We start from the raw sequence: 68,368 nt of genomic DNA on the forward strand, positions 1-68,368 counted from the left end.
TACAGGCAGCCCGGTGAAATTGTGCCCTTAGCCTGAACCCTAAAAGCACCCACAAAAGGCCTCTGGGGAGCAAGGAGCGTCGGCAATGATGGGGGGCACTTGCAGGGCCCCCCAGGGAGGTGGCTCCATGCTCGTGCCCCCCGGGCTGAGGCCACCCGGCTTGCAGAGGACACCCTCCTCCCCGCCCCGGGGTGCAGAGCCCCGGGCCTGCCCCGCCGCCCCCCCTCTTTGTTCTGCTCCCGCCCGTGGGGTACAATGGGACCCCCGCAACCGCGCTCCGCCATTGGCGTAAGCCGCCCCCCCCCCCGCCTTGCGCAAGATGGGCATTCTTCCCTCCCCGGCGTCTGCGCGGTTTGCGTAGAGCCGCTGTCAAAGCGGGGCCATGTGCGCGGCGGGCGCTGCGGGGCCGGCTCTGCCCCAGCGCCTTTTGCGTAACTGCCACGGCGCCCCAGCACGCAGCCGCCCGGCGGCTTACGAACAGCCGCCTTATTCTGGAAGGCGGCCTGCGCCGCGCCGCTGGCGCAGAGGGCTCGCGGCGAGGCGGAGGGAGGAGGCGTGGTGGCGCCGTCTGCGCGGGGGTGGGGGGGGAGCGATTCTGGAAGCCGGGCTGCGCCGTCTGCGTGGCGGGCGCGGCGTGAAGCGGCTGCGGGTAGCCGCCGCCTCCTCCGCCCGACGGCTCTACGCCGTTTGCGTAGCGTGCCCCAAGATGGCGTCGCGGTCGTCGTCGGCGGCGGTGGCCGGAGCGCTGGCAGCGGCGGCGGAGCGGCTGGAAGTGAAGGGAGGGATGAGGCGGGCGAAAGGCGGCAGCGCGTAGCGGGCGGCTCCCGGCCTGCGGGAGACAGAGCGAGACCGAGAAAGAGACTCTCGCGGGGAGGCGGCCCCCCCCCCCTCCGTCCCCCCCGTCCTTCCCCGCCCGCCCCTCGCGGGAGCCCCGGCGGGTCCTTCCCGGCGCCGCCACCCTGCCCGCCCCCGCCCTCTAGGCCGCGGGCTTCGCCGTCCTCCGGCCTGCCCCCCCCCGCCCCCGGCCGCCCCCTCGGAGCGGAGGATGATGAAGCTCAAGTCCAACCAGACGCGCACCTACGACGGGGACGGCTACAAGAAGCGGGCGGCCTGCCTGTGCTTCCGCAGCGAGAGCGAGGAGGAGGTGAGGGCCGGGGGGCCGCGGCCGGCCCGGGGCTTGTGTGTGTCCCCGGGGGCGGGGGCGAGGCCGGGTCCCGCCGGGGACCCCCCCGTGCAGCGCTCTGCGCCCCCGGAGCCGCCCGGGTGTGACTTGGTTGCAGCGGGCTGTTTTTCCTAGGTGCAATTAGGCGTCGCTGGGAAAGTTGGTATTTCTCCCCCGTCTTTATTTCTCTCCGCTAAACATGAGGAAAAAAAAAAAAATGCCCAGAATGAAATGCTCGTGGGGTGGTGGAACAGTCTGGTAAGGAGCGTTGCGGCACGGGATGGGATTTGGCAGTTGAGTGGACCGACCACGCTGGCAGAACTTCAGTCCAGCACATCACATGAGATGGGAGAGGAAACCTGACCTTGGATTTATAAAAAGAAACTGGGAGAAAAGGGGACTGATGGAGTGCCAGAAGTTGCTGTCCAGAGAGGCTTGGGAGGAAGTGGGAATTAAAGGTAGATTGGCTAGTTTAAGAATGGCCGTGTTGCTAAGTGGTTGTGTTGTCCGTGAAGTTAAAACGAGAAACTTTACTCAGATGTGCAGTTTTTCACCATTCTTTTTTAATATCTTCTTAACGTGGGCTTGGGGTACTCGGGACAAGCTAGGCTGCAGGTCTTTTTCTGCTTCTTCTGGAGTCAGGCATACTCGATTTCATTTACTGGTTCCTGAGTGGCTGTGCTAAAGTCTTTGTTCTCCTGATTATCATATTTGTAGCTACAGGAAATCGGAAGGGAATGCAGACAGTTCACTGGAGGAAAGCAAATTAGCATACCGTTCAGTTATTATTTAACGTGGTGAAGGAGGCTTGACAAACCCTTTGTAGCTGTGCTGTCATGGTGAAGAGTGTCAACATTTCAAGCATAAATGGTCTGAAATGAAAGCAGTATGTTTTGGTGCAGCGTTCATCGTAGCGGGTCCTTCCCACTGACTTTCAGGAAATTTATGATACTTTGAACTAACTGTGAAGAAGAACATAATCATATTGTGTAATGGTACTGGGGCTGATCACATCAGGAAACTCGGCTGACTTCAGCCACCCATGCTGATTTTACACAATTTGTGTATCAAGTGTGGCAATTCTTCTCAAGAGTTAGATGCCTGACCATGTTTGATGACAGGATGGTTGAAGATAGAAATGCAATCTTAACAGCTACCTGATGCAATCAGCTTTTGACTGGTTGTTAGTCTTTATTTTCCAAATCCTCGATCTGCAGCATCGTGCAGGCTCCGGCTTAGCCCCCGGCGCTGGTCTCTTAACGTCTTCTGGCCAGTGGGAACTGGTGTCCAGAGCTCTTACGGTGTAGGTGACACAAAGGTTTGTTAACATGGCAGTTTCACCATACTGACCCGAGATGGTTGAAGAAGGAAAAGTAAACTCGTTCTAGAGGCATGCTAACTTGTGACGGGTCTCTTTCAGTGTAGGTTAAGCTGGTTAGGTTTGTTTAAGGTTGACCTTTAAAGCCATTTTTATGTCAAAGTTGTGTCTGTGTTGTGATTTGCAACAACTTTCAGTGGATTGAAAATCTCATTTAGTTTAAACTGGTACAATTTCAGGCTTTAGTTCCTGGGTAAGACCTAGAGTAGAAAAATCTGTTTCCAGTTTCAAAGGCAGGTGTTGAGGTAGCTGTCTCCCTGTGCTGATTGTGCCTTGTCATTTCCACAGCTCTGTTAGGAAGGCTGCAAGTGAAGCTCTGGGAAACTTTTTGCGTATTAGGGCAATAGAGGTTCTCCCATGAGCATCGTTTTCTCACTTGAGCTTTGGTCACTGTTAGTGTTTGGCCTTGTCTCTGATCTCCCCAGTAAAATCAGGTGGTGTGTTGTACTGTTCTGTGACACGTTAAGGAGCACTAATTGCTTTGTAAATGATGCAGCATGGGATGTAGATTGACTTCCTCAGGTGTGTGCATGGGTGTGCTGTTGTGTGAGCAAGCCACCAAAATAGCGAAGCAATGAATTACAGTTTTGTTTTACTTCGAATTGGCCTCCTGAGGACATCACACAGCCGTTCCAACACCATATTTATTTATGGTATCTATGTATTTGACGCAGAGCTGAAACTGCATCCTGTGTTCTCATCTGTTGCAGACCTACTGCAACAGCCGGTCACGAAATGGACTTTTTCAACAAATGAATTCAGAAAAGTTGTTACCGAGTCACACCGTACTAAACACCAGAATGGGCTCCTTCCACAGATACTGCTCTTGATCTTGGTCACAAGGCCTAGAAGCCGTTTAAATTATGCTCGTACCTATTATTGAAATCAGCAAGCAGGAAACCTTGATTATTTTTTTTTATTAATTTCTTTTTCTAATTATTTTTTGTGTTGATTGTCATTTGTTGGCATTTATATAAACTTTAATTTGAGAGAAGTCTACTTGTGTAGTCTTATTGGTACTTGCACTTTTTCGGTAAGAAAGATATTATCTGTACACATTTAATTATATAGTTTCACATGCCGGCGAAAGATTTCTTGTTTTTCTTTTTCTCTTGGAGAAGAATACTTTTTTTTTTTTGTGCTGCTGACATATTTTATTATTGATTACTTCTATTTAAATGGAAATGGCGATCTATTTAAAAGGCCTCTCCAGGGAGGGGGGGAAAAAACCAGAACCAAAGTATGTTAGTTAAAGATCTATTAAAAGCTTACTGTTTAAAAAGAAAAAAGCATGTTTTGATAAATAATTTAAACTTGCTCTATTAAAGTAGTATTTTTTCCTAGGACTGCCTGTTTCTGGTTACTGTTTCTTTTAAGCGCTTAAGAAAGTAGATCTTAGCTCTTGCGTTTCTTCCTCATTTACTGCTATGAATTTAAAAAACAAAGTTTTCTCCCCTTTTTAAACCCCTAAATAGTTCCCGAATTAAATAATTTTGTCAATGAACAAGAAGAAATAAGTGTAAATGGAATTTTTCTTACAGAAGAGGCTACTTTTTTTCCTTTTTAGGTGTTTACCCCCTAACTCTTCAGTTCATGGATTTAATTTTCTTTAAAATCTGAGCAATCAATGGAGATTGCTAAACCAGCATGTCTTTGGTTAGGCATTAAAGGTGCAAATAAAGAGTCTTAACATAATAATACTTAACTTTGTTTCTTTTTTAGTTTTTAAGTGGGGTATTTTTTCCTTATGCTGCTTGAGGTTGCACGTTTTCTCTGTAGTGCATTTGGAAGCTACTGCTTTTGGACATGAAAGAAGCTCTGGAACGTTTTTGGAAGACCAAACGTTGGCTGAAAAGATGTCTTTGTTACATACTCCTTTAAAAAGCAGTACAGGGAGAATTCATTTAAACGTGAGTCTCAAATGGAGCAAAAAATAAATTTCTTAATTGGGCTGTGTGGAAAAAATCCGTATCTGTGTTGTTTCATAAACAGTAAGCCACTGCAGAGTGATGTCTCTTTGGGCAGGAGGGAGAACAGGGGAATGAACAGGATTAATTCAAAGAGAGTGGGAACAGACTTCAAAGGACCTTTTGGCAACCGAACGCCAGGACTCCACGATTTTCGTCTTTTCAGATGGAGTAATTTCCCTTGATATTTGCCACTTCTGCAAAAGCGGGGAAGGAGAGTGTGCAGATCGAGAGATCCCAAGTCTTGTGTCATCTCTGAAATCGCTCCTTTTATTGCTTGTGATGTCAGTGGTGTTATTATGGTGTTATTTTTAAATAACACAAGTATTTTTTGTGTAGACCAGCTGTTTCAGTGAGGAAATGTTCCAGAAAATGTCACTAACGTCTTACTATTATGAAGCAGATGGAAGCCCGCTCAGTGGCAGCATCTCTTGTGTTATATTTTAACAGAAATAAAAAGGAACCGTTTGGCTTTAAGTCCCACACTGGTGTAGCTACAGGTTTAAGCATGCCTGCATTGTATCTGGTGAAAGGACAAGCTGCTCATTAACCACTGGTATTTTTAAAGACTTTTTGGAGGAAATGCTTCAGAAAGAATAGGATCCAGGATTGGTCGTCTTTTCTTAATTGTGAATGAAGTCTAAATTGAGATGAGGAAACAGGACTTTCACACAGCGTCTGGTAAGTGCCCTGGCTCTGCCGCTCTCTGAGCGCGCCAAGCCAGTACCGCCACCGAAAGCTACGTTTATGTAGCCCCTCAATGCCCTCCGTTTGGGAAAGTAATTAGAATACAAACTAACCTTTTTCTTTTTGCTTCTCCTGGGTCAGTTTTAAACCCAGCTATGATGTAATACAGCAGTTCTCAAATTTTAACTGTGGACTTCAGTGATGATCACACAGTGTTCCTGGGCCATCCTTTGTGCATTTGCTTCAATATAAAAATAATAATAGCTAGAAACACTTGAAGTACTTCACTGGTGGGACGTAAAGGGAGCCCGGCATCATATGATCACGTACTTTCCTTGGAATGTAGCCTCAGAATCCCTGTTCCGAGGTCTTGGCTTGACTCTGTTCCCTTCAGCTACATAAAAAGGTTGTGGCTGAAACCAAATAAAGTTCTCCCTGTCTGTTGCTACTACACATTACCACATCTCCAGTAGGATATAGGCCAGTTTAGAAATAGTGCTTTTGGTTGTGCTTCTTCTGCCCCTCTCCGCTGTGCTTGTAGCTAGTTTTCTCCAAGAGCAAGAGTATAAACCTCTGCAAAACCTAGCTTTCACCTTAAAAAGTGTTTTCTGGCCTTTTCATAAAGGCAACTTTCATAAATGATTTTATAAGCAATTCCATGGTCTCCTGTACTTTCCCAAACTACAAAAGAATGAAAATTGTTAAATTTTCACTTAATTTACTGGAAGCTCTGTCAGCTGTTGTGAAACTGAAGAATTGAGTCAATTTTGTTCTGCTGCAACTCAGAGAAAGTGATGAATGTGGAAAGAGGGAGAGAGTGTACTCCACCCCTGGCTTTGTTGAGAAGGACCCAACAGCGATGGTCGCCGTCTCTTCTCCTCCGCGTAACACTTCTCTGAAATCCCTTTCATCTCAGCTGTGGCTGTTTTTCCTTCCTTTCTCTCCTCGCTCATTGTGTCCCGTCTCCCCCTTTTTTAAACTCATGGTCGGTTCCCTGACTTGGTTCATTTCACACCCTTCGGAGACGCTACCGAATTGTAGCCGGTGCAGCTCTGGAGGCAGGTACAAGCATTTGGGGGGTGTACCCAGCTGGGACTGCTGCCAGAGGACCTCATCTTTCCATGGGTGGTCTCTCAAGGTCTGGAAAAACAACTCCTTCCCTCCTCAGTCAAAGGAAGACGATCACGTGCTTGGATTTTATCATTATTTTTTTGAAATAAGGAAAATTATCCTGGTTTGCATACCTCTGTGATGGGGTGGCCCAGAAAAATTGGATAGAACAAAATTACAAAACTCTCAATTCTACCTTAGGTATAGTAAATATCAGTGTTCAGATGCTGTATATAATACCCAGCAACTAGGAAGCAGGTACTCAGTTTATTTAAACAGTAGTTCTTTTTCAGTCTGAGAGACTGACTGCACAGACTAGTCAAGGACCTTTCGAATTTTGTGCGTATTTATATCAGAATTTGTGTCTTTGTAGCTGTCTTTGTTGTGCAGTGGATAATGCACACTAACTCGTTGTTCTCAGAAATTTCATGTTAACATGTGAAATTCAGAGGGATACAATTACCTACTGGGTAGATTTTTTTTTTTTAAGATGCTTCAGAAGGTTTGAGTGTTATTTTAATTCATATTGACTCGGGTGGCTACTTTTTCTTGTGTAAATAACATATATTGATGTTATGCGTAGAATTAACTACTTACATTTGAAAAACTTCTCAAGAGTTTTCATGGCTGTAGGGTTTTTGCATGCTTTATTTCATGAATAGGACTTGTTAATCAAAACAGTAAGTGTATACATATGCAACTGCTGACATCCAGAGTCATTTGGTCTGTGTAAAAAGACCAAAATACTCCCTTCATTTCTTTTTTTTTTTTCCCCCCTTAGGAAAAAAAGGCAGTTTAAAAGCTAGCATTCCTTCTGGAAAAAGTCTGCCTGGACGAGTTGTGTAAGTATCGAGTGGTCAGCAAACTGGTTTTGACAGGCAGAAATAGGTTATCGGTTTTGCTGTCTTTCACTGGGAGTGCCTTCTTATCAGCCCTTTGCTTCTGAAACAAGCGGCTGCTGGTTCAGGCATTTCAGCTGTTTTCTCTGTCCTGTCCCTGCTGTGAAAGGCATATTGCAGATAATTTTTGTGGTTATCGAAAACATAATTTTGATGGAGGGAGAGGACTCTGGATTCTGGTGTTCTTCGGTAAGAGTAAGCAGTCACTCTAAAATCACTAAAGAAACTATAGTAACAGTAATGCAACCCTTGGTATTTTGCAGCCAGAGTAGCAGTGCGGTATGTGATGATTTATTATTGTTATTCTAAGAAGTAGCCTAAAAAACAAGAGAATTTTCTTTACTTTTTCCTCTATGGTTATAGTACTGTAAGCGCCATCCAAACACTTGAAATGACTTGAACTTCTTCCAGTTCACCTCTTACTCCTTTTCCAAGACTTGTGCTTTACTTTGTCAAGTTCTGTAGCGTGAATACTTCCCCCTTCTCGCTTTCTGTCATTAATTTCCTGCTTCCAGTTTCTAGGTACCACGTTGTAGGTTAAATGGCGTTATGCCACGGAGCACGGTGCGGGTGTGGAAATAACACTTGTCTAAGGAAAAGTATGCTGTTGAGGAACAGTAATGCTTCTGCGAGGACATGCTGTTATGGTCAGGAGAGGGTTTTTCTGTGGCTTGCTGTTGAGGCTGTGTGTATTCTTGTCTTAGCTGAGGACATTGTCATGTTTAAAGCCAGCTGTAGCCTTGCTGACCACAGGCTGTACTTATTACTACCGCGTGCTAACATCGTAACGTGCCCTGAATAGCAAGAGGGTGGGAGAAGCCCTCCTGTAAGCCTTGGCGTGCGTGTTTAGACCATCCTGCGTTAGCAGTTTGGCAAAATGCATGTTTTGTTGTAGTGTAATTGAGGCTGTGTTTCTGCCGGTTAAACTAGGTTAATTTTTGCATGGCTTTGCTAACTACAGTGTCTCTTTTCCCCTCCTGCTCCTCTTGAACTCCGTTTGTCAGCGTATGCTGTTCTTAGTGTTTAAAGGTGGTTTGCTGTGGTCGAATCGAGATCCCAGTTTTGTCCGATGTAAAAGCATTAAGTACAGTAACAATAATATATTGGGATTGTGAGAACATTTGTTAACTTTGAGTAAAGCATAAAAGGTCTTTATTATGCTGGACACAGAGCTGCACCGGCTACAATATCCTGCCTGGTCGCAGGGCAAATTGGAGAGTCGCTAGCACAGCTAAACTCCAAACTCCTGAATACAGAGACTCTTACTAAATTGAAACTTTCAAACAAAGACAGATTGTACAGGCGAAAATCACTGAAGTCAGCCATCTTCTCCACCAGTCTCACTACAGCGTGTTATGAGACATGTTATTTTAATGCAGTTTGTGTTCTGATAAATAATGCTAAAGTGTGAAATGAGTTTAAACGTGGGGAGGTTTGTGCTCTAGTCGCTATGCAAAATATAATTTTGTGGCTTAATAGAAAGCATGAAAGAATGTGCAGAGGCTGTTTCAGTAGCCAATAGCTATAGATTGGCTTCTGGCAGCAGAATGCTGGCTGGGCCAAAAAACACATATTTAACATCTTGTCTGCTGTTTCTTATTAAGCCTGCCAGCTTGATTGTCCTTAGGCTGGCGCGCGTGGGTAGGACTGTCTTTTCCTGGATGCCTGGAAGGTTCACAGCTCATTTTCTAATAACGTTGTAGCCTAGCTTCTAATAATGCCGTAGCCCTTTTTGTCTTTGTAGTGCTTCTATGGAGCCTCTTTCTAGGAAACATCTTCCTTATGTGTAGCTACTCTTGTTTTATTTATGGGGGGTGGATGTTGTTGTTTAAATCCACTATAGCATGAAAGAACCTGGGAGTCCCTCAATCTCTATTCTAGTAACCTCAATCTCTAGTTGAGAGTTAATTCTCTGCCTTATTTTGGTTGCCCAGTTTTTGCTTTGCAGAGCACTATTGGGGGGGCGGGTAGAAAAAAACCCCTGATGTGACTACAACAGATTTGTACATCATTAGGTTGTTTTAAGGTCAGCATTCTGTATCAGGGACTCCCAGATTTATCCTGGTGACAAACTCTTTTCCCATGGAGCTCCCAGCTCAGCGTGGGGCGGTCCAGGTAGCCTTAGATGTCTCGGCATGTTTCCTGTCTCCTTGGGGGGAAAGTTGGTAGGCCACTCTAGATTTGTTTGGGTTGGTTTGTTTGTTTGATTGCGTGCTGCTTTGAAGGTTGCTTACCATGAGGGCTACAATCTAGCACTGTTTGGGAGCCCCTGCTGTAGACTTCAAACTTTGCTTATTTTTCTGACCTTTCTCTTATTTCATTGATTGTGTGTGAGAGCTACTTCAGGGCTGCCTTGTGCATTGCCAAAGAGGCTTGTGTGGCTCATTTCCCTGCTTTGAAATGACATAATTGTCTTTCAAATCCTGGAAAATGGAACTTGGCCATGTGACTTGATACCTGCAAGTGCTTTTCCAAAAAGACTGCAAGACTTGGCTCCGTAATCTGCCCCCAAAATCCCTGGTAGGCTAAGAGTCTCAGTAGCCATCTTAAACAGAGTTGCCTGGCAAGAATAAAATGGAGATGTCAACCTTCCTTTGTGTGTTGGCCTGATGTAAAAAAATAAAGCAGATAAGTAATTTTTGGTATATTTTTTATGACTGTTTTGATTCAAATATCTTATTTAGTATATATTCAAACGAATGTTTTTATGTAATAAAGAAGTTAATGACCAAAAATTTAGGTGTCAAGGTCATAGGAGCTACCAAGTGGTCTTTTAAAAAAACCATGTACTCTTTATTTTATAGAATTCAGTTGTATTGGAAAACATTCAGTCTAATCAAGCAATCGAATAACATTTTGTTGTCATGTTATGTTGTAAAATGAAGGTTTAGTTGCCGTTCTCTGTCTTGGCTTTTCAGTGTAAGTTAGCCTTATGCTATATCACATTTGTTCTGAAACTTAGAAAATAATTCTGACCTCGTTATGGCAGAAATACAAACTATTACATCCCTCTTCTGCAACCTGCTTAGCTGGGATCTTCACTTCCCCAGGTATTTTGTGTTCATCCATCCAGCTACTGGGGGCGAAAGGTTTGTGCTGGGGAATGTATTTCTTATCTTGGAAATAGCATTCGGGCTGTTGCGCCCAAATATTAATGGTTTTCAGAGGGAGCTTGTTTTTCAGCAGATCTCATTTTACTGGCTTTGGGGCAGTTTGTAAAATATTTGAATGATGTTGCCTTGTGAAAATATGGATTTGGGTTATAATGACCTTTTTACTTGATCCCTTTGAATGTGTTGCATGTATTGGGACACAGGACTTTTTTAGATGTGTGGTTTTTGAAAACACAACAGTGTCTCACCCTCATTTTGAACTAGGCCCCTTTGTCTTGGGAGAGCTCATTGGTAGCAATATCCTGTTTAAAGTTGTTTTAAAAGAATGACCTTGTAGGGCATGTTTCCTGCTCTCTCTTGATGGGATTTCCTTTTTATTAAACAGGAAATAGTCTGATTACATAAAAGTGTGAGAATGACAGGTTTTTCCTTCCCAGCGAGGGTTGTTCATGTTAATTCTATTCAGAAAACTCTCAACTGCCAGAGCAGCTGAAGTTAATTTACTTTGCCTAAAACTGTTGTTTACACCTAAAAGTTCCTACTGGTGTGTTGCTAAAGCATTGTCTCAGTCTGAGCAGTGCAGCAGGCTTTCCTGTAGAAGCCTTTGTACAGGGATTTTCTTAGCAAGATACTTTTTCTCACAAGTGGAAGGTGGCAGGAGTTCAGTGGCATGAAGTGTGCTGTGCTGAGTTTCAATGATCTGTTTGTGCACCTTTTTTATTATTTTTTTTTTTCTTTGAGCGGGACTCTGACTTGAAGTTGGAAACGACAAAGGTGGTACTTCCTTATCTGGCAAGAAAACGTATACTCGAAATGTCCGTTACTTTTCTTTTAACTTTGTCCTCAGAATCACCTGCTGACCTGAAGTTAGGAATTCCGGTCCGAGCTCTTCTGTGTACAATACTCGTAATGGGTGAAGACGAAGTAAAAGTCCTGGAACGTAGTAGGAAAAGGTACCGGGATAAGATGGCTCTGGCCAGTGGAGTGCCTTGTGTGGCCTGCAGTGGCCAAATACTGGCAAACCAGAGGTGGCTGCTGGTGACGGCCTTACAGTCCCAGCCCACGGTACCTGGTTACTGTCCCGAGCCTTGAAGGCTCTGAGGATGAATGAAGTTTACATTCTCTGTTTAGGCATGGCTTACAGATCATGTTTTATATGGATTGGGTGTTTGGGGGAAAGGATTTCTCTCTTTCTCTTGAAGAAGGCCAAACACCATGGGATGTTACTATAAAGTAAATGCTGTTCCATTGCAACCTAAGCCAGAAGACAGCTAAGGTAGTAAGTATCTTCATCAGGAAACTGCAGAATTAAGGTAGCCCATTCAGCTTAATTTGTTTCTAGCATACATTGTAATTGCCTTAATTCAATAGAGGGATTGGGGAGTGCTCAGGGATTTAAATGGGGCTGTTTGATAAACGATGTTGCTTCGTGCATTGCAGGATTGAGATGTGGGTTCTGACTGAAGCAGCAGGAGGAGGTGGCTTTGAGACATTATTATTGGTGGGATCCACAGAAAATTGCTGATTAGAGGAGTGCTGACACTTGAGAACACTGAGTTTAGTTCCAGACTTAGGAAAGGTTAGACCAGCAGTTGCCAAAACGGTTGTTGTGACCCCTCTGCAGTTTCTGCTGTAAGCTTTGCTACTCCTGGTTTGAGAGCTGTGGTTTGGACCCCCACAACTGACCCTTGTCTCCTCACCCCGGCGTGTTCTAGGCTGTTGGCCCCCCTCTTTTCCCTGTGCTGAGCCGGTGTGGTCTGGGTGGCCCTGGAAAATGAAAAATCACTTTGCAGGGTGGTCGGTTGGCAGATGAGAATTTTCAAAAGATAGAAGAACTGGGAAACCCTGGAAGTCTTACACTTGTTTTTGTTTCAGAAGTTTTAATTTTGAATTCTGTAGGTAGGTTCTTCTTGATAGTTAGCGCAAATCTTTTCATATCCTACTGGTAAATCCACATTTACACAGTAAAGCCTGGGATTTTAGTGTCTCACACAGAAATGTCCGATTGAAACTGTTACAGCTGGCCTGTAACCTAATTGGACTGGTATGTTGGAAAGTTTCTGGAGCAAGTTGCTTTGGCTCTAAGCTTTGTGCCAGTGAAATGATGAAGTATAGCATGATGACTCTAATGAACAAGCTTTGTTTAGAGAGCTGAGAAACAGTATTAGTTTTATTTTTAGTTTCCATCTCTGCTCATGGATGTATTGCAAGTAGATTTAATAAGCACAGTGTCTTGATACTCTTTGGGAAAATTTTTAGCCCGTTGAGATTGTTAGTTAGCTTTTTTTTGTTTCTAGAAGATAACAAAAAACCTGAACTTGTACAGAGCAGAATTACACTGGAATAAGATGTGTTCCAAGAAAAACTGTCACAAAGCATGCTTATGAAAAACTACTCCTGTGAAAATCGTTGAACCATTTTCCTGATTCAAAAAAGTCTGTCCTTCTATGCAGCCTTTTCCTAGGGTTTTTAAGTGGTTTAATGTAGGCTTATATTTTGCTTATATGTCATTGAGCAACCTCATCTAAAACAAAAGTAACCAAGCGCTGGCTCCAGAGCCAGACTCTTCGGTACCTGCCGCAAAAGAAGAGGCAAACAGGGAAGCTGAAAATCTCTGTAAAAACAATTGCATGTAAATATTTTAGTGGGCAGTCACCTGACTTGTATACGTTGTTAGTGTAACTGCAGAGGCAGATGAGGCCAAAGCTACCAGTAAAGTTAAATCAAGCTGCTTCTGCAAAGGGTGAAGGTGCTGAGCAGCTTCTGTGCCGCCTGATGTTGTTGCATGATGTGTATCCCCAGCTGTCAAGACTACGTAGTGACTTTGGGTACAGCAGTGAACTCTTGCACTCTAAGTATTGTGATGCTGTATCAAATAGCAAATCGTTGTTCTGGTATGCAGAGGCATAATTTATTCTGCAACGCGTCGGAGCAGTGAGAAGGTAATGGCTGAAATAATTTGGAGTGTTGGAGTGCCTTGGTGTCACTGATAATGTAGTTTGCACAGCTGTCTGAACGGGGCTAAGGAAATTGTCTTGGAAGAAGTGGAGTATTTTCAAGGACTTGCATTGGATTGGTTGTGTTTGGAGGTGTGAGAGATGCAAAGAGAACTTCTCCTCTTCAGCTGGGCTCTGAAAAGGAGCGTTGCCTTGAGCTTGTACATCAGCTGTGCTCTACTCTCCGCAGGTGCTGCTGGTTAGCAGTAGTCGTCATCCTGATCGATGGATTGTCCCTGGGGGTGGCATGGAGCCCGAGGAGGAGCCCAACGTAGCCGCTGTGCGAGAAGTCTGTGAAGAGGTGAGTGTTTGGCAAGAATGGGAGCTCCTGGAGCGTCACTGCTGCTTGTTAGCCAAGGATCTGGGAATTTGTTTTTATCGCTGTTGCTTGTTTTCCTTAAGGTGAAGAGGAATATAGGGTCACTGGTGATACCCACATCATACGTGGGAGAGAAAACAGAGTCCTAAATAAAGATAGCGTAGGAATGTAATTAAGGCTCTCGGTCAGAATGAACTTTTCCTCTCCTGATACCTTTAACTGAAAATAGATAAAATTAAGCTACAGTAATTTCACTACGTACGGTGATACTCTCCATTTTGTTTTCTGTGTATGAAGAACAGTTTCTTAAGAGAACTTCAAAAAACAGCTGTGCTTTTGTGGAGCTATCTAATACTTGGGTAGAAGGCAGAAATAAGACCTTACGAGCCACTAAAGACACTCCAAATATAGGGACCTCAATATGTTTTGGTCTAATACATGTTTTGAGTTTTATGTGAATAAGAGAAATTGATCGTGAGAGTTACAAGCAACAATTCCTAATATGTTTATGCTTTTGGTTTTTTACTTGAAGCCATTTCAGAAAGGGGATCAAACAGCAGATCAAACAGATTGATGATCTGTATGGAGAAGGCATATTTTTCTCTTAAAGCTGGAAGAACAATTTTATTCTTCATAGGGAATTTAAAGCCAGCAAATGGCACTTGACTACATTGTATGCAAAACATTAATTTGCTTCTGAATATTAGCAAATGGGAGAGATGCTTGGATTCAGAAACGATTAAATGATTATATATGGATGACCAAGCAGGTTCGCAGTTATGTAAGGCGGGACTAAAAATGCTTTCAAGAGAGTTATAAATCTTTGTGCTGCAGAAATGAAGAGAACAGAAATGAAGAGCTAATTGATGGGACTTGGGAGGAAGCTTCTCCAGTAGTTGCTTTATTTAGTTGTCTGATATATGAAGGTTTTTCTCTGAAGTATTTGGAAGTACCTGTTGCTGTCTAACAAACTGCTGAATCGTTGGGCGTCTGGACTAATCTAATGTGGCAGTTCCGAGTTGTGTGTTTCTTTTTGGATGTTTTTATAATTAGCAGTTTATCAGAAAGATACTGAAGATTATACTGTCAAAGTTGTTTTTTTTTTTTTTAAAGTCTTTAGGTCCCTCTAGTACTGGTGATTGCTGCTTGTACATTTTGTTTCCAGCTTGTAAAACAGCTCCTGCTTTTTTAGTAACCCAGCGATCTTTCAAACGCATTACAAGCCAAAGTGAGTTTAACCAGAACAATAGAAATATTTTTAGCTGCAGACTCCTGCTTTACAACCCAATCGTTATTAATTATTAAGTTGTTTGATACAGAAGTCAAGGGTTCATTCAGGAGATGCATGGCTTCGCCTTTCAAATCCTTAAAATAAATCTGCATCGACCCTCCCTTCCTCAGGCAGCGCAGCGCCTTGGAAGAGTTGCTCTCTTTCCATGACAGCTCGGTGGCTGAAAGGAAGCCTTGGCATGGGCTCAGTCTGCAGCGAAGAAACTGGTTTGGGCTGGCTGAGATAATCCCCTCTCGCTCAGCTGGTGTTCCCTCACTCACGTGGACCGGTGCCGAATGAGAATGTAATTCAAACTGTGGCAGCCTGGCAGGGTTGAGTCATTCCCAGCAAAGCACCTATCTGCTTCAATGCCACTCGACAAGCAGTACGCATCAAGAGCTCCAAAAGCGGCAGGATTACCCCAACGGCTAACCTCCACGGCACCTAGTAGTGTGTGATGTGAATGCAGGGTGGGAATCTGAAATGGAGCTATCAGATGCTGTTACGATAAAGGCTTTCCTGAAAGCCGTCTGCAGAAGAGCAGCCTGTCGTGTATAAAATTACTTGAGCGCTTCTGCAGCTAATGATGAGGCTAGCTGACACGGGTGGAAAACACAGGAGAGCTTTTAGGTGTGCAAGGCCTTCCTCAAATAGGTTTGTGTTCCAGTACGCTGCTTACGATCTGCACACAAAATGATAATGTACATCAACTGTCTTAAGCTCAGCGAGCTGTTTACTGTAAAATGTTGCTGGGGAACGTGTGTGCGGGAGGGGAATGTTTGTTATATTACAGCTGTAACGCTGTAAAGGACTTGGGCACCCAGTTTCCCAGCTTGAGCTATTGATTTGACAGAGGAGTTGTTTTAGGAGACTGCTGGGCAACTGGTGTGCGTGCTGTCTGGTAATCCTTGTTCATGCTTTCATGTGAATCCAGGCCTTTTCAGGTAGGTTGTCGCTGACGCTGATTTCTGAGTAGGTTTCATGTCTTTGCTCCTCTCCTGGTTCAGACATGTCCTTCACTCGCAAGGAAACGAGGTTAGCTGAGCAGGTAGAGTCTGCTGCTTGTGTTGGGAGAGGGAAAATCCAGTTTCCTCCATGTCAGTGAACACAAAGTAGTTTTTATCCTAAAAGAAAGTGGTTTGCCTGCTGGTCAAAGTTATGGAAGAAATTTGTGGACTTTCTTTCACTGACTTTGGTATGCCTTTTCCGTTTTAATAAGAGACAGTTGGAAGAGCTGGAAGGACTCATTACCCTTTCAGTTGCTTGTGGTCTTTGAAGATGACAATAGGCTGTTTTTTCTCAATTCATGCTTTTTTGCATGGTATGCATTTGCTTTTTAAAATATCCTTCCCTAAACTAAGATTTTTAACTTCTGCATTTGCTGTTTTAATTTCACCACGTATGTGTTTGAGTTTATCCATGTGATTGCTGGAATAATTGTCATATAAAGAAATCTGACTTTTCCCTCTAACTGTTTTTCAAAATTTTAGAAGACTGTTATGAAAAGGAAATGTTGATTCTGAGCGAAACCTGTGATCCCTCTGTCCCAGTTTGAGTTAAAGTCCTTGTCCTAGTTTGAGATAGTCCTTATCTATATTAATCTGTACCAGCAGAAGTATTAAAGTAGACAGGTACCAACACTTGTCACGCTTGCCGTTGTCTGCTTAAAATTTGAAGTGACTTGAGTTCTTGGGCATTGTTTTTCGGCAAAGGGGCCGTAGACAAGCGTGCTAGCTCTGAATGAGAGCAGCCTTTTCCGAATAAAACCACGTATTTCTGACAGATTGTTGAAAAATGATGTCATCAGTCTTACACAGCTGTAATGTCCAGCTGTGTTCTAAGGATCACCTTCTAGAAAAATGATGTGCCCTTTTAAAGCAGTCATTAGTGTCAATGTAGTGCATTTTTTGCTTCTTCATTCTTGGGGGGTTTTTTTGCTGTTGCATTCTCTCCCCCAAATTAATTTTGTGTTAGGAATAAGGGTTTTTTATGAGTGTGAGCAACTGGTGAAGAACATGTTTTAGAAATAGATGCCTTAAATTTAACTTGTTATAGAATGACTTTGAAAAAAGCCTCCACACTCATCTGTTAAACCCAAAGGCATTTCATTTTGCACTTACAGCATCTTTCACATCCTGACCTTTAAATACTTAGTAAATGTCAAGTTCTATAAAATTACGGGAGTGTTAGTCGTGCTTTCTTCACAGGAATCAAAAGCCAGATAAGTTGTGCTTGATCTCTGATCAAACAGGCAATCGATGCCAATATCAAAAATAGTCCATCGTGATAGTACTTTGATCTGATTGCTAGACCTCTTTTTTTTTATTTCCCCTCTTAAACATGCTTTATAAATAATCCTTTCCGTTTCATGTATTTTGTTAGTTATTTAGAATATGAATATTGATATATTTCAGCGCTAAAATAGGAAGACTTTTTTTTTTAATATTGCAAGGACCAGGGATGAATGACTGCGATGATGGCGTTGAGCTCTTCCTAGATTTAGTAATGTTCAGTGCAAATAGTGAACCAAGTTCACTACTGTCTGTTACCCTGTGCACTCAAACTTCATAAAAATGAGTGCAGCATCTTAACGTTCTTTGCTCTGTCATGGTGTTTCACTTCTATGTCACAAACGTAAAAATATACATTGGTTGTAATGCAGTGAAGAATTAGGTGAGTAAGTAAAACCCTCTCTGAGACACAGGGCAGGCAGCAAGAAAATTTGCCTAGCAGGTCTGTAATCGGTGTCTTTAGAACTTGTCTAAGCTAGCAGTGTGATTTACTACCTTCAGTACTGCAAGTATTAGAGCAAGGATTTGGGTGTTTTACCACAGTCCTCTTGCCCAGCAGTAATCTGTAGTAGATGCAGGCTTTGAGCCTAATAGAGCAAAGTAAAATAGCTGAAATTCCAACCCACATTTTCCTTAGCTCAGATGGAAGGAAATAAAAGCTGTCCCTAGGAACAGATGGTGTTGCTGCAGGCTGCTTTTTGCATCTGACCCGAACTTATTTTCAGCTTTGAAACCTGAACCTGCTGTTCTTGGATGTCTTCAGTAATTTTTCTTTATTAAAACAAGTTGTTCCATGAGCAGCAGAACTAGTAAAGCTTCATTTCCTCCAGATTTTTGTTCCTTGTCCTGAATGCCCAGCCCACCCCTCTGGGCGTGCGGCAGCGGTTTGAAGTCCTGTGCTGTTTTGGGGCAGCTGGCCGTTGCTGTGACACTGATGCACTCTTGCCAGATCTGTCTTTCTCCTCCAGCGAGGACTACCTCAGACATTGAAAACTGCTTTGGATCTGCAGAGCAGTGAAAAAGAAGCTCATTTTGCAAGCTCTGTCTATCCTCTTTTACACCTGAGTGTGCCTCTTCCCAGGGAATACTGTCGTTTGATTGATTTGCTTTATTGTCGCACCTGCAGATGGAACAGTTGGTGCTGGTGCTCTCCTGCCCCTTGTTGATAGGTTTAATAGCATCTTCCTAGGACATGCGTGTATTTTGAGGATAGCAGCACAGGCTCTGTGTGCAGCACTTCTAATGCTTGCTGGGGGAACGTGTGCTCAAATAAATTGTGCTGTCTCTGCCAGACACTTACTGTTGTGGCCCATGAGGGTGGAGGATTCTCAATCTATTTACTACTGAAGAGAAAATTCCTGAGTCATCTGGTGCAAATTAAGATTTAGATCCAGCTTCAATCCTGGATGAGCCTGTGACTATGCTTTCAACTTTCCAAGAAAACACTCATTGTCCTGCAGTGAAGATGAGTCGGGAAGGTGCTGAGGGGTTGGCCCATAGGAAAGCAAGAGGTAGGGGAGCTTGCCCAGAGAGGAGCCTGGCAGTTTTGTTGCTCATTATCTAGCTTGCTTTGTTAGCGATAACAGCTATAGATTATTTTCTCAGATGTCTTGGGCAACTTTTATATTAGAAACTTGTGTGAGACTATGAATTCCACTTCCACGTTTGTTCATTCCATTAAACAAAATATATGATTGTACAGAGGCTATGACTTTCCTACTTGTGTGTGAATTAAGTGCTTTGTCGAAAATGGGTGTATAACAATCCAATCGGTCTGTGTTAGATGTCCTATATGTTGTCTTTGAAGTCCAGTATACCAGTAAAATAGGATGAGAGAGCCATTGGTCTCCAGGGTGTAATGGTCAATGTGCTTTGCAGCCTTTGGTAAGGACTCTCTGTATAAAATCAGTCCACTATTTGTTTCAATCAAACCATTAATTTATGTTACCATTTACTACTACATGTGGTAAATTCATACGTGAAGGAAACATTAGCACTTTTTTGAGTTGTCTAATGATAATTCCACATGATTTTCCTACGGTGCGTGTTTGTCTTGGCATCACTTTTTGTGCCTTCTTGGGGTGAATAAGACTAGGCAGAATGGAGAAGGATGATCTTAGTTTGCAGGCAGAGCGTTGCTTGCGTTGCCTCTCTGTTTAACCGGAACGGAAGGAAGGGCTCCTCACCTGCCTGTTATTACTTCAAGCACAGTTTTAGAGCTGGGGATGAACTGCTTGGGAGGCTGGTTGTACAGTATTCATGCTTAGTTTCCAGACTGGCTAGTTGCCTGGAGATAAATTTGTTTCTAGTCAGGCTTGAGAGTTTGCTAAACCATCACAACAACATCCCTGGCTTTTGATTCAGTGCCTCTGCAGGTAGGGAAGGAGAGCAGAAATTCAATAGCCTTCTCCAGGAACAAGTGAAGAAAATTGGCTTAAGACAGTTATTTACCTGAAACGTTTGATTACGCTTAACCTTTTCATATATTTATGTGTCTACGTATGTTTTGAGGGTGGAAGCCTTGGTGTTCCTCTCTGTTATTACTGGCTGATTGACGTGGTTGCTTATCTGAAAAAAAAAAAAGCCCACCGTTCGAGGCTGCTGAAGGAGTTCTTTGAATGCAATTCATTTGAAGTATTTGCCTTCCAGTTCACTTCTGAGAGAGATTAGTCCAGGTTTGCAGCAACAGTTTTGTAGATGCAGTAAAATCACTCATCCACAAAGGTCAGAACCAGTTATCTGTCCTAGCCACGCTGGTGTGCGCATACACGCGTACATTGACCTTCATGGAATTGCTGTTTGACTCCAGAAATAGCCTTGTGGTTAATAGCCAGTGGCTCACCTATGGGCTGAGCAAAATGTCAGAAATACTGATGAGACAATAAATTTTGCATCCAAAAACAACATAAAAGAGTCAGTTGAAAAGCTCCTTCCTAGAAGTAGAGGTCAGGGAGCATGTTACAGAAAGAATTACAGATTTCTGTGAATGCTTGTAGTAGGGGAGGCTAAAATCCTTTTCTCTTGGGGCAGTTCTACCATCAGCTGTTGTTAGAAGCAATAGTGAGGTGTGCTCTGGCTGTATTGTTTGATATCTGTCTGTGTTCACTTAGTAGGCTGGGAACTTATTAATTAAAAGATTTTACTGGTTAAAAGTTCTTCCTTTCTAAAAGGATATGACTGTACAACAACTGGTTAGTAGCTGAACAAGCGGCAAACGGTGTATCTCAGCTGCTCAGGACAGAGAATTTGTCTTATCATTAAATATTTAGTTGCCCTCACCCAAACTTAAAAAAAAAAAAAAAAGCCTGACATAATCAGATCTATATATCTTGTCTGCAAGAGCGGCGGCACTATTTTCCTGACCAGTTTAGGATGTGTTCCAGCTGCCAGAGGCAGCAGCCAAATTTACCTTCCAGACGTGGCTGGGTTGTATGCCAGATTGTGTGTGTTGTTTCAGACCAATTAAGTCATGGAGCAAAATCTCATCTTGTCTGTAGCATTTGAGTTCCAACCATTTACAGTCATAAAAAGGAGGGAATGTAAATTATTGGGAAAAAAGAGGGGGTTTGGGGGCAGGAGAGTGGGATGGCATTTTGCATTCATGCATGATGCAAGCCCCAGAGAGCAGAGGCGACGAACAGCACTTTGAGAAGGTGACTGGGCCACAGCAGTGAGTGGATGTATGAAAAGTGACAGCAAAGGAGATAAAGTGGGTAGATCCTCAGTAGTATTCAAACAGAAGACAAAACTGTTGCTTAGATCTTCTCTTGATTTGTGTCTGTGCTTGATTCAAAAGTCTCCTTTTGATGTGCATCTGCATTTTGTGTTCTGTCAAAAATATCTTGTTACTGTTGCGGAGGCCCCCTTACTGCATTGAAAGTATTTTATGTTTATATTAGCTTGCTTCAAATGTATGCAGGACATCCCTGAAATACCTGGTAGCTGTCATGTTGCTTTGATGGTGTAAGTGGATGTCTTAGACATACTTTGAAAGTTATTTTCCTAAACTATAATTTTAAAGAGGTAAAGCTGCTAAACCCCAAAGCAAATTTTATCCATGCTTAGACTATAATAACCTTTAGAGGAGATTCTGTTAATTCAGGATATATTGGTATGCAATTAGTAACTCATCAATTTTTTTTTTTTCCCTCCAGATTGAATCCAAAATGGTTTGAGTATAGAAAAAGAAGAAAAAATTCCTGGGAATGCATGCATGGTTAGAGCTCGTGATACATTTGTGTAATTTTTGTGACCATGTTGTTTTCAGATTAGCAGAATTTTACAGCATTTGCTTCCTGTTCTAAAGGAACTGCTCCTGCACAACAAATAAGGAAATACGTACTGACCTGTTGTTAACGCGTGTTTTCTTCTCTTTGAACTTTTCATAGGCTGGAGTGAAAGGGACGTTAGGAAGATTAGTGGGAATTTTTGAGGTAAGTTTCAGACATTGAGGCTGTGAAATTTTGATGCAAAAAAAGCCTTGGAGTAAAAATCACTTCCTCCTTTGTTGTGAAGTAAACTAGATCACTTGTTTGAAGGAAAACTGAAAACTCCCTGTTTAAATAAAAATGCATGCTGATCCTTTCAGTGATATTGATCATCTGCAATTTCCGCTTCAGTCAAAATCATGAGTGGTAAGCCAGTGTAACACGGAATAGTCTCAGTGCCTTCATACCTTTCTTGCTGCCAAAAAATGCCACCCACCAGCTGGGGAGCAGTGACTTCCTTTGTCCTTTAGCACCTGCCATCACCCGTGGCCAAATGGGCCTCTGCGACGCAGTGAAGCGTGTGCGCTCCTATTAGGAGTGCGGTAACACCTGACGAGATGCATAGTCAACAGGTACCAGGCACAGCTCTTTTTACCGTTGTTTTTTCCCTATTTCAGAGTTGTGTGAAATAGATAAAAATCTTTCCTGTGTGGTGTGGTTTTGTTTGTTTTTTTTTTTCCAGCTGAGGAACTGATTTATATAAGCATATCCGTCCACCACATACTGCCTTACAGATTAGGAACTAGACTTTTTGGCTGCAATCCCTATTAATACTTTCAGACCTCTCATTTAAAATGCAACAATTTTTGATAGCTAAGGATGAGCTATAATGTGAGAGAAACTGCATATAAGGTACCACAGCCTCATAGTGAGGCAGCTTGCAGCCACCATGTGCCCACCTGCCTTTTCTCCTTCGGTAGCTTTGTCATTATTCTGTTCCCTTTGCCTTCTAGAATCGGGACAGGAAACACAGGACATATGTTTACGTACTTATCGTCACAGAAGTGTTGGAAGACTGGGAGGACTCTGTCAATATTGGTAAGCTCTTTGTGCTTGCTAGCATTAACTGGTTTGATGCAGACAGAACATGTCAGCTTAGCATCCCTCTGGGAGCTGGAATCCTTGTGAGAGTGGTCGAGAAAAGTTGCAGTGGTGTGTCCTTTGGTTGCTTGGGAAAAAAAATTGTGGTCAAATTGATGCTTTTGTAACCTCTGTGGCCCAAGAGAAGTTAATACAGCTGTACAGCTGCCTCTACTGCAATTTTGTATTTAATTCTTGCACTTCAAGATACTAAGCAAAGAGCATGAAGAACTGTCCTTTCTAAGACAGGAAGAAAATAGATGTGGGCAGCGTGGATTAATCATTACCCATTCTCTTTTGAAACCTTTGCATTTAAATTGGATTCTCAAATGAAAATGAACCTGTTGTTCCGCACGAGGTTTGTCAACAGCACTGTAGGACCTGTAACTTACAGAATCATAGAATCAATTAGGTTGGAAAAGACCTTTAAGACCATCGAGTCCAACCGTAAACCTGACTTTCCTCAGGCTGTGTGTAGAAGAGCTTTTATGGAAAGAGTAAGAAATGAGTGCTGTCCACTAAAACTGAGGTTCACTTCCAAATTGGTGGAAATTGGGTGGTGACTCGTGTGTGTCTTTGTGGCTTGTCTTCAAATGAGTATCTGACTTTAATAGAAATTGCAGAAATAGCAAAATAAATGTGGGGTGTTTTTAAAGTGGGAAATGCAAGACCAGTTTGATTGGTTAGTGGGAGTACTGCCCTAAACAGATACTTGTTGTGGTGATGGAGGAGCCTTCGATATAGTGTTTGGAGTAGGTGGCCCTCGAGGTCAGAGAATACTGAGAGGAAATTTCCCAGTGTCTTTTGAACTGATGCTTTGCTACATAGTGAAATTATTCTTGCAGTGTTAGTGCATGCGATAATGATTGAAAGCTAATCAACATCAAAGTTTAAGCATAGAAAGGTTAACATCGTTTTGTTGCATCTGCTGATTTTTCTTTCTGCCCACAGGAAGGAAAAGGGAATGGTTTAAGATAGAAGATGCCATAAAAGTTCTGCAGTATCATAAACCAGTGCAGGCCTCGTATTTTGAAACCTTGAGGCAAGGTTGTTTGGCAAACAACGGCACTCCTGTCATGACCACGACGTACTCTGAGAGCTCCATGTCTGACATCAGATGACTGAAGACGTCCCTATGAGAGCAATTTTGAAAAATAGACTGAAACGTGGATTTCCCTCCCCCCTCCCCTTTTTCACATGCCTCCTCTATCAAACAAGGCATGGGCAGCAGCCTGTGGCAGAGCAAGTGTTAAGAGTGCTGCAATTTAGTGCAAGGTGGGAATTTTTTTTTTTGTTGGCTTTTTTTGCTTTTTTGGATATGTATTTTGTAAAATACATTTTGTGCATGAAGTGCCCCTTTCCCGTTACACCGCTTCCATGGCCTGGCGAGCGAGGCTGCCAGTTTTGCCTCTGCCTTGTGTTCTGAAGTGTCCCGTTTGTGTCATCCCAGCCATAGCCACTTTTTTTTTTTTAATTAAAAGACTTCAAATGTGAGATCAGCTCTTCAAGTCTTAGTCTGTACTGTAAGGTGCTGTTCAGACCTGTGTGGTGGTCACTTTCAGCGCATATGTATAAACTTTTTTTAGATGGAGAATCTAACATTTTAATTTTGCCGGAGTTTTTTTAATCCTGGTCTGCTTCTGAAAAGAAGGGTTCATAATTAATCTGTTTGCCTTTCATTCTTTTTTAAAAAACACACATTCTGTGACAGTGCTAGTGGCTGGGCCAGTTTACTCCCCGTTCAGTATCTCCCGATTTAGTGCAGTGACACTTGAAGTCGAGGGCAGAGTTCTGATCACCTGCAGACATCCCTGCTGCTCCGTTGCTTCTCCTACAGCTTCCGCCAATGTTTCTACATTTACATCAAAATGAAACAAAAAGGAGTTGGTCTTTTAACACTTGGCCAAAAATAAATAGCCTCAGAAACGCTATGATAGAAACTGAATTTCATTGTCTGTGGTAGGAATCAGGGATTCAAAGTGGGGTCAAAGTCTGACAAACTGGAGCGTCAATCACCAATGCTGTTCTGCTGATCCTGCTGCGTTCTGCTGATGTCTCTTCTTGTCCACATGCCTTATACTGTGCTGAACTGGATACTTGTAATTTGTGCTAAAGCATCGGATTGTACTTACTGAGTGTTACTGCACGAACCCTCGGTTGGATAACCATGTGTGTCCCTGAAAAGAAGTCCCGGGGGAAAAATTCAGGTGTTCGATCTCTTGTCCTGTGGTTCTGCAGCACTTACAATTGCACCATGGAGCATGCTCAAAATGTTTAAACTCTCCCTCCGTGAAAGGTACAGCTGACTCCCGAGCAGAATTGCCAGCTGGAGAAGTACACCGTTTAATAGGATAGTTCCCCTGATGCATTGGCACACTTCACATTATTTTTTTGGTTGTTTTTATTGATGTAAGTTTTCATGCTGTCTTGATTTGCCAACAGTGTTGTCTAGTTGGGAAATAAAACGGGAAGGGTTGGGACTGGGGGGTGGGTTGGGACAGGTACAAGTTTTGGGAGGGGCATTAATTAATCCCTGGCTTGGGACAAGAAGTAGTTGCTGAATTCAGTAACTTCTCTTTTGTCAGAGCATAGCCAAGATGTGAAATTAAATCTGCAGTACTCTTTTTTCTCTTTTTTTTTTTTCCCCTCCTCTTTATTTAACAAAAAATATTCTAATAAATACTCACTGTTCCAGAGTTTTCTCTCTTCCCGAGAAGCGCTTACAATATGAAAATCTGATAGAAATATCCATGGAGCCTGGGACAAGGGGGAATGGTATCCTTGCTGGTTTGGCAAGAAGCTGTTCATTTTAAGATCCTATTCTGTTCCTTTACTTGTTCTCCTTGCTTTCATCGGTGTGGAGTAGCAAGGCCAAAAGCAGTGCCAGTGATCACTAACATGAAAAACCATGCATAAGAAAAAGTTGAGAGGCATTATTCAAGAAGTAGCTTGAAACCAAGCATCTGGAATCGAGCCTAAATTACACCAGTTCAGTTCACTTCAACTTAGAGACGAATGTACAATACTTCCTTACTCTGTGCTGATCGGCCTGAACCAAACTCTCAAAAGGGCTTGAATATTGTATCTGGAAGCGTACAAGAAATTCAGACAGTCCGCTGTTACCGAGCCGTGAGTGGTACCTAACACAGCCATCTACTGCCTTCAGTTGAGTTTTTGTCTTTACTGTACAGATTAGTATGTTAAAATGCTTTGCAACGAAACAGCTGCTACTCCTGAAAGAGTAACTGCAGTTTTAATATCAACAGCATGCACACTTTTGTTTTTAAACTAAAAATGTTTTTACAGGGCTGTTAAACTGACAGTTTAGGGTAGAATATTGTTAATGATTTGCTAATGGCTTATTTGTTTGGGTCAGAAAAATAAATTGTGCCAAGAAAGTGTTTTAACGTGGCATGGATTGATGCTGTTAACACAGTAACATCGAGCGGCTGATATTATGCCTTCTTAACTGGAAATAGCTCCTGGGGTAGAAATAGCCTTTATTCAAGAGATGTGGATTTCAAAACAGGCCTTAGTCCTGTGCTACCTGAATCTCTCCCTGCACCACACAAATTCCCGTCTTCCTCAGCATCTGAGGTTCTTCTCTAGTAACTGATACAGCTGCATGCCCTAGCAGTTTAAGTGATTTTATCCAAAATGATGTTAAATTGGTTTGGGACCGACAATCAAGCTACCTTTATTAGTGACAAAAGAGTTGTTTGAAGGACGGCGCGTGCTCTGGGTTTCGCAGAACAGACTAGTGCCTGCTTGATTAAACTGCCGTAGGGCTGCTGTCGTGACCAGCTGCTGAAAAACCCGGTAGGATTAGACTCAGGCTTCCAGCGTTGCTAAAACTGGTGCTATATTGAGCTAGCGTTGGAGATAGTGGGATTCTTACCTCAAACTATGTAGTAGTGTCTAGCCTGACCCTTTAAATCGAGCATTACAATGTGTCTCCGCTTCCTGTTGAATAATAATGTTCTTAGTTTGGCTTTCAACGTAGCTTTAATCTTACTCGGCGCTGGCGTATCGGTGGGTAAAACAGAGGAATACCAATGCTTCATTTAGACATCCTGCAAGTTTGGAGTGGATTTGTCAAGTCACCCTCAAGTTGCAGCTTTCAGATGCTTGTCTTGGTTCTCCGAAACGCGGTTTGGGATAAATGCCGGGCGTGTCGATGATGCGCAGCCTCCAACTCAGAGGGGCTCCTGTTAAGGACCTTTTGGTGCACCTCTCAGCCCTGGGGTCTCATAAAACTTCCTGTGTCCTCTGCAATTCTTAGGGGTAATTTCGCTAATAAAATACTTTTCCCTTGCGCTAATACTTGGTATACACACTGTACATTAAGACACAATCACAGAAGCAAGTTACATCATCTAGCAGCTGCTGAAGCAGGAGGGAGAAAATTATTGGCCCTTGAAATACTCGGGTACTGGATTTCTCTCTGCACCTCAGTGTCCCCTCAGGGTTGCAAGATGAGTGATGAAGTAAGAGGAAGAGGGAGACCCGCTGCTCAGCGCAGGGATGTTCTCTGAGCAGTTCCCACTCTTCAGCATTGATTCACTTCCTCTGGTATTGTCAAAATTAGACATCCTCGTGTAGCGGAATTGCATCCTGCCATCTGGATTTTCAAGTGTATTTGAGACCTTAATAGGAGAAGTGCATTCAGCACTTAGACACCACCGCTTAGCCTGATGATCTATTAAACCTCGAAATACTTAAAAAATCTGGATCTCTGTCACTGGAAGCGTTTGACAGAGCAGCTTGGATTACTGCTGTGGCAGGAAAATGATAGCTGGTGGTTTAAGCCGGTGCTGGGCAGCGGGTATACTGGCATTTGTTGGCTCCAAGCACGGGAGGAGGAAAATAAGGAAGACACCCCCGGGGTACCAATGTCTCCAGCGCCTGCTGCTCGATTCTTCCAGCAGGATTTGTCGGGTCCCGTACCTTTCTGATGATACTAAATGATGCGTAAAACTCCAGAGGCAGGTGGACGTCCCTCTGCAGAAGAGAGCCGAGTGTAATTAAACTTAGTGGAGCTGAAATCGCACGTCTCGAGCTCTAGGAAGTCTCTCTCAAATATGGTTGTGGTATGGTGGAACAGGGATTTCAATGCATTGGTTAATGGCAGCTTAGAAATGGTGTGCGGTAGAAAACGTACGGCACCTTTGTCTTGAAGTAGTTGCTGTAAGGTGGTTTTTGGGTTTCAAAGTTGACTTTGCTCATGCTGAGGGTTTTCAAAGACACGTTTCAAAAGGAAGAACCTTTTTTTTTGGTTAAAAGTAACACGGTTTTCTATTTGGTGAAGCTTTCCCACAGTATTTAATAGGTGTGCCACAGGGCTGAGCATGCTGGTATTGGTGCCTGGCTATGAGAGGCTGTGATATGACACTGCCGGGCTCGGGAGCTGACGCCTTTTCCTGGGAGATGCCCAGAGAAGAGTTAAAGAAGGGGGGTTTTTCCCGTTCTCCCTGAAATCTGGCATTCAGTGCTGTTAAAGTACTTCTGGTTGCTTCACAAAGATGTCTTTTGGTTTCTTCACAAAGATGGATTGTTTAATTCTAGACAATAGTTTATTGGTGATAGAGAAACTCAGTATTGTTACAAAGCCAGGGGAGACTTGTACCTCCTTTATCTTTGCACAGCGTTTCTACTTCATACAGCGCTGGCCGAGCTGTTCTGTGCTCTCTTACGGCAGAGCTCCGCAAACCCTTACTCAGAACTGCAGTGACTTCCAGAATTGCGAGTGGCGTTGGCCTCTCCAGGTGTATCATTTGGCAAAACGTTCCTGTGAGTTAATGGCTGCTTTGCAAACTAAAAATGAGATATTTTTTCAAATTGAAAGTGCGTTTGAACTGTAAAAACTCTAGGACGGAGGCAGTGACAGCTGAGAGGGTGCAGCACACGATGACAGTCTTTCTCACCGGCTGCTCTGCCCTGAGCACTGGATAGGGTAAATATTCCTTGCTCGTGATTTGGAACTCTCAGAACAAGGCATATAGCCTCTGAGGGGTTTTACAGCTGAAATACCTTGAGATGAATCTGTCAAAGAGCGGGTGTCGGAATGAGGCTGCGCAGTAAGTGTAGGGCAGTTGCATCACCTGTAGCAAAAAGGTAATTCAGAAGTTGCCGATGGTCAGCTCACTTGTTTGTGTTTAATGCTGTTAAACAGAACTGAAGGTGTAAACTGCTATTACTGATGCGCTCAATTAGCCAGTAACTGTATTTGAAACCGAATAGAAGGGGATAAAAATACGGGCTTTAATGGAGGGGCACTTCGTAATAAGGTTTTTTAAGCTGCTGCGTGGATCAGATGGCGAGAGTATATCTGGCTTTTTACAGTCTTGCTGTTTCTTCCCCCATCCCTTGCTCATGTTCAGTACGGTAAGATGCAAGAAATACTTGGGAGTGGCCGTTGGTTCTTGACGGTTAAATCACAGCGGGTTTACGCAGTTCTGTGCGTGTTACACTGTAAGGAACTATTAGATTTACAGGTAAAGGGAGCCCAGCCAGGGCTCTCCTCAGATAACATCTCTTGCCTTGCTTTGCCGTAGGAAGGTGGCACGGACAGGTGAAGGCGTGTGCTCTCTGCTTCATTTAAAAATACATCCTTTGGGATTTCTTTCCTCTTTCTTCCATTCTGGGGACACGGTTCCTTCTTAGGTTGATTTGGTTCCAGCTTAGCAAGGGCGGTGCGTTCTCTCAGCGGCTGTGCTGTGGAATAAAAACGCTGAGTGGTGCTGGTGGGGACGGAGCAGAGCCTTCCCCCGGGGGGGTTGTGCTGCAGAGCTCCTCCAGCCGTGGGGGGCTGTGGGGGGCACCCATGGGTGGCGGGGGGGGGGGGCTGCGCCCGGACAACCTGCTGCGTCTCTTCTGGTGATGGCCTTCAGTCTCGCTGCTGGGGAGGAAGGTAAGAGCTCTGGTTTGGGGGCAATTCATCATTCACATCAGCTTTTGTTACTTGGCAGATGGACGTTGTGTGCACTTTCTGTTGAGCGAGAAGGCAGTTTAATTCAGCGTGATCTTGAATATGCCTTAAAGCAAACTCTATAAACTGAAAAATTAAAAGGGATCGGAATCTGCTAGTGTGGCTTTTTCCCTCGTGCAGACACAAAGTATTCAGTGGCTAAAAATGTGGGTAGGGAATGTCAGGAATCTTCAGTTCCCTTCCCAGATCTAGCCTGGACTTCGGGCCTCTGCCTCAGCTTTTCCACACAGAAAATGTGGTCACCGTTTTGCAACATGCTGGTTGCTCCAGAAGAGCGAAACATTCGAAGTGGCACACATCGAATGTTTGCCTCTCCCAATTACAACAACTTTCGGTTTTCTTGCTCATTCTCAGAAACACTGTTTTATCCCAAATGGATATGTTTGTGCTTTTCAGACAGCCGGATGCAATGTTTTTACCTGTGCAAAGCATCCAGTGAAAGGAAACGTGGGTGATGGGGGAGTTTTGTGAAAGAGAGGTTTGAATTCGATGATTCTACGAATATTTAATTTTCCCGGAGTGGAAGCTACGGCTGGTGCCGATTCCTGGGAGAGGATCGGTCTCTTTAGCCAAACTTGCATGAAGAAATGAAGTTGTTGCGGATGCCTGTCGGCGTGAAGAGCTCTTACCTTAGCAAGGTACCCGAGAGCTTTGTGTAATTCATCGGTTGCTCTGGTCCTGCTTTTCAGTGACTCAGTTTTCCCTCCTGGCTCTGTTCTTCCTGCTTAACAAGACAGCATCATCTAGTGGCTACATCCCCGCCTGGGGATGCGGGTGACCTTGCTGCTGGCGTACGTTCTCATCGTGTCTCAGTGTTAGAGACTACAACGTACATATATATATATATATATATAAATACACGTCCCTCGCTTTTCTTGGTGTTGGAATGAATTTAATACGGTTAGAGAGGACGCTCGGCTTCAGTGGTGGGAGGTGGTGTGTAGATATGTGTAGTGTTTTACTGGATATCGTGTCATGAGGTCTGTACATAATTGAGAGAGGTGTAGATGGGTGAAAAAGAACACTTCACTGGATTGAAGATGTATTTAGGAGATTTATAAAGTTTCTTTTTGGTGCTAGTTGATAGGTTTGGGGTTTTTTTCTATTTTTTTTTTGGTGGGGAAGTGAGGATTTTGAAGTTATACTTGAGAAATTGGCTCTAGAATTGCCTCAAATTAATCTTGGGAGGTCCAAGAGTGTTTGCTGAACTTCCTGTATGTCCTATTCTCTATTTATTAAATCGAAAGATCTGGAACGATCACTTTGCATTTGCTGCTCAGTCTTTTCCTGAGCTCTCTGTACCTGAGCCTCCCTGGCAGCACCCCGGAGCTGGGAGAGCGGGATCCCAGACCCCGTCAGAGCGTCTGCCTGGCAGTGGGGTAAACACCCAGGGTACATCACCCTGCGAATGGCATGAGCTGGGTGTCAGGGGGTGCGAGCGTATCTGCCTCAGGCTCTTCCATTCCTTGTCGAACCGAGATACCTCCAAGATCAGAGCTGTGGGGCTTTCACTGTCTGTTCCGTTCGTGTCTGAGCTGCTTCCTTCGAACTCACCGTCGCAACCAAGGAGAAGACGTCGATACCAGTCCAGGCACCAACCGGCACCGACCTCTCCGGCTTGGCAGCGCCGGCGTGAGCAGTCCCTGTGGAAAATGGGCGTTACACCTTGCAGATAGTTCCCTGAGTCAGTCGGGTGTCCAGGCCTGGGGCGGACGATGGCAGTGGCAGAGCGCAGGGCGTGATCTCACGGCGTCTCCTGCTCCTGCCTGCCGTGGTGGTGGTGTCGGTCGGGATGTCTCGGTGGGGGCTCTTGCGCTGCTGCTTTCACGTGGAAGTGGTGAATGAGTTTGGAGGAGGAAAACTGATGTAGGGAGCAAACTTGCGAACTTATTAGAATTAAAAGAAGCCTGAGATTTTCAGTGATTTTCAATGAATTCTAAGTTAAATACTCAGTTCTCCGTGAATTCTAGATGGTTTCGGGCTTGTAATTCCCATAATCTGTTTTGGTTTATTTTTCTGGCTGCAGACTTTTGTTCCTCACTCCAGTGCTTTGTGTTTCTAATCTTCTGGTAAAGTTAACATGTTTTTTTTTAATGATATATTAAGTTGAAATGGTTTGCAAAAACACTTTACAACTGCAAGGGCACTTTGGAAATCTAGCTGATGCTTTTTCTTACTGACTTGGACTTGTTCTTACTTACGACACATTTGTTCGAAGTCAAATGCGTTCAGTAGAAAACACATTTTGTTTTCTTTGAGGCTCAGATCTTAAGTTCAAGCCTATGAATAATGCAGGTGCTCTTGTTCCTGCTTAGTCTTGGCTGGCAGGTTTAGCGTCTACCTACGTAATTTTGATCTGTTCATCCATAGTGTTCCCAGAAAGACCGGAGGGCTCGCTATCCACTCCACGCTCAGCTCTGGTATCACTGCAAACCCCCGTCCCTCTTCTGCAATGAGTCTGGGTATATTTTGAGCCAGATATTGAAACGGAGTAAAGCCACACTGATGTATGGCAGCTGGCGGTCTGGTTCCTTTCTCAAGGTGTTTCCTCTGTTTGAATTGTGTGCGAGCGGGAGGTCATCACTGTCTCTAAAAGATTAAAAAGATTAAAAAAAAAAATCCGTGGATGCAAGTTTGACAAGAGTGTAGGCTGTAATCTAGTGCCAACCAATAAACACGCCAGTATTTCACACACAGCTCTGCTTACTGCGTGGTCTCTCGTCTTCCCGGCGCTGTTACCCACGTACGTGAACTTGGGGATCGGGCAATAAAGTGTCACCGGAGGAGAAAGCCCTCCCTGAAGTGGCTTGGTATGTTTACAGTCTGGAGAAGAAAATTTGGAGGGATGTCACCCAACAGCCTGATGCTGAGATGGGCTCGTCCGAGCAGGGAGGGCACCCTGCAATAAAACCGGGGTGGTTTTAAGGCACAGCGTAGCCTCCTTCAGATGTTTCTGGTCCTGACTCTGAAGCTGCTCACACCTCTTTCACAAAGTCCTCACTGAGAGCCCTTCACGTGGAAATAGCCCCTTGCTGCGGGAGAGGCTGGGTGCCACCTGCGCCGAGAGCAGCGGCACCCGCCGTGGGCTGGCGGTGACGGCCTTCGGCAGAGCGCGCTGCGGGGAGCAGCACGGGCTGGAGACAACGAGAAACGTGGTCAGAGGCGCCAGTGTAGGTCAAGGAAAAATAACACAAGCTGCTTCGGGCCCCGTTCTTACAAATAGCTGCTGTGTTTGTGCTCTACACGTGTGTGCGCGCACAGAGGTGATCTACCGAAGTCTGGCCACTTTCCCAAAACCCATGGTCAGGCTCAGGGTGTCCCAAACCCTTTGGAGGTTTGATGCCTTCCCTGCCCGCCTGGGAAAGGTGAGCAGCGGGAGATGCTCAGGGGCCCTCGGAGGGGATGCGGGATCGGTGCCAGGGCACGCTCGGGGAGCGGACAGGGCTCTTCGCACCGCAGGCTGCCTTTGGTGGGTCCCGCTGTCCTCGCCGCTGGTGGGACGGGGCCGCTCAGCACCTTCCTCGGTCTCTGCACGCTCCAGCGAGAGCTGCTGCATCCCTCTGCCCTGCGCCGTGCCCGTCTGCAGTGGGAGCTGGGTGTGCCGGGGGCAGCGCCCGTCCCCCGACATGGCCCCTCGGAGCCGTCCCCCACCCCAAACACCCCCATTTCTCCCCCGCTTAAGAGCCGGGCTCTGCTGACGCCGCAGCACAGATTTGCCGTGAGGCTGGGGAAGGGCGAACCGGCTTCACTCAACTCACAGGGCTCTGGTCTGGCCCTCGCTCAGCCGGAGTGGGGGTTTCTCCTCTTTCTGGGGTGTGAAGCAAAATGCTGGGCAGGGTCCACTAACGTGCAGCCCGATCACAGCAGCGAGGCTGTAAATACAGCCATGGGAGCTCTTGCATTTATCTGCCGAGCAAACGTGTCCTGGTTTGGTGATTCTCTTTGGGACCTGAATGCAACCAGGCTCCTCCTGCACCGCATTATCGCAACGAGGGAAAACGCGCCGGCTCGTGCACAACGCCCTCACGTTCGCGGCTGCGGCACGGAGCCGAGGGCAGAATTAATCTCTGCTGACAGTGGAGTTAACACCTTTGCGGGCAAGCGGCGAGGCAGAGCTGGAGCGGGCGGTGCCCCCGTGGGGGCGAGCAGCAGTGCTTCCCGGTATTCCTGGCGGGGTAAGCAGCCGGAGGGATGCGCTGGCTGGAAATCCGGCCACTTGTGCTTAGCTGCTTAAACGGGAGCTTAGCGGCTCAGCAAAGCTGTCCCCAATTATCTGCTGGGGGGCGAGTGGCGGAGAGGAGGGGTCTGGTGTCTCTCACAGCCGGTTTTGGAGCAGAAACACCCCGGGTCGCTATTCTGGCTCTTGTCGCCTGCCAAAAATTTGCCCCTCTGGCTGACCCCCCTCCCACTCCGGTCACGAAGGTGCCACGTCCCCGGGACTGGTGGTGATGCTGCCCTCAGCCCCTGGCATCCTCCCCCCACCCTGGGGGTAAGTAACGGGGAGATTTCCCCCGGGATGAGCAGCCCCTGTGCTGCCCCGGCCTCGACTCCCCTTTTTCCCCATCCCAATGCTCTGGGCAGCAGTGGATGGGGAAAAAATATTCACCAGGGATCTGGGGATGCTGCGAGTGTCCTGGGCTGCCTCTGGCCATGCAGGGGGGCTCGGTGCCCCCTCCCTGGTCTGCTCCCAGGGCCCTCGCATGCTCCTCCAGCCGGGCTGGGCTGGCCGTGCGCTCCCGCCGACTCGTGCCCGCTCCCTTGCTCTCTCCAAGGAACTTTCCTAGAAATTGCCGGATTTATTTTTAGCCGCGGCATGGCAGTGCCGGGCTGGGAGGGGATGGGCAGCGGCGGAGTGAGAGGCCCACGAGGTGTTGATGTGTTCTCACCGCCTCGGCCGGCTCCTGCCCCGACATTGGGGGGGTCTGGGGGAGACTGGGGGGGTCCAGCCCCGCTCTGCGTTTCCCCCATTGCAGCGGTGCTGGCCGGATCCTGGTCCCTTTGGGCAGGAAGGAGGGGATGAGGATGGGCTGCGAGGAGAGCTACTGCTGCTCACACAGGGGTGATGCCCCGCTCAGGGTGCGAGGCCCCCCAAGACCCCTCTCGCCGGTGCTGACCCCCGGCATCTGCCTCTCCCGGTGCTACCAAAGCCCCGGCTCCCACGGCGAGACGGGCGCTGGGATGGAGGCGATGCTCCCCCAGCTCCGCGCAGGGACGTGGGGGGCTGAGGCTGTGGCTGGTTTGGGAAGGCTGTATGGGGCAGGGAGGGTCAACACGGACAATGGGACCAGTGCGATCACTGGGGACAGCGGGGGCAGCGGGGGTGCTGTGGGCAGTGGGGCTGCCAGGGCCAGTGGGACCACTGGGGACAATGGGACACTGGGAACAGCAGACATCAGGTGCTCTCAGGACAGGTGGTGCCCTTTGCTGGGCTGGGGGACCCCCCCGGCGTGGGGACGAGCCACCCCGACCCCTTCCCACCCTCCGCGAGGGGTTCCGGCATCCCCCCACTCCACAGCGTGCCTGGCCGAGGGCAGCTCCGTCCTGCAGCCCCAGAGTCCGCTGCAGTGCGGTGCCTCAGCCCGGTCCCCGCGCCCCGGCCCTGGGCTGGCGCAGGGACCAGGAGGCGAAAATAAGCGGGCACGGGCCGGGCAGGGGGTGAGGGCAGGCGGCACAGGCAGGAGGACCCTCTGCGGCCCATCGGCCTCTCGCCGGGCAGGTTCGTCCCGGGGGGTTCAGAGCAGGAGCTGCTTTTCCCTGGCGCTGCCATCCCGCTGGCGCAGGATGCTCTCGATGCTCTGCGGTGGCACTGAGCCCCATCCTGCCACCAGCTCAGGCTCTGGGGGCCGTGTCCCCCCGGCTCCGCCATCTCCAGGCTCCTCTCTTCCACCGCATTTCACTCAATTATTATTTTTTTTAGTTATCGGGGAGGAAAATGGGGCTCCTTGCTCCCCGGCCTCCCCTGCTCCCGCCTGACCCATTTAACGGGGCCATCTGCTCCCCGTGCGGGCAAAGCGGATTAGGGCTGGGGATCAGGGCTGGGACGCTGCCACCGCCCCGGGGCTCTATCGCGGGTGGCACTGCTGGGACACCCCCCGGCCGGGCTCCCGGCACCCCTGCGGGTCCGGCCCCGGGGGGACCCGCTGCAGCATGACCCCAGGGAGGGGGGGACCCAGGGCAGCCCCCGCCACGGGTGACCCTGCCCGGCCAGCGCCTGTGTGCCTGCACCCGCCGGGACCCCGGCCCCCCCCGGCCCCCGCGGGTCTGTCGTCTCACCCTGTGTCTACGCCTCTGTCCCTCTGTCCATCCGTCCCTCTGTCCGTCCATCCGTCCCACTGTCCATCCATCCATCCACCCAATTAATGGTGCAGGAATGCACCTACCCACCCTGGTGTGCACCCATCCATCCGTCCATCTGTCCGTCCATCCATCATCTGTCCATCCATCATCTGTCCATCCGTCCATCCAGCCTTCTGTCCAGCCTTCCGTCCAGCCTTCTGTCCATCCATCATCTGTCCATCTGTCCGTCCACCCATCTGTCCATCCTTCCATCCATCTATCATCCGTCCATCCTTCCATCCATCCTTCCATCCATCCATCATCTGTCCATCCGTCTGTCCGTACATCTGTCCATCCTTCCGTCCATCCATCTTCCGTCCATCTGTCCGTCCACCCATCCCTCTGTCTGTCTTTACACCCACCCACGCCCCCAGGTGTGCACCCACCTGTCCGGCTGTGTCCCCCCCCGTCCCCTCCACCCTGCCACCCCTCTGCTCGCACCCCCGTGCCCCCCCCGTGTCCCTTCCCTCCCTTTTCTCTTTTTTCCCGGTTTTTTTCCGTCTTCCCTTCCCCCGTTTTCCATTTTTCCACCTTTTCCTCCCCCTTTTCCCTTTTTTCTCCTCCCCTCCCCCCTTTTTCCCTCTTCTTTACGCTCCCTCCCCCTCGCCCCCCCCCCGCCCGGTCTCTGCTGCCCCCTGCCGGCCCCGCTCTGCCACCGCCCCGCCCAAAGCCCCGCCCATTTCCCCCGCCCCTCCTGCCCCCCCCCCCCCCCCCCCCCCCCGCCCCGCCCGTCACGCGCCGCGCGGGTTCCGGGTGCGGGCGGTGCGCGGCGCGCGCAGGTGGGGCGGGGCGGGGCCGCGCGCAGGGATGCGCGGGGGGCGCGGGGGAGCACAGGCGGGATGGGGGGGGCGGTGCGTGGCCAGAATTAGGGAGGGGGGTGCAGGGGGCGGGCGGAGTGTCCCGCGTGGGGCTGGGGGGGGGCAGAGCCGGGGGCGGGGGTGCCGCCGGCGCGCGCCCCGCTTGGCCCGTCCCCCCACCCCGGTCCTCCTCCTCCTCGTCGAGCCGAGCCCCCCCCTCCGCCCCCCCCCGGCTCTGCGGGGTGGGGGCGCGGGGGGACACCCACAGCGGCCGCCCCCCGCCCTGAGTGGGGGTCCCCGGGCGCCCCTCTGCCGCCTCCCGGGGAGCATCCCCCGGGCTGGGGTGCGCGTCCGGGCCCCCCGCGGTTGCTGCCCGGCCCCGGGGGTTGTTACCGGGGCGGGGGGTGGGTCATTACCGGCGTAGTCGGTTATTACCGGGGCGGGGGGGTGTTACCGGGGCGGTTGTGGGTTCGCAGACGTCCCGTCCGGCGGGGCCGGCCACCCGCGGCCCCATGCGGAGAGGAGCCGGCGCTGGGCCATGAGCAACGCCACGGCCCCCACGGCCCCGGGCGCGGCGGGGGACTCGCTGGTGGGCTACGTCCTGGGACCCTTCCTCATCGTCACCCTCCTCGGCGCCCTCCTGGCCGCGGTGAGTGGGTGGGGAGGGCCGGGGCGCCCCGAACACCGCCGTCCCGCGCCCCAAACACCGTCCCGCGCCCCGAACACCACCGTCCCGCGCCCCGAACACCACCGTCCCGCGCCCCGAACACCGTCCCGCACCCCAAACACCGTCCCGCGCCCCGAACACCACCGTCCCGCGCCCCGAACACCACCGTCCCGCGCCCCGAACACCGTCCGCGCCCCGAACACCACCATCCCGCGCCCCGAACACCACCATCCCGCACCCCAAACAACACCATCCCACACCCCAAACACCGCCATCCTGTGCCCCGAATACTGCCGTCCTGCGCCCCAAACAACACCACCCCACACCCCAAACAACACCGTCCCACACCCGCTCACGCCTTCCCCCGCTCTCCTTGCAGGTGATGTACGTCCAGAAGAAGCGGAGGTGAGCGTGGGGCTGGGGCTGGGGGCAGCGCGTGGGCCCGGTCACCGCTCAGCCACCGTCCCCCTGCCAGGTTTGACCGCCTGCGTCACCGGCTGCTGCCCATGTACAGCTACGACCCGGCCGAGGAGCTGCAGGAGTCCGAGCAGGAGCTGCTGGTGGAGGCGGAGGACGCCCGGGTGGGTGAGCCGCGGTGTGTCGGGGACGGGAGCTCGGGTTTTGGGGGACGGGAGCTCGGGTTTAGGGGACGGGAGCTCAGGTTTTGGGGGACAAGAGCTCGGGTTTTGGGGACGGGAGCTCGGTTTTGGGGATGGGAGCTTGGGTTTTGGGGGACAAGAGCTTGGGTTTACGGGGACGGGAGCTTGGGTTTACGGGGACGGGAGCTTGGGTTTACGGGGACGGGAGCTTGGGTTTACGGGGACGGGAGCTCGGGCTTTGGGGACGGGAGCTCGGGCTTTGGGGTCGGGAACTTGTGTTTTGGGGACAGCAGCTCGGGTTTACGGGGACGGAAGCTGTTTTGGGGACGGCAGCTTGGTTTACAGGGACAGGTCCAGGCTGGCTGCGTGGGTCGCTCACCAGCCACGCGCGGTGCTGCGGGAATAGCTACTTACCTATTTTTTGCATGAAAAATTAGCATTAAGCAGCACTAAGTTAGGGAGCCCACGGGGGCTGCTGAGCCTGGGTGGGAGCGCACGGAGCCAGCCTGCCCCGAGGGAGCACCCAGCTCTGGGAGCCAGGCGGGGGTCTGGGTATAATCCCGAGGTTTTTGGGAGGGTTGGGCTGTGCAGCCAGTGCCTGCCCTGATGCCGTTGGGGGTTGCTTTGCCCCCCTGCTTGGCACCGGTGGGGGTCTGGGCTGGGGCCACCCGCCGTGCTGAGGGCACGCTCTCTGTTGCAGGTGGTGCCCGGCTGGGGGGGGCCCTCGTCCCATCGGCCCCCGCGCGGGGAGTGGAAGGCCTGACGCTGCCCGGAGAGCTGGGGCCGAATCCTGCCCACAGGAGGCAAGGGAGGACGGTGTCAGCACCAGCACTGCTGCCTTCACCATCCACCGGGAAGGGCAGGATGCGCCCACGGTGGGGGCACTGCCCGGGAGCGATCCCACCCCGTGAGCACTGATGATAATGGGTTATCTCCCACCTTGGCGCCTATTTTTGCCATTTTTTTTTTTTGCTTGAACCGCCCCGCCAGTCCCTTAAAATGCACCGAGCAGGACGGCCGGGGCTGGCACCCTGGCAGGGGAGCAGCCGGGCTCCGGGGCTTTGCCGGGCGCGGAGGAGGGCAGGACGCAGAGGAGCAGCACGGCGTGCGCGGGAGCAAATAAACGTGTTTCTCTGCATTCAGCCCAGAGCCTCCGCGTCGGGCAGGGAGGGTTTTCCGGAGCGTGAAGCGGCCCGACGCCGGGGCCAGCTCAGCATCACGCGTCCCTGCCTCGGCAGCGGCGTGACTCGGTTTGGTAATAAAAAGGCACCGCGGACGGGAGTTTGCGGGGAGGGCGGCAGGGTTTTGCCTGTTTCTGTTTCCATCGGCAGCTCCCGTCCATCCCTGCGGAGGATGGCTGGATGGCTGGCACCATCGCGGATGTCCCTGCGGAGAAGGTACCGTGCGGAGCGGCTGCTCCGTGCCCGTGGGCTCTCCCTGCATGGAGAAAACCTGCTCCCACCCCGCTGCCGGGGGCTGGACCCCAGCCGGAGTCCGGGGCAGAGGCGTCAAACATCCGTAAAATGTTTTATTCAAGTAACTGCAAATAGGAAACCAAAAGGTCGTTAACAGTGGACCGAAAAAAAAAAAAAAAAACCCCAACCAAACCCCAATTTTCACCCGCCGGGGCTGCCCGGCACCGACCTCCGGTCCCGCTGCAGCCGTCGTGCGGGGGGCAGCATGGCGGGGGGAGCATCCCACGGTCCCCCCACCTCACCGCCCTGCCAGCCTCTATCCCTTAGAGCAGCAGAGCGACCTAGACCTTAAAATAACAACTTAAAAAAAAAAAAAAAAAAAAAAAAAAGCCCAAGAAAGGGGAGGGAAAAAAATACCCCGCGGCCCCCAGCGACACCCCGAAAAAGGAAACACCGAGCCAACGATGCCCCAGCAGCCGGCACAGCAGCAGCATGTCTGTGAGTTCAGAGAGTAGAACTTAAATATCCAGAGGTAGTTGTGAATGAAAGAAAAAAAACCCCGAAAGTACTAAAAAAAAATATATATATATACCAGAACCTATGAGGAAAGGGCTGCCCCGAGCCGGCCCCGCTCGGGCACCCCCGGGGACGGGCACCGAGCCCCGGCATCACCGTGGGAGCTGCTCTCCCACACGCAGTGCAGTCGCCCAGGGCTTGGCGGGGGCTGCGGGGGGGTTTGCCTGGGGTAGCAGCAGGCCAGAGCGAAGGTCTAATGGATTTGGGGGTCTCGCCTTTGCTGGCCACCCCCCATCTATTCCCCGCAGAGGCCCCGAGGCAAAGCTTGGTGCTGGGGGGGACAACCAGCACCCGCTTTGGATGGGTGAGATCACTGCATTGGGGGGGGGCAGCCCCGGCTCTCTGCCAGGCACCCCCTTTGCCAGGGGGGCTGCCCCAAAACCCAGCGCCGGGAAGAGGGGGGAGCCGGGGCGGGTGCCCCCCCCCAGGCGGTGGCTGCGGGGTCCACCCGGGTCGGGCCGTTTTCCAGTGCTGCCGTTGTCTGAGGGTGAGGAAGGAGCGGAGGAGGGAGGAGGAAAAAGCCAGGGCGGCGCAGTGGGTTTCTCCCCGTCCCTCTCCCCCGGACGCGGGACCGTCGGGCGATGAGGTAGCGCCGGTTCTGGAGGTTTCACTGCTCCTCCTCGGATGACTCCTGGGAAATGTTCACCTCCTCCTCGTCCTGCTGCTGCGAGGCAAGGGAGCGTGGTCGGGGGGGTGCCAGGGGCTGCAGACACCCCCCTCTGTCCCTGGATGAAGGGCTGACAGGGCACAGCACGCCCCGTGTGCAAAGAGGGAAACTGAGGCACCGGCACCCTCCTGGATTTGGGGGCTGGTCCTTGCTCCAGGTTTAACCATTACAGGTCAAATCCCAGGTGAGAAACCCCCCGGATGGGCTCGCAGCGAGAAGGGGGGGGGATGCACACCCTACAAGCATGAGACCGGGGTCCCCAGCCCCACGGCCGCCTCCCCAGTTGCCACCATGGGGGTGCTGGTGGCGGCAGGACCGGGTGTCCGTGTCTGGCCCCGCACACTGGGGCGGGTGGCCGTGAGCGTCGTGGCCCCGCACGCGGGGGTGAGTCAGGGCTGAGTGTGAGCGTGAGTCAGCGCCGGCCCCCGCTTCCTCCCGCTTCATTCATAAAAAAGCCGTCGCGGCCGACAGCTGCCAAAGCGGGACACGGTGTCCCCGGCACGGCCCCGCCGGCGTGGGACAGGCTCGGTTCCACCCCGCCAAAGTGGCTCCCCGCCCTGGGGTCCCCAAAACAGCCCCTGGTGCTGTGACACCCGTGCAGGAGACCCCAGGATGCAGCCCCCCCCCCCCGGCTGGTCTCAGCCTCTCGCGCTCCGCAAGGAATTTAAGTGGGAAAGGGGGCAAAACCCAGCACGGAGCAGAGCAGCCGCACCCTGAGGATGCTCTTGGGTGGCTCCTTCTCCCAGTGCCTGGTGGCAGCTCCTGGGCACGGGGACGTGGCCCGGGGCTGGGGACAGCGGGATGTGCCCGCTGGGAAGGGAGGCGAAACCCACTCCCAACTGTCCGGGTGATGCTCCCAGGTGCCCAGCAGCCGCCTGAGCTCCCGTGGGGCTGCAAACCGAGGGGGAAAAAGGGGAAAGGTAGGAAAAAATGAAATGGAAGGGGGAAAGCACAAAATAAAAGAGTGGGTAGTGCGCAGGGGGGGTTGCTGCACACGTAGGCTGCAGGAATGCCGTGCCGGTGATGCAGCGGGCGCCTGGGCAGGTGTGTGCCATGGCGGCACGACCGGCCGCCTCCTGCGTGCCACTCCCAGGGCTGCAGGGAGGTGGCGGAGCCGGGATGGCTCAGTCACTCCAGCGCCGGCACCGGGGTGCAGCATGGCCAGGTTGGGAGCCCATCCTGTGCCGCGCCGCGTCCCCCTTTTTGCTCGCTGCTCTGCTCTCCTCCAGCCTGGCAGCGTCTGCCCCACACTTGTGGGGACAGTCAGGGGGCTGCCGTGCCCCCAAAGTGCCCAGCACCCTGCCAAGATGGAGGAGGAAGGGAAAAGCCCACTCACCGATTTTTTGGGTCGGCCTCGAGGTTTTCTCCCTGGTGTGACTGCAGCTTTCTGAGCAAACAAACAAACAAAAAAGACATTTTGGTCCCCTCGTCCCTGGGATGCTCTCGGAGGGCGGGCAGCGTTCCCCTTCCTCCCACCCACGACTGCCAAATTCATCACCCCAGTGGCATCTCCTGCACCCAGGTGGCCCCGGGGTGCAGCCAGGCCCCCCCGGCCCCGTGACTCACGAGGCGGGCGCAGGATGTGAGTCGTCTGTTTTGCAAACAGGTTTATCGTGGGTGTCCACACGCTGACACACGCGGTCCCCGGCTCCCCCCCACCTTCCCCAGGGGCCAGTGCCAAGACCCCCCCCCCTTCCAGGGGTAGATCTGCCCCGAATTGTCTGTAATTGAGCTCAAAACAGACCTGTCGTCCCAGCGCACGGCCGCTCGGCCGGAGCAGCCCCCGTCCCCAGCCACCTACCCTGCCTTTCGGGGTGGCCTTGTTTTTACTGCCCTTCGGCCGTCCGCGGGGTCTCTTGGGGGTCGGGGCCTCGCTGGGCTCCTGCTGGAGGGAAAGCAGAGGGGGGTCGCTGTGGATGTGGGGTCCCCAGGGAGGGACGCGTGCCTGGAACAGCTCCCGGTGCAGCAATGCACCCCGGGATGCTCTGGGCTGGGAGCCCCATTCTCCCCAGCAGACCCCGCCGGGGCAGGGATGCTCTCACACGTGGTACTGGGAGCACTGGTTGCACTGGGATTGGCGGTCAGGCGCCAGGCACAGGCTCCTGCACGTCCTTCAGCCGGGCGTGTACGTGACCTGTCCCACCCCGGCATTAATCGCTTGGCTTAGCCGGACAGTCCCCACCGGTTTCTCAGCCCTGGACCCCGGCTCGCTGCCAGTGCCGCTGCCTGGCAAAGTGTCGGGGAACCGGCAAATCGCCTTTTCTGCGGGAAAACGATGCGCATGAACCCCACCTGCCCCGACGTGGGGGCTGGGGGGGACTTTGGCACTATAAAGGCTCCGCAGCATCTTATCCCTCTGAGCAGCTTTTGCTAATGGGGCTTTAATTAGCCCATCTGCAAAGGCAGGTTCAGCTGCAGCCTGGGGAGGAGCAAGGGGAAGCCCTGAGCGAGGAGGAGCTCTGGGCTGTTGCAGGGCTGGGGGGGGCTGTGAAGCCCCCCAGGAGGGTTTTGCTGCTGGCGAGCAGCCGGGTAGTGCTGCCCAAAGGGAGGTAACAGGGGCTGCACCGTGGGTACCCCCATTCCCTGCCTGGGGGATGCTGCTGGGGTGCAAGTGGGGGGGTTTCTCGCTGCCCCATAGCCTGGGGGGGCCCAGCCTCCAAGGGCATCGCTGTGGGCAGAGCTGCCCAGTGGGGTACCCCCCTCCCCTTCCTCCCAGGGGACCCCACATACCTGCGGCTTCTTCCTGGGCCGCCCCCGGCCCCTCTTCTCCGACACGTCCTTCTCCCCCTTGGCGGCCAAGGGCTGGCTGGATTTGGCGCCGGATTCGCTCATCGTCCTTCCGTCCAGCGGTGGCGAGGAGGAGCGGGAAGGGGAAGAAGGTCGGTCAGCGATGGCTCGCCACGCCGGCCGGTGCGGCTTCCCCCAGCCCTCGCCCCGGCAGCAGACGGGCGCTGGGGGCCGCGGAAGTGACTCACGGGGCGGCGAGGGATGAGTGGGGCCACCGGAGCCTCCCACGGGGTCAGCCCGGCCGTGGCCGTGCCCCTGCCGCCCGCTGCCCCCCGGTAAGGATGCTCTGCCCCCCCACCTGCCCCCTCTGCGGGGATGGGGGTGACCGGTGAGGTATCAGCAAGGCCAGGAGGTGACAAGGACCAGCGTTCCCCCTCTAAGAATGCCTCTTAGAATTACAATTTGGCTGAAATGAGCGGCTCCGGCCCTACTCCAGCCCTTCCCGGAGGCTCGCCTGCATCCTGCTCCTCTCCCGGCGTGCAGCAGGGACCAGCCCGTGCCCAGGGCACTGCCAGGGCTGGCAGGGCCAGGGGGAGAGAAACCAAAAGCATCGCTAAGACCTACGCCTAGAAGAGACCCCCCCCTTCTATTTTTTAACCCCCCGGGCCCATTCAGCAGCACCACGCCGCGGGGCGTGGGGATATTCTACCCCAGAAACGTGGAGCACCTCAGGCAGGCGCGACCCTTCCTCCCGCTGCTGCAAAGCCGGTATCTGCAAAACCGCCCCTGCTGCACCCGTGTCCCTCCTGCAAACAGACCTTTGGCCCGCGCCGGTCCCTGCCGCGCGTCCCCTTGCACCGCCGGTGCCCTGTGACGATGCTCCGGTGCAACGAGCCCAGGCCAGCGCCAACGCACGGGGATGGAGCAACGCGTCTGACCCTGGCAGCGGGACCCCGGTGCCGCTCCCTGCTCTTGCAGCCCTAATGACCGGCCCCACGTGGCGGCTGCTGCTCTCCCCGCAGCTGGGCGAGGCTCTGGGTGCTCAGACCTCCCCGTCTCACCCGTCCCTGTCTCACCCATCCCGGCTCGCTGCCTTCCCCCAGGGTGGGTTTGCAGCTGCATCCCTTCCGGGGATGCAACCTGCATCCTCCCATCACCGGTTGGGGAGCAAAACGAACCGGCTGTGGGGCAGGGTCCTGCCCCAAGCCCACGGCACAGACACCCCGCTGAATTAGCCAGTGCCCTGGTGCTGCGCCAGCTCCCGGGGTCCCCAGCTGGCATTTGGGGAGCGGCAGCTTGGCCAGCCCTTCCCGCAGAGCCCGTCCCCTTTCCCCAAAAGGAGGAGAGCGGCTCCGGATTTAATCTGGAGTCCTTGAAATCCCAGACACGCTGCCAGCACCAGCAAGTTGGAACAGGACGAGCGGTGGCACGGCACCGGGGGCCTCCGGGCATCGCCACGGGGGTCCCAGCGCCCTGGAAGGGTGGTGCAGGCTCCCGCAGCCCTGCTCCCACCACCCCGCCTCGACACCCGGCACCACTGGACCCAGGGCAGGATGCTGCACCCCTGACTCTGCTCCTGCCACCCTGGCTGGGTTTAGGGACAGGCACCACCCAGCACTTGTCCTAGGGACGCTGGGTTGTCCCCTTGCCTGCGCATGTCCCAAAGGGCTGGATGGCTTTCCTCACTCATGGGGAAATCCCATGGAGGAAAAGGCTCCATCTTCCCCTCTCCACCTCAATGCTTCCCCACGGGCGTAGGGAAAACCTGCTTTTCCAGAGCTGTGGGGCCGGTTCCACACCCAGCTCCCAGCCCAGGAGCCAGGAGGATGGGCTCCGGGCTGGAACAGAGCAGGATTGCTACCACAGCCCCAGCGCTTACCGGTGACCCCGAGCGCAGGGAGCATGCTCTGCTCCTTGGTCCGGCAACCATGGCTGTGCCGGGAGGGGACCTGCTCAGAGCGGTGATGTGACGTTTCCCAGCAGAAACAGGGCTGCGAGAGCAGCGTCCCGGTCTCGCTGCCCGTAAGCGCAGGGCTTGGAGCTGTCTGGGAGACTTGGCCAGAAAATCACAGCATTGCTCTGGGATGGATGGTGCAACCCGCCCACCCCCCCGGGCCACCTCTCCCTCCGGGGACGGTCCCTGCACCCCTGTCCTGGGTCCAACCCACGTCTCCGGAGCGCAGCAGCCCCCCGGCCCGGCTTCTCCTGCAGGTGCAAGGCTGTGTGCCCGGTCTTCTGTGCACCTACATCTGCCTACCGAGTTGATAATGCTTAGTTTTGAGCAACCCGTTTCAATTTGGATGGTGTTAGAGCAGCCGGGACAGCGCTACCGGGGAGAGCGGGGCTGCGGGTGGCAGCCGGGGTGCTGAGCACCCCTGGGAACGCTGAGCCTCATCGGGGCGGCTGGAGCGGGCACGGACGAGACGTGCGGTGCGAGGAGCCGCGCTCAGACCTTCGAGGCTTTTTGAAAAACACGCGTCAGCTCCCGCTCCCCTCTGGAAGTGACTCACGAGTGCAAAACAACAACAAAACCCACCCTCGGAGTCTTTTTGGTTTTTTGGGAGACAGAAACCATGCTGTCTTGTAAACACCCCGAAAATATTACTCACAGCATCCCAGAGCCCTTCAAGGAGTCTCTTAGAGGAAAAGAAAAGTATGGTTTAGATTTAGGAAAGAAAAACGCCGGCCGGCTGACCAGGGGCCGGGCCAGGTTTGTCTCTTTTTAAGTCAATCTTTGTCAGAGAAAACGCAGCCTCCGAGCCATGCCGTACCCTCTCCCGTAGCTGGAAGATGGGCCCGGTATGGCCCCCACCCTGCCGTGCTCCCCTCTGCCCCACCGGGGACGGGCACGGGCCCCACGCAGCGACTCCGGCCAGGGATGCTGAGGGGACCGTCCCCTCTGTGGGGATGCCACCGGGTACGGCCGCCCGAGCCTGCCGCTGCAAAGTTGTTGGTGCTGGGGGACGTACGTGCGCATCCCACCCGTCTCTCCGCCGCCTCTGAGCTCTCCGCAGGGGCTCCAGAGCTGAACACCCCCCCGTGGACCCAGGGCTCCACGTTCCGCTCCGGCAGAGGGGGATGAGGAGGAGGATGCCCGGGTGGGAGATGGGGGATGCTCCTCTCTCCCACCCCAGCAACCTTCCCAGCCAACACCCCTCTTCCCGAGAGCGGCCTCGGCTCGGCGCGATGCTCCCTGGCTCGGTGGCACCTGCCCGGCCCCGGGAGCACCCCGGGCCTGCGGGATGATGCCGGGCACATGGTGGGAAGCAGCTCCGACCCCGCTCGCGTGCATCGAAGTCATACAGGAGGGAGGGAGCAGCTGTGTTGCCATGGAGGAAAGGAAGCAGCTGAGAGAGAAACCTTTCCACGCAGGGAGGAATCAGTCGGAGATGAGGGCAGGGGACTGCCGGGCTCCCGGATGCGGGGGGGGGATAAATTTCTGCAAGGTTTGGAGGTGGAGGGGCTACATCTGCCTCTTGATCGATGGAGCTGGGGGATGAAAATCTCCTCCCCTCTCCATCCCTATGGCTGGTGGGCCGCCGGACTCGCCTCCCTCAGCCCCAGCGGCTCCCTCTGCTCCGTGACACGAGCTGGGCCGTTCTCAGCAGCCACCTCTTGCACAAGGGAGGCTTGGGTTGCAAAAAAGGCAACCTGGCCCCTCGGAGCGATGCTCCTCGCTGCCCCTGGGCCTGCTCCTGCCTTCCCCCGGCCGCCCGCGCTGGCTTACACCGCTCCGTGCAAATAACCCCATAAATCCCCCGCTCCTGCCACCTACTCTTAGATTAAACAAACCAGCCCGGGAGAGGCAGGGAGACAGGCGGTGGCTTAGATCTTAAGAAAAAAAAAAAAAAAGAAGAAATAAAAATCTCTTCACGCCCAGGAAATCTAGCCTGATTGCAGCGGGAGAAGGATCCCAGCCGCACCTCTGGGCAGAGGGAGGACGGGAGAGGGAGGAGGGGAAGAAAGAGTGGAGCAGAAGTTGAAGAGCCAGTTGGGCAGGGGTGCGAGGGCCGGGGAGGGCTCTGCGCGGCTCCTCATTAGGACGAGCCCTCCATGGGGCTGCTTTGAAGCCCCCCCAGGCCTGCTATTAAGGAAAGTCCACCCCCCCTTCCTTCCTGGGCATGCATAATAAAAGGAAGTGATAAAAGAAAGGAAGGAGGGAGGTGGGGGAGAAAGAAAAGAGGCAGGAAGGGCACCATCACACGCTTTGTGAAGCCCCTGTCCTGCGGGGGATAATAAAACCCCGGGTGGAGCCAGCGCTGTGTGGCATCACCCCCCCCCCCCCCCGCACACCCCCCCGCCGGGGAAGGGCTGGGGGGTGGCGGGGCCCCACGGTCCGGGGTGGGGGGGCTGAGCCCCAGCACTGCAACTTTGCACCGACCTGCGCGTGTCTGTCCCCCCCCCCCCGCGCGCCGTGAGCCGGGCATGGCCTGGCCCCCCCCGCACCGGCCCCCCCGCACCTTGCACCGGCCCGGCCCCACGCACCTTGCACGCTCCCATCCCCAAGCACGGTCCCGACCCCACGCACCCCGCACCGGCCCCCACGCACCCCGCACCGGCCCCCACGCACCCGCCAGCCCGGCCACGGAGGGGGGGGCGGACACGGGACCCGGTGCCGGTGGCCGGGGCGGGGGCTGCACCCCGGGGCCGTGCGGGCCCCCCCCGGGGGGTGCGGGGCGTTTGCACCACCCGAAACCGAGTAAGTGAAGGAAAAGTCCCGCCGCGCCGGGAGCGACCGGCACCGGGGACCCCCCCCCCGGCCCCCCCCCGGCCCGCGCAGCCCCGCCAGGTGCATCACCCCATTAATAGCAATAATTAATAAATAAGAAGAATCCTACAGAGGCATTGCAGAGCCGGCCCGCCGCACGCACACGCGCGTCCTCGCAAATACAGAGCGACCCGGGGGCGATCGTGCACAGCATGCGGGGAGGGGGGGGGAGCAGAGCCCGGGCCCCCCCCCCGCACCCCCCGGCCCTCCCCCGCACCCCCCGCAGCAGAAAGGAAAGAGGAAGGCCGGCACTCACAGTCAGCTTGATCTCGGAGCTGGGTGCTCGGGGTGGGTTTTTTTGGGTGGTGGGTTGGTTTTGGGTTGGGGGGGGGGTTGGGGTTTTTTTGGTTTTGTTTTTTTTTTTTTTTCCTGGCGTGTCTGTGTTGGGCAGCGAATTAAACCCCCCCCTCCCGGCGGCGGCGGCTGCTCGCAAATGCGGATCTGAAAGGAGAAGGCAGAGAGAGGCTGCGACTCGCACACGCATCCACAGCCCAGCCAGGCCCCCTCTTATTTATATAAATAATAAAGGGAGAGGGGGAAAAAAAAAAGAAATTGCTCCAGGAGGAAGGAAGCTGGGTCAAAATCATTTGCAGGGAGCGAGGAAAAAAAAAAAAATAGGAAAGGGGGGGGAGAAGGGGGGGGGGGGAAAGGAGCGAGCTCCCAGCCTTACTGGAGGGGATCCAGCTGCTAAAAATAGCGAAATCGCACTCGAAATTAAATAAGGGCAACCAGGCTGAGGGGAGCTCCCGGCCCTCGCCGGGCGGGGGGAGGAGGAGCCGGGCCGCATCACGGCCGCCGGGGGCGGGCGCGGCGGGGCCGGGAGCGATAGGTCCGTTCAAAGGGCTGCGCCGGCGGCGGCCCCCCCCGCCCCGAGCCCCGGGGCTGGCGGCGGGTCCCCCCGGGGGGGGCTGACACCCCCCCCCCGCCCCCGGCCCGGGGTGCTCCTGGCTGGGGCTGTGCGGGTACCCCGCGATGCCCCCCCCGCTGGGTAAACCCCTGTCTGCCCCCCCCCCCGCACGCCCCCGTCTCGCCTCGTGGGCTTTGGGGTGGTGCGGGGGGGTTGGCATCACCGTGGGGGTAAGCACCGGCGGGGCTGTGCCACGCAGCGGGTCCGGCACCCGTGGGCAAAGCACGATGCTCTTTCCTTCTGCTGCCTCCCTGCCAGGTTAACCCCCCCCCAAAAACAGCCTCCGGGCCCCCTCTGGAGTGCTCCATCCCCGGGGCCTCCCAGGGCCGGCCGGGTTTTGTCACGATATATATTTAATTTTGTCATTGCGGCATCGCTGCAGAAATGGGAGGCCGGTGCGGAAGCCGGGCGCAGTGGGGTTTCGGGAGCTGGTGAGCGGCCCTGAGGTTCTCCGGGGTTTAAGCGGGCGGTGGGCTTGGTCTGCAGGAAAAGAGTTTTATTCTGGATTCCTGCGATCTGTTTTGGAAGCGGTTTAGGTCAGTCTGGAAGATGAGTTGGGATCAGCTCTCCAGGTAGGTACCCCAAAAACCAGACCCTCGTTGTGCCAGGGGCAAGGTTTTTCCAAGGCATGTCAGGTGTTTGGGATCTCACGGTGGGTTTTTTGATGGGATGCAAGGGAATTCAGAGCTCAGCATCCTCTCAGTGGTGGGACTGTGCCAAATTCCCCAAAACTCCTGCGGAAACGCCAATCAGAAATTTATGGAAACTTTTAGGTGCTTTCGACCACCAAGTAAGCATCAAAATCTGGAGTTAGGAGCTGAACTTCAGACTGGCCAATGCTGGATTTATGTTTCAGGCAAGTTTCTGTTAAAAAAAGCACCTTTAAAAATGTGAAACTTGGAAGTAGCAACGTCTGCGTGTGCAAAACTTCTTCAGCAGGGAGGATTTACGATGTAAACAGAAACAAATCAAACCGAGCCAGGCTTGTGGCGCTTTTTTTTGCTAATTGTTATTTGGATTTTTAAAATCCCCCGCAAATTCCCCTGACTAAAACACAATCAAAGCAGTGTCCCTTTCTGATGATTAAAAAATGAAAGCAAAGGTGGGGTAGGGCGGGGGGAAACCACCCCGTAAGAGGCTGACCTGTTTTCAAACGCCCGCAAAAAGAGCGGGCATCGCCCCGCTTGCACCACTGCGTTTTGGGGCTGAGCCCGGCTACAGCTCCCTGCCCCGGGAATGGTGGCGGGTCTCCTCCATCCGATGGCCTTGCATCCAGGCAAGGCGGTGTTTGCAGACCCTGAGTATCTCTTTTTTTGGGGTGAAATTGGTGTTCCCCCCGGCTGCAGGCAGCCCTGCCTGGGTTTGGAGGTGTCGGGGTGCCTTCTGCCTGCAGCAGCCCCAGCCTTGCCCGCGGCTGTGCTCGGGCTTCCCCCCTTTGCCGTGAGCCCGGCGAGGAATTTGGTTTCTGTCCCTGGCAGAGGCTCGTTGTTATTAATATCCCTCGTTATTCATTTGGCGGCGGCGGCTGGCTGTAACCGGAGAGCTGCGAACAACCGGGGCTGATGTTTCTTGTTTGATCCCTGAAACTTTCGGCAATTCCCCACTTGTTGAGCCCACGCCGGAGCCTCCCCAGCCGGGTTCACCCGTGGGGTGACCACTTGGTCTTTAAAGCAAAATAGTGCTGCGGTGCTCCCCAGAAACTAAAGAGCGGCGGTGAGATGCTCCCAGCAGCCGGGAGCAGCGCCCTGATGGGAAACCAGCACATGACTGCGTGCAATGGGGGGAAATGGGGAAAAAAATCGGGATTTGGGGAAATGGGATTTGTTTGGCGCTCAGAGCGTGTTTGCCAGGATGGGAGGACTCGGGGGATTTCGGAAATAGCCTGGCAATGCACGGCAGTGAGATCTGTGCCGCTGGGAAGGGGGCCGCAGGGCAGTGCCCCCGCTTTAAATAGAAAGAAATCTGGGCGTGTGCGATGCCCGTGCAGCAAGGTGAGACGCCGAGCGGTGCGGGGCTGCTTGGATTCACGCAGGGCCCGGGAAGACCATTTTCACTTTTGTTTTTGCCGTTTTCCCCAGTTAAAGCCTGCGGTGGGTGCGGATTTGGGAGCAGGACCGGCGCGGTTTGCCCAACCTGCAGTTCAGTTCCGCAGTGAGACCAGAAAGTGAAAATGGCTGGAAATAGTGAAACAAGAAGTGATTTATTTTTTTTCCCCCATCGCGGCTGAGCCCGACGCGGGGGCGCGGAGGAGCAGTCGGCGTCGCACCAAGCGTATCCCAGTGAGCCAAAGAAGCTGGGAAACCTGCCGGGACGCAGGCAGGGGATGTCCCTGGTCGCGGTGTCTGCGGGGCTGGCCGGCCATGGCGGGAGGGGACAGGGACAGGGCCTTTGTTTCCCCTCCCGGCTTTGTTTCCCGACCGCCCCATTGATGAAGCCCCATGTGGCCAAAGAGCCCTGGACCCACCCCGAAACAGTCCTTTTAATTTGATTAAACAGCTCCTTCCTTCTCACCCGCTGAGCAGATTTAACATTCACCAGTGCAGTATTTTCCTGTAGCCCTATTCCAGGTCCAAATTCCTAAATCACCTGATAAATTATAGGCTTAACGCTGCCGCTTTTGAGAGCGCGAGCCCTGGGTTTGCATGTGGGATGCCTGTGCTGCAGATGTGGGGTGCACGCATGAATTATTGGGTATCCCTATTTTTTTTTAGCCAGCGTTTCAGGCCTGGGAGGAGATCTGATGGGGAAATGGGAGCCCAGCTCTTGGGAAAAGCTGCGTCTCCGCAAGGTCCCCCTGAAAAGAAGGTGCTTGAAATCATTCCCCGCTTCTTCAGCTCAGCAGGGCCCCGCAAAACTGCAGGTCCTGATCATCTGCCCCTGAAATGCAGCCGCCTCCGGGGGGGACGTGGGGGACCGGAGGGTGGCCCCGAGGGGGAGGACACCTCATCCTGCTCTGCCCCACGTCCCGCCGACTGCCACCGAGCCCCGTAAAGCTGCGTTCGGGATTTGGGTGCCTAATTCCTGCTAATTTCCCTGGGAAAGGGGAAACCGGATCCTCTAAGGCAGCTCTGGAAAAAAATCTCAGCCCAGGTTGTTGGGTAATTGGAAGGGCTACCCGGCTAATTAAGAGCGTGGTGTGTTTGTCACCTCCAAAGCCCTCTTGAACAACAGTTAATTAACCCGCACGCTCTGGGCCTTGCAGAGACAGGTGTCATTACCCTCATTTCGCAGACGGGGAAACGTGCGGATCAGAGGTGGTGAGACTTCTTCGAGGCCGGGTGAGGGTGAAGGGCACGTTTCGCCCGTCTTCACGTCGGGTCCGGTGCTCGGGGTGCACCGTGTCCCTCTCAGATGCCTTTACGCAGCATTGCCGGTCGCTGGGATTTTTGTTTCACGCTGTGCCTGGAGCATCCCCCTGTGCCGCCCCGGCCCTCGGCTGCGTCATGGGGAGCGTTTGCTGAGGATCCTTCTTCTGCGCAAGCGGTTTTGCAGAATGCAAAGCCACAGGCAGGACCTGGCTCGCTCTGAAGCAGAGTCTTCTGATTTCCAGCATCCTTGGGTTGGCAGAGGCAGGGGAGCACGTATTCGGCTCTGCTCTAGGGAGGAGCCCCTCTCCCCACAGCCTCTCGGATGCTCTCGGTGTCTCCGGGGAGGGGACACGTCTCAGCTGGCAAAAACACGAGGTGCCCGGGGCTGGGCAGGGGGACGGTGGCAAGGTCTGACCGGGTCTGGGCTTACTGCTTCAGTTCGTGTCCGTCCGTTTCCACCCATTTCTGCCCAAAGCTGCCCTTTCTCCGCAAGATAAGCGATGGCAGCACGAGCAAGAAGGCTCTGCAGACGGGTCCAAGACGATTAACTGCCTTCATTAATTCTTGTCCAGCCTAACATGGTGAGCATCACGTTCACGCCACTCTGTGTTTCTGACTTTCTCAAGACACCGCAGGACTGAACTCCTCCTGGCTGCAGCTCCCATCCCGGGAGGACAGCTCTTGGGAAGGGCTTTCCTGAGATTCGCCATGTCCTGAAGAGTTTCCAGCAGAGAAGAAGAAATACTTCTCCTTCCTCGAAGAAGCAGAAGGACTTGCCCAGGTCCACGTGGGAGAGGCGGTAGTGGAGCGGGGCACACAAGACTCGTCCTTCCACCCATGACTGTTACCTCAGAGCTTGTGTGCAAATCCTTGCTGAAATATTTATTACTGGCCGCAATCAGTAATTAGCCCCCAGGAAAAGACATTGCTGGCAGCCGGCTCCTCCGCTTGCTTTCGGAGGGTGGTACGGGGCCAAGGCATGCGGGTCGCTGAGCGCCTGGTCCCCCTCTGCACCCGGGGGGGGGGGAAATGGGGTGGAAATGGGTGGGGCGGAGCGCCGGGGAGAAGGGCTGCTGTGGGTGTGCGCGGGTCTCAGTGGAGCCTGCCTTGGGGCAAAGGTGGAGGGGTAGGAGGGGAAAATTATGCCTTACGCCTGTCCCAGCCCTCCGGTGTCGAGGGGCCTGGGCTGACGAAGAGCACGGGTACCCTTTGTGCCTGGAAAGAAATGGCCAAATCTGCCCGGACCGAGCCAAGCATGTCAGGTGCTGTCTTGTTTTGAAAGCTCTGCCGGGAAGTCACCCCTGGGATGGCTTGGCCGCCTGGGCGGAGAGTCACGAGGCTGGTCCGGGTGCTTGGTGGGCATCCCTCCCGGTCTCCCCCTCCAGCCGCGCTGCCGGCCGCGGCATTTTGTGTTTGCAACCGGGAGGCGATGGGGGCTGGCTCCCCTGACTCCGGGAGCTGGGGATTTAGAGAGCTTGTCCACTTAGCCGTGGTGTGAGGCAGCTCCTGCCTTGCCAGAGGAACCAGAGGTGAAGCCACCCCCATCCCCACAACACAATGTCCTTGATGGGGGGACAGAGGCTGGGGGCAGGAGTGGGCCCCCGTTGCCCTGATCGTCCAGAATGACCACCAACCTGTTCCTGTCCCCACGTACACCGTGTCTCATCCTTGCTCTTGTTCACGGTCCCTAAAAAGCCTGGCTTCAGGGGTGCTGAGCACCCTTGGGTGCTGAGCTGCTGCCCTCTGCCCTGCAGGGCTCGGGCTTCATCTCCACTCGATCCCAGAAGCCAGGTTTAATTCCCCTCCTCCTTTAAAGAAAAACTGGGGTTTGCTTTTAATCCCCTGCCAGCAGGAGCCAGGCTTGGAGGGGCTCGCTGCCCAGGGCTCCGTGCTGCCTGGGTAATATATATAACCCCATATACATAAATATATACACAACCCCCCTAATATATAGCTCCCGAGAGCGCTGGCTGAGCCGCGGCAGCCCGCGTGGCGCAGGGTGAGCAGGACGAGCCGGTGGGGCTGGAAAGCGGCTCTGGCTCAGGCAGGGACGTGCCTGCCATGCCCAGACAGCCACCCCCTGCCTGCACGCCCCGACCTGCCGGCACCCGTGGGGACGTGTCCCTGCCTGTCACCCCTGCTCGGCTGCGGCAGGGTCTGGTTTACCCGCTTGAGCCCAGCGTGTGCCTCTCCCGTCCCTTGGGATGGCGAGGGTGCGTTTTGGGTGCTGCGGTCAGAGGGATGGGGAAGGGGGCGTGCAGGGGGGGCTGCTTTGGCTTGGGCACCCCAAGGTGGAGCACCCCATTAGCTTTGGGGAGCTGCTATGGCTTGGGCACCCCAAGGTGGAGCACCCCATTGGCTTTGGGGAGCTGCTATGGCTTGGGCACCCCAAGGTGGAGCACCCCATTAGCTTTGGGGAGTTGCTTTGGCTTGGGCACCCCAAGGTGGAGCACCCCATTAGCTTTGGGGGAACTGCTTTGGCTTGGGCACCCCAAGGTGGAGCACCCCATTAGCTTTGGGGAGCTGCTTTGGCTTGGTCACCCCAAGGTGGGGCACCCCATTAGCTTTGGGGAGCTGCTATGGCTTGGGCACCCCAAGGTGGAGCACCCTATTGGCTTTGGGGAGCTGCTATGGCTTGGGCACCCCAAGGTGGAGCACCCTATTGGCTTTGGGGAGCTGCTATGGCTTGGGCACCCCAAGCTGGAGCACCCCATTAGCTTTGGGGGAACTGCTTTGGCTTGGGCACCCCAAGGTGGAGCACCCCATTAGCTTTGGGGAGCTGCTTTGGCTTGGGCACCCCAAGGTGGAGCACCCCATTAGCTTCAGGGAGCTGCTTTGGCTCGGTGTCCCGCAGGCGGGTGCCCCGTGCTCCTCAGCCACCGGCCCTGCCACCTCCCGGGGCCTGGGGTGGGCTCGGCGCTGGCCCTGGCAGGGGAGCCGGGATGCTCTGGGGCTGCGGCCATGGCTGCGGTGCACAATGGCCTTTTGTCTGCGGCGCTGCCCCGGGAACATCCCGCCATCCCAGTTTCCCAGTAACACGAAACCTCCTCGGGGCTGCCTGCTGGAGCACAAAGCCTGGGGCTGCCGGGGGGGTCAGCTCCAGCCCCGTTCCTGGCTCCCCCTGCATTTCAGCACACGTGCACCGAGCGTGTTGGGGCTCAGGTGGGTGGTGGGTGGCCACCAGCTGAGCTGGGGTCCAGCATCGCATCGCTCCTGCTAGAGAAGGGGTGGCATAAACCAGGGGACCACCAGGAACGGAGCCGTGTGCCGTCCCCATGCCCACGGGAGCCTTTGTGCAAGGATGCGGCCGACCCATGGTGGGGGCTCCAGCACCTTCCTCATCCCGGGGCTCCTCATCCTCAGCAGACCAAGAGCTCCCCACCATTGCTCCCCAATCCTCCCTGGGGGCACCCAGGGCACGTGCCAGTGGGTGAGAAAATACCTGTGGGTGCTCCCTGGACCCCCTCTCCCCCTGCAGCCCCAGCCCAGCCTGCCCCGGAGCTGGGGGCTGACGAGGGGGGGTAACAAGGCCGGGGAGGAACCGCTGTAAATCATTAACGGGGGACGCAGCGGCGGAGAATGCGAAGGGTCATTAATTGAGGACTTGCTGTCTGGCTCGCAGGGGAGTCTGGCTGCCTTATTTTTTTTTAATCAAGGTATTTTATTGCAAGTGGCACATCAAAACTAAACAGGGCAGCAAAGAAGCCGGCGGTGGCTGGCAGCATCCCGGCGGGGGGGCAGGGGCAACGTGGGAGGGAGGTGCTGCAAGGGGTGGGGGGCACCCGCTGCAAGGGGTGGGGGGCACATGGTGCAAGGAGCTGGAGGACCCGTGCAGCAAGGGGCGGGGGAACTCGCTGCAAGGGGCTTGTGGGGGGCAGTGCAAGGGGATGGGGGGTACACAGTGCAAGGGACAGGGGATGGGATTTTCCTGCCCTTCCCAGTCTAAGGGCTGGCTCCTCTGTCCTCCGGAGTCTCCGCAGGCCCCATGCAATGGGGAAGGGGCCCTCGCCCCACTCCCCGGCCAGCTGGCAGCTCCACTGCCCCACGTGCAAAGGCCACCCTGAGCTGTCCCAACTGGGCACCCAGTTTTGTGCGGGGGCACATCCTGAGCTCATCCTCCCATCCGAGGCAGCATCCTGGGGACACTCATCAGCCGTATCCCCGGTACCTCTGGGACAGGAGACCCAGCCCAGGGGATGGTGGTGTCTGGAGCCGCTGCCGCTCGCTGTCACTTCTTCATTTCCCACCCGGAGGGGTGTCTCCCGCGCTGCCCCCCATGCACGCGCGTGTGTGTGGATGTAGGCACCCGTACTTGTTTGCCTGGGGTTGCGCTCGCTGCCAGTGACCCCGAGTTCATTGTGGCAAAGGGGACACGCCGGAGAGGCTGCTGCTTGTCGGGGCTCCAAGAAAACACTTTTCCCAGCCAAATTCCTTGACACTTTCCTTTTTACTCAGCTCCAGTTGGAAAAGCAGCGGGGACGGAGGGACTTCCCTCCATCCCAGTGACTCAGGTGGTGGTCACGCGTGACTCAGGCGCTGGCAGCGTCCCCCGCTCCGGAGGCGCGTGGGGGCCCGGGGTGACCACAGAGGCAGGGAAATGGAGGGGGAGGCGATGCCGGAGGTGACGGGATGGGTGACAGGGCCAAGCTGGATGCTGGTGTAAGGGAGGGAGCCGGGAGCCGGAGAAGCCCTGGTGTCTGCTGTGGATGCTGTGACTCGTGTCCCCCTCCGTGGGCTGGGGTGTTTAGTTAGGGGGCTTTGAGGGAGGTGGGTGACGTCGGGCAGTGGGTGCAGCACCTTATGGGTCAATAAATGACCCGAGAGGCAGCAGGGCTGGGTGGGACGGGGCGTCCTGAGGTGTAACCGGCAGGTTTTCCTGGGCGAGAAACACGCTCCCACCTTGCCCAAGCGGGTTTTTGGGGCTGGAAAACTGTTTTCTGGTGGAAGGAAAACCTGTGTGCCCACCGAGCTGGTGGCCCCAGCCCCAGCGGGTGGGGTGCGACCCCGTCCCCCCCGGGGCGGAGGGCTGCGGGGGTCGGATCCAGACGTCCCCACCAGCACCCCGGGGCCGCCGCGGGCGCCCGGTCCCCTCCCGGCGGTGGCACCGCGGTTCCCTGCTGCCACCTAACGGGGAGCGGCCTCCGGCAGCGGGGCGGGTGGAACGGGGGGAAGCCCCTTCCCCGGGGCCCTCCTTCCTTCCTTCCCCGTGGGGTGGGCGCACGCTGCCGTGGTCACCCGAGGGCTGCGTCCTCCCTGCTCCCTGGAGCGAAGGGAGCATCACCTTGGAGCTGCGGGATGGGGGGGGCCCGTGCTTCTGCGGTGAGGGGAAACTGAGGCACGCAGTGGGGTGATTGCACCGCGGCTGGAAAGGGACCCGGGTGTCCTGGTGCTCAGCCCAGCCCATGCATGGGTGCTGCTGGGCACCCTCCAGCCAGGTGGGCTGCACCCAGCTTGGGGCTGGGGCTGCAGGAGGAAAGGATTGAGCCCAGCTGGGAGCCCACGGAGGTGTGAACTGGGGCTGCGCCCGCAGCTGGTCCCTGCCCCTCAAAGGCAGGGTGGGCAGGAGCTGGCCCTGGCTACTCCTTGCCCCGCACCCTGCTCCGCAGGGCTTCCCCTCCTTCCCGCAGGCAGGATCTGCCTGTCCCCATGGTGAGTCTCAGCATCCCTCACTGGGGAGCAGGATGGTGCTGGGCAGGGGGGAGCTGCTGGGGTGGGCTCAGGGCAGGGCTGAAACACATCCCTGCCTCCCTCAGCAGGCAGCCGGCCATGGGGGCTTGCTTGGTCCCAGCGGGAGGGGGACAGACAGGGGGATGCTGTGACCCCGGCCGCAGCGCTGAGCCCTCCATGGACTGCTCGCTTTGTCTCCCAGGGACCGCAGGGGCAGCGTGCTTGTCCCTGGCAGGGGACACCCAGGCACGTGGCGTGTCCCTGACCCCACCACTCAGCTCGCCCATCCCTGGGAGGGACGTGACATCCAGCCCGGCCAGAGGATTAGGGCCGGCTATAAACAGGCCGGGTGGTCACTGGTCATCCCAGCTCCGGTTACCCGGTGCCTGGCCCGAGCGCTGCCCAGTGATGCCAGGGGGTCACCTTTCAAATGGCACAGACACACTGGCAGGGGAGCTGGGGGGGTCATGAAGGGAAGGGGTGAGGTGCTGGTGAGGGGGGGGAGTTCCCATAAGGCTGGAGCTGAGCATCCCACCCCTCCGTGCCCCCATACCCGCGGCGGTGTGCGGTGGGCTGTGGTTACCCCAACAACCACTGCCCAGGAGGGGGGTCCCACACGGCGCCTACCGCCTTCATGGCTTCGTTGCGGGGGGCAGGAGGCTTCTGGTGTGCTCCGGTCCCCCTCCATCCCTCAGGAGAGCAGCTCGGTGGGAGTTTTCAAGGCTGTCACCCACCTCCCCAGCCGGTTCCGGGGCCTGATTAATTGCTTGCTTAGCAACTGCTGAGCTGTATGTGGGTGCTGAAGCCCAAAGAGGCGCACGCATGTCTCCCCTCGGAGGGGAGCGTCACGACGGTGTGGGCTGGGGGTGGCTCGGCGTGACTCGGAGCCGGGGGAGGACAGCAGTGTTCCCGTTCCCGACGAGAGGCCCCAGGGTCCCCGCGGAGGGAGAACACCCCTGAACCAGCCCACCCCCGGGCCAGCACCCACGCATCGCCCTTAAATAGCAGAACGTAGTTAATGGCTGCCTGGAGGGTCCCCGCTCCACAGCATCCTTGGGGAGAGTGCTTGGGGGTGCATGAGGTGGCAGGGGGGATTTTTCCCTGCAGATTTAGGGAAGGCTCTTGGGGGGGGGGTGTTGAGGATGTGACTTGTTTCACCTGATGCATGTGGGCGCTGGGAGCTGTGTGCTAACACTATGCAACACCCTTTGAATGTGGGACAGGAGGAGATGGTCCCTGTCCCCACCGCAGCCATGTGTGTGGGGGGTGTTAGGCCAGCGAATTGCCCCACAAACCTTCCTCCCTTTCCCCCCTGGCCTGCAGGGAGCCCGGCGTGGCCGGATCCGTCCCGCTGCATGGCTGCAGTGAGGACAGCTGCCACAGGAAGGCACTGGTGCATTTTGCTGGAAGTCTGGGGATGTGAGACGCTGAGTCCAGATTTGGGACCGGATCGCTGGTGCGGGTAGCATGGGCTGGGGTGTGCGGCAGCCTGTGGGCCCGGCTGGGGGTCCTGGGGGGCTGGCAGTGCTCCCACGGGACCCATTTGTCACGACTCCCGGCCCTGGCCAAGGCTGGCTTTTGATCCTTGCTGCACAGATTTCTCCAGATCATTTTCCATCGCTCAGCGAAAACCGACCCTCCGTGCTGAGCCCCCCTCCTCATAAACCCTGCTGCTGGGGTGCCCTCTCCCCCAGGACCCCACAGCATCCTCCTCTCCTTCCCCCCCCCACCAAGCCCCCTTGGAGCTGAGCGATGCGCCCACCTTCATCTCCCCCTTGTCCCAGGGGATGGGGGCTTTGCTGGACCTCGCTATAGCCAACGCATGGGAGAACCCCCTCGGGACCCCTCGTCTGGGGTGCAGGGAGCTGTGCCACCCTGGCATGGCCAGAGCACCCGGCCCAGGAGCTTGGGGCGACGTTTGGCTGCTGAAGGCAGGCTTGATGGCAAAGGCTTTTTTTTTTTAATTGGTTTACGGTGTGAGGAACCGTGAAATCTGGACCGTGTTTTATTACGGCACACCGCGCCGGACAAGATGGGAGTAATTAAATGCGTGCTGCCGCTCGAGCGTGGGCTTGTCCCCGAGCGGTGGTGGTTAAAGGACCCTCTGTCAGCAGGTGGGGGGCTCTGCTTCGGCGTGGGTGTCCCCACATGTCCCGGTGTACCCTGACAGTGGCCGAGGAGACGTCCCCTCCATGCCAGCGGTACCCAGACCCACCTGCCCCGGGGGTTTGGTGCCCGGCAGCACATCTGGGTGCCAGAACCTCCCATGGGAGCCTGGCCTGAGCAGGGGTTTGACTTATTGCCTGGGAATTGATTTGGTTATGGGTGAGAATTTTTTATTAGTTAATTTGAATAGCTAGGTCAGAACAGTTTCTCTGTGGGAAGCTGTTCTCTCAACAATAAAAGCATCTTCGGCTGATAGTGCCGACCCTAAATTTCCAGGTACAGCACCACTGAGCACCCTGCAAGGGCTGCGGCTTCGCCCGCTGTCGCTCTGGCAAAGCCACTGCCAGCGGCTTGTGCTGGGCTATTGCAAGCACAGGAGAAAAGCGTTGTCGTGGGGAGGCTGCTCTGCGCTCCCCGGCTGCTGCCAGGCCGAGCACCGGAGCCAGTGGGAGCTGATGCCACGCTGTGCCATGACTGGGGTCCTGGGCTGGGGACACGGGACCCTCGCTGCCCCGAAACGCTGCTCAGAAGTGAGCTCCTTCACGGCCAGCTGCTCCCTCCATAGCACGGCCCCGTCATCCCGCACCCTCCTGGGCTCTTGTGACCGGAGCTTGTGGTGCTGCCTGTGCTGGGAGAGAGAAAAAGCCACCCATCATCATCATCATCATCATCATCATCATCATAATGGGTTTGAATATTGTGCAGCTCAATGGGGCCATGGCCCCCCACCGAACTCTGCAAATGGAGCAAAGTATGAAGGAGCTCTTAATTAATTGACCAGCATCCAAATTGCGAGCGGAAAGAGGCAGGCGGGGGTCGGGGGGCTGCTGGTGGCAGACGTGTAGTTACAGGCACGTGGGGCTGTGTGAGTGCGAGGGGCGGTGGACGTGACTGGGATGGGGCTGGAGCAGATCCGGGGTGATGCTGGGGGAGATGGTCCCTTCTGGGGTGGCTTTGCTGGTGCAAAGAGATGCATCTATGATGATGGGGAATCTCTTGGAATGCCACTTCATGGTGGAGCATCTGTCCCACCTCTTCCTGAGCCCTTTTATGCCTTTTCCAAAAGCCGCTTTCTCGCACGGGGGACACACCCCGATACCGGCCGGAGGGGGGGCCTTTGCGGCGCAGCCCCTCTTTTTGCAGCGCCCGATCAATGAAGAACATAATTACTCTTGCAAAAGCAAATCCGTGCCGGCCTTGACTGCTTGGTTGCGCTCCAAGGAAGACAGTGTTGCCTTGCAAAGTATGAGGCCATGAATATTTTATGCCCAAGGAGGATATTTCTTTCAGGAGGTTGTTGCATGAATTATGGAAAAGTTGGGAGGAGAAGACTGGTGTTATTTCGACGGGGTCGGCTCCGTGGTGGAGGCTGCCGTGGCGCCACGGGGCTTTGCTTCCCCGGGGACCCTTTCCTGGGGCGGGGGAGAAGGTCTGCCCCTCGCCCCCCACTGCAGCAGTAGGCAGGGGGTGCTGGAGGAGCCCTTGGTGCAAATCCATCCCAATTTGGGGCGGTTTGCTTTCCAGCAGAGCAGGCTGGTGCATGTACAGTGAATAGGACAATTTTTGCACGGGGTCGGATGCGGGACGAGTGCCTTAACTGCTGGCCTGGAGGCCTTTGAGAGGGGTACGGCGGATTCCCCCGGCGCTTCCCTGGGCGATGGCAGCCTCGCTGGCCCGCTCCGTGCTGTCCTTCTTGCTTTCCCCATCTCCTGCCTGGCTGGGTGCTTGAGAGGCCAATGCTTGGCGCTGGGCCCATCCAGCATCCTGTGGTTTTCCAGCACTGGTCCCTCCCCGATGGCTCAGGGACTGATTCTGGCTGGGAGCTGGCGATGCGCTGCTCTCCGGTCAGCCCTGTCCTGCGTCCTGGGTGCTGCTGCCGCCACTCTGCTCCGGCATGGCTGGCCGGGAGGGACGAGGGGATAAACTCTCCGCACCATCAGTGTCTTTTGTGTTAGTTAATACGTAAAGATTTTCCTCTAATTGTGCTGTTGGTGCAGAGGGAATATGTGCTCTCTGGCCGTCACAGTTAATTTTACCATGTGCTCTCTCCCTTTTTCTCCTTTCTTTTTTTTTTTTTCCTCTAAAGAAAGCATTTCCAGCGGCCCATGATCCCTGCAGATGGAGAAACCCCTCCTGCATCCAAATGGAAACCCAGCTGGAGCTGTCTGCCCCCCTCTCCCTGGGAAACCCCCCCAATGACAGGGTTGGGGGACAGGGCTGTGGCCCCGGAATGTTGCGCTGGGGACAGGGGGACATCTCTACCTTTAAAGAGAAAATTGGGGAGGGAGGAAAGGAAGGTTGGTCCAGGCACGTGGGGCGGCACCCAGTGCCTCTGAGGCTACTTGGGGGGGGTGACTTCTGCACTGTGCCAGGCTCTTGCTGTCAGATGAAGCTTTAAAAATAGGATGGGAATAAAAGCCCCCCCCTCATTGCCCCCAGCCCTGCTCAAACACAGGTGGAAGTGGCTTCTGCTTGGTGCAATATTTAGCCTAAGATACACAGCAGCACTAATGAGACTAGCGTGGCCAGCACCGCCGGCTTGTTAGGCAGCTCCGTGTCTCAGGTCCTGCCCCGCGTCCCTCCAGGGCTTAACAACCCTCGCTGGCCGCAGGTCTTTGCCATGGCAGAGGGACAGCAGCTTTGGCCAAAGCTGCATCCCCAAACCTGTGCGCCTGCGGGATGTGGGGTGATCTGAGCACGGGTGTGATGAGTTTGAGCCATCTCTGCACCGGTTCAGGGGTAGGTCCTGCGCTCTCTGGAGCACTGGCAAGAAAAGGTGCTGAAGGTGCACAATGAGGGGTTTCTAATGTAACGTTGTGCCTCGGCTCTTCATGTTTCTGTATAGTTTAGACCCAAAATCCGGAGTAATCGCTTGCCCAAAATAGCCTCAGGCTGCTCAGCGGCGTCCCTGGGCCAGCGCCACGTGAGCCCGCGCTCTCCGACACAGAGCAACTCCTGCGAAACCATTAAGTCTGTCACGGCTATTTCATTTTTAAGGACTGTTTAAAGGGTTTTAGCGTTGAGGAGGGATGGCTGGATGTCAGCGGGAGGCGAGAGCAGGAAGGTGCTGCGGGGTGTTCACTGCCGCTCAGCGTTAGCCGGAGAAGCATCAACAATGCTTCGTGCCGGGGCTGGATCCTGCCACAGAGAGCTGCTCGTGGGACAAGAAACCCGTCTTCTCCCTTTTTCCCTTCTTTTCCTCATCAGCTTTCCCATGAGAGTGGGAGTAACTTGGGAAGGGAGGAGAGTTGTGTCCATTTCCAGTTTTCTTTGCCTCTGGGTGAGGTCTGGCATCTCGCTCAGCTGCGGATCCTGGTAGGGAGGGGGAAAAAATTAAATCAATGTGTTTTGTCAAAGTGTTTGTGTCCAGGACAACCCTGACACTTTCTGTCTGGAGATGTCCCAGCCTGTCCCACGATGGCAGTGGGTAAAATAACTCGGTGCTTTTTGTGCCACCAGCTCGGCTGCTGCTCGTGTGTGAATTAGCCGCAGTGAATTAAGCAACAGCGCCTTTTTGTCCTCCTTTATAAGCCATGGCTTCCAACTGGGATGGGACCAGCTCACCAGTTACGTTGAGTGGCTCAAACTGGAGATGACAGCTGACAGCAGCCCTCAGCGGGGAGGAAAGCAGGGTGCAAGGCTCCCAAATCCCCTCTCCCTTCCTGGCACAGCCGTGCCGGAGCAGCAGCCGTAAGAGAGAGGCAGGACATCGCCCCGAGGATGGAGCCGGCTGAGGGCCGGAGCAGCGGGGTGGAAAAGCCGCATTTGTGTGGGTTATGGCTCTGTTGCAGCTCTCCGGGGAAGGGCTGCGAGTGCAGGGCTTGGTCCCAGGTGGGTAAGACGTGGGGATAGAAGTTATGTGTTGTGCGGGGAATAAAGGCAGCCCAGGTGATGCTGGGAGCGCCGAACGGTTGCAAAGCGTGTGGTGAAGTGTCACGCCGGCCACGCGACGTGTGCCGGATTAGTGCGTTTCTATCAAGCTGCCTTGCTTATTTAATCGATCAAAACTCCCCATCGCTGGAGCCTCTGGTACCTGTTCGTAAGGTCAGTCCCGGGGGCAAAGCTGGCAGCTTTTTCTTGGCTGAGGTCTGAGCCCAGCTGGATCCATCAGTGCACTGAGCTGCGTCGGCCTCTGCTTAGCACCTGGGGGTGCAATGTGGGTGCCGAGGGGCTGTGGGGTGGGTGGCCGTGGTGCCGAGGGCTGTCTCCTTGCCGGTACTCTTGCCGTTAGGTGGAAGTGTTGCAGAGGAGAAGAGTGCTGGTGCTGCCCGACTCCAGGCTCAGAGAGCAGCGAAAGCCAGGCACAACTCCTTTGTCCTTCTGAAACACGGAGGCAGTGAGGTACAAAGGGGAATTTTTAGGCTGGATACACCCAGGAGAGAGGAATAAATCCCCGACAAGAGGCTCTGACATTGCAGCTGGAGGAGGTTTGGCCAGGAACGGGCATTGCCACGAAGCAGGGGTGCCTGCTGCTGCCCTTGGCTGCTTGCGGAGGAGCGGGGCCGGATCCCTCCATCCCCTGCAGTGCTGGCCTGGGGGGGGTTTTGGGAGAAGCCCACAAACCCAGGGAAAATCCCCCCTCGGTGGCCTCTGGCAAAGAGGCGGGCTGGGGTCTGGCTGCTTGGCCTCAGCCAGGGTTTTGCTGGGGGTCCCGCATCTGCCAGGTGGGATGCAGGCGGGATTCCGGGCTGCAGGAAAGCCGCTGGCGGGGGTTTGGCAGCCCCCAACATGGGTGAGGGGCAAACAGGGGGGCTGCCAGGGAGCTGGCACAGTCACAGCAGCCTTCCTCGTGAGGAGGAGGAGTTATCGCTCACAGCCTGCAGCCGAATCATCCCTCTTTCATTGCTAATTCCTCCCCGCAAGCCCGGATGGGCTTTTTTTCCCCCATTTCTTTAAAATGCATCTCTTTCCATCGAAATCTGGTTAGTCGTGAAGCATATAATGAGTTTTATATATATTTAAAATGGTCTGACATTCGGCATCCCATTATCCTCACTCCTCGAGAGAAACATGGACTCGATGTGTGAATGTTGATCCAATAAGAGCACAGTCAGTACCATTTTCACTCTCTGAAATATCCATATCTATTACCCATATTCATGTGCTGTTTGTGTGTAGGAGTCTCTTTCTTGTGGAAAGAACTCCAAGGCTGGTTTTTTTTTTTCTTGGCCCTGTTATTTAGGTATTTTTTTGGGCAAGCCGAATTATTTTGTTGCTTGGTTTTATTTTGCAATGTTGTTTATTCCTTCTTCCTTCAGTAAATCCCATCTCCAGCTCTAACTGCCCAGCGCAGGAAAGCTCAGTGGCTTTTTGCAAGCAACTTGTGTGATTTCTGCTGGCAAACTGCTGTGGGGGGCTGAGCCTGGGTCACCCCGCTCGATACCCAGCCTGAAACACCCTGCAAACTTCCAGCAGAGACTTTTTCCCATTCCCCATCCTCTCGCTGAGGCTCTTCTCCGCCTGACGTCAGTGAAAACCTTCCCTTTGCTGCAAGAAAACTCCCCAGGGAGCAGGACAAAAGTGTCGACGTGTTCTTCTTCATTTCTTTTCCCCTCTTAAATCCTTCTCCTCCTCTTTTCTTTTCTTGCAAACCGGCCTTTTGCTTCCTCCTGCGTCACCGGCACCGAGCAGGAGCCATTGACCTACCGGAGCCCGTGTCCCTTTGCTGGGGCTCCTCCTGGCCACGTTTTTCCCCCAGACAAGTGGGACACCAGAAAAACATCCCCAGCTCCCCCCCACTCTTACCCTGCAAACTTATTTTTCTTTAAATACACATGAAAATATCTCTTGCTGGGCCTCCTGCTTTTTAATTGTGTAGATATTACAGCTAATTACAGTTCTATTAATATTTCACTTTGAATTAAAGATTTATTTTCCCCACCCTTCTATTCAGGAGGGAATTAAATCCACACCCAAAGCAACTGCAGGTGCTGGAAATGCAACCTGCAGATAAAAAGGACCGTGCGTGATTCCTGTGCCTTGTCTCTTTGACATGAGTGACCTGTGACGAGGAAGGAGGTGGCGGTGGCTTGGCCATAAATTATTCAAAGCCCTTCTGCAGAGCTGAGCCGGAAAGTCCAGTCCATAAGATGTGGTTTCACATTTTCCTAGATTAAAAAAAAAAATAAAAATTGCAAGCAGCATGTCTCCTTGGTTCTGCTCAGTGGCTTTAGCAGTGGACACGGTGACCTTCCTGGCTGGACAGGGGCCAGGGCAGTGGGAGGCTGGATGCCACGTGGCCGGAGCTGTGCCCGTCTGGGAGACAGCCGCGGGCTGAGTGGGCTCGGGGCATGCCAGAGCCGTGTGCCCGGGGGTCCGCAAGCCCTGGAGGTTCTGGGAAAGGCTGCCGGTGGCCCTGGAGATGCTGGAGCACTCTGAAATCCCTGGATGGATGTGGACACGGAGCTGGAAATTGGTTGGGACATACCCCTCCAACCCTGCCTCCGGGATGGGAGAGGCAGCGACTTGTTCAGGTCCTCTTGTTTTGAGCCTGATGAAGTGATATTGATCCTGAGGAGGACGGTACTGCATCCATTTGCTGACGGTATCAAACTCTCCTGGAGTATTTGATCATCTTTTGACCCACGTGCCGAGGAGGAGCCCTGGCTGCAGCAGCAGCGACCTTTGCGGGATTTGCTGAACCGCTCTCGGGGTGACCCCACGCACGAGCTGCTTCCCCGGTATCGCTCCCATCCGTCCCCATGCCCTCCTTCCCGTCCCCCTCAGCCACCATGGCGTGGCCTTTCCCGTCGTGCCGGGGGAAGCTCGACGGCATCGGCCTGAGTCAGGTTTCCAAATGTTAATTGTGTTTTGACATTCTCGATGGTGACATGAGCACTGATGATATTTTGGCTTCTGGCTGACAGCGGGGAGAGGCGTGTGAGAAGGGCAGATGTGCGGTCCATGAGGCTTGGAGAAGAGAGGAGAGATGCTGCCAGCTGCAGCCACGGTGGCAAGAACATCCTCCAAATCCCCGGGACTTGGCTCCCCAAGGCTGGATGATGATAATTTTCCATCAGAGCCAGGGGAGCAGGTTGCCGGAGCAATTCAGGTGACGCTTGAGCCCAAATCTCTGCGTAATTTAGCCCAGACGCCTTCCCCCAGCGATTCCTCGGGACCTGGGCAAAGCAGAGCAGGCTGGCCTGGTGTCCTCACGCCCGGGTGCACAGCCCTGCCCCGGTGCTGCGAGACCCCAGGCTGCGAGCAGGGTGCCCTCGTTTCTCCTCGAAGGCAGAGCATGTGTCTTAGAAATCCCCTGGGAGCTGAGGGCTTTAGCCGACCCGGAGCAGAGAGCTTGACCTCAGCGTGCCTTGGAGGGCTGCTTGTGGCAAATGGATTTGTGCCCGGCTTATCCCGCAGGGGCTGGAGCCCCCTCAGCCCTGGCTCGTGGGTGACCCACGAGCGTTGGCCACTGGCTGGTGCCTCTGGTGTGCCCCAAGGCTCTTTTGGGCTTGGAGCAGGTGGGGGGGTCCTCTCTTCCCAGGGGCTCCATGGCTCTGGGCGCCGATGGGCGCAGACCCCTCCCTCCTGCCCATGAATGTCTGCCCTACGTTATGCTGGTCCAAATAGCCCCCTTGGGTCACCCGGTGATCCCAAATATGGGTCCTTGGTTGGGTTCCGGGGGGCTCTCCCAACCTCGTTGCAGTGTTTCAGCTGCTGGCTGTGGAGGGGCTCCTTGACATTCGGACCCCCCCTCTGCAGAAGGGCCTGGGCAAGTCCTTGCCCTGCCAGCTGGGCTGGAAAATCAGGGTTTCCCCATCTGTGCACCCCTAAACTGCTTTTATCAGCCTCTTCCCGAGAGCCTTTTGGAAATAACCCACAGACCCCCCCAAGACGGGCAGACGCCGGGTGAAAGCCGCTGTCCTGGAGCCCTGCTCGGGGGGGTGGGAGGTTGCTCCTGGGCAGGGGGCAAAGCACGGCTAAGAGCTGGGCTGTCACCATCATCCGTCCTTGTGTCCCCTCCCCATCAGCCACAGTGCAGAGGTCCTTTTGCTTCGATTCCTTGGGGGGTGGCCTCGGTGCTGGGTGGATGAGGGCTGCACACCGTGTGTGCACGTGGGGAGGGGCTGGATGGGGCTGACCCCCTCCCGGGGCTGCCTTCCCCTGCACCAGAGTAGAATAACAACAAGAACTGCTCCGGCTCTCGCTGTAAATGAAACCACTGCAACAGCCTGGTCTCTCCGCAGGAGACAGCGCTCTGGGCATGATCCCGTGAGCATCCGACTCCATGGGAATATTGC

The 68,368-nt window shown here is 53.7% G+C and overlaps 3 protein-coding genes across 3 annotated transcripts; 2 read left to right on the forward strand and 1 right to left on the reverse strand.

The window, feature by feature from the left end:
* The first annotated feature begins 1,004 nt into the window (after positions 1-1,004).
* On the forward strand, positions 1,005-25,005 carry NUDT3 (nudix hydrolase 3). The gene is made up of 5 exons (XM_059831069.1): positions 1,005-1,144; positions 13,503-13,613; positions 21,581-21,625; positions 22,414-22,498; positions 23,492-25,005. Exons 1-5 carry the CDS (start codon positions 1,046-1,048, stop codon positions 23,659-23,661), a joined length of 510 nt encoding a protein of 169 aa, XP_059687052.1. The 5' UTR covers positions 1,005-1,045; the 3' UTR covers positions 23,662-25,005.
* A 12,194-nt stretch (positions 25,006-37,199) lies between these two features.
* Positions 37,200-38,701, forward strand: SMIM29 (small integral membrane protein 29). Its single transcript, XM_059831318.1, has 4 exons — positions 37,200-37,310; positions 37,708-37,733; positions 37,804-37,909; positions 38,628-38,701. Exons 1-4 carry the CDS (start codon positions 37,200-37,202, stop codon positions 38,688-38,690), a joined length of 306 nt encoding a protein of 101 aa, XP_059687301.1. The 3' UTR covers positions 38,691-38,701.
* Positions 38,702-40,516: 1,815 nt separating this feature from the next.
* Positions 40,517-48,167, reverse strand: HMGA1 (high mobility group AT-hook 1). Its single transcript, XM_059831297.1, has 5 exons — positions 48,151-48,167; positions 43,262-43,421; positions 42,387-42,470; positions 41,922-41,972; positions 40,517-40,579 (listed from the first exon to the last, which is right to left on the reverse strand). The coding sequence occupies exons 1-5, from the start codon at positions 48,156-48,158 to the stop codon at positions 40,526-40,528; spliced, it is 357 nt and encodes a 118-aa protein (XP_059687280.1). The 5' UTR covers positions 48,159-48,167; the 3' UTR covers positions 40,517-40,525.
* Positions 48,168-68,368: the final 20,201 nt, after the last annotated feature.

Source organism: Gavia stellata, chromosome 30, assembly GCF_030936135.1.
Source record: "Gavia stellata isolate bGavSte3 chromosome 30, bGavSte3.hap2, whole genome shotgun sequence".
NCBI classification, from domain to species: domain Eukaryota; kingdom Metazoa; phylum Chordata; class Aves; order Gaviiformes; family Gaviidae; genus Gavia; species Gavia stellata.

What these genes read in the sequence shown, in the direction of transcription:
- NUDT3 (XM_059831069.1), top strand. Translation starts at nt 1,046, where the DNA reads ATGATGAAGCTCAAGTCCAACCAGACGCGCACCTACGACGGGGACGGC. An exon ending in GCAGCGAGAGCGAGGAGGAG is followed by an intron (nt 1,145 to 13,502) that starts GTGAGGGCCGGG and finishes TACTCTCCGCAG; the next exon opens with GTGCTGCTGGTTAGCAGTAG. An exon ending in GGAGGACTCTGTCAATATTG is followed by an intron (nt 22,499 to 23,491) that starts GTAAGCTCTTTG and finishes TTCTGCCCACAG; the next exon opens with GAAGGAAAAGGGAATGGTTT.
- SMIM29 (XM_059831318.1), top strand. Translation starts at nt 37,200, where the DNA reads ATGAGCAACGCCACGGCCCCCACGGCCCCGGGCGCGGCGGGGGACTCG. An exon ending in TCGGCGCCCTCCTGGCCGCG is followed by an intron (nt 37,311 to 37,707) that starts GTGAGTGGGTGG and finishes CTCTCCTTGCAG; the next exon opens with GTGATGTACGTCCAGAAGAA. An exon ending in TGGAGGCGGAGGACGCCCGG is followed by an intron (nt 37,910 to 38,627) that starts GTGGGTGAGCCG and finishes TCTCTGTTGCAG; the next exon opens with GTGGTGCCCGGCTGGGGGGG.
- HMGA1 (XM_059831297.1), bottom strand. An exon ending in GTACCCCACTGGGCAGCTCT is followed by an intron (nt 42,471 to 43,261) that starts GCCCACAGCGAT and finishes CTTTCCCTCCAG; the next exon opens with CAGGAGCCCAGCGAGGCCCC. An exon ending in AGGCCACCCCGAAAGGCAGG is followed by an intron (nt 41,973 to 42,386) that starts GTAGGTGGCTGG and finishes TTGTTTGCTCAG; the next exon opens with AAAGCTGCAGTCACACCAGG.